The 72,089-nt window shown below is 44.5% G+C and overlaps 1 protein-coding gene across 2 annotated transcripts; it reads left to right on the forward strand.

The window, feature by feature from the left end:
• Positions 1-348: 348 nt before the first annotated feature.
• LOC147444400 (glycerol-3-phosphate dehydrogenase SDP6, mitochondrial-like) lies at positions 349-54,076 on the forward strand. 2 transcript variants are annotated; one of them, XM_086527029.1, is made up of 6 exons: positions 349-881; positions 45,331-45,804; positions 47,253-47,584; positions 48,704-48,864; positions 48,953-49,211; positions 53,442-54,076. In XM_086527029.1, exons 1-6 carry the CDS (start codon positions 518-520, stop codon positions 53,451-53,453), a joined length of 1,602 nt encoding a protein of 533 aa, XP_086383155.1. In that variant the 5' UTR covers positions 349-517; the 3' UTR covers positions 53,454-54,076. The 2 variants fall into 2 exon arrangements, with proteins under 2 accessions (XP_086383155.1, XP_086383154.1); XM_086527028.1 differs by lacking the exon at positions 53,442-54,076 and adding an exon at positions 52,657-53,080 and having other exon boundaries at positions 350-881.
• The last annotated feature ends 18,013 nt before the right edge of the window (positions 54,077-72,089 follow it).

Here is a 72,089-nt window from a genome sequence, read left to right on the forward strand (position 1 = left end):
AGATATATATATATATATATATATATATATATATATATATATATATATATATATATATATATATATAAAATAGATAATATAATTCTATATTAAAACAGAACAAAAATTTCATGTAACTGCAAGCACTTATGTAAGCTTACTTTTCATAAATCCCATTCCCCCTTAATTTCGCAGGCCTTTGTGCCTCTTCACCTTGTTTTTCCCAAGACCCTAAAAACACACAAAATAGGTTACCAAACTAGTACTAGGAGTGCAGCCTCCTCTCTATCCCACCCATACTCCAAGGCTTGTAAAAAGTTTCCCACTTTAGGGAAAGTTGAATTTAAAGTTTGAGAATTTTCTCAGGTGGTCAACCTTATTTGGCTTTCCCATCAAGCGCCTAATGCAGAAGAGTTACGTCCCCGTCTGGAAGAGAGATCGAGGGTTTTCATTCTGGGGCAGAAGCAACTTACTCTAGTACGATCCCAGTTATGTAGGAAGAAATACCCATAAGAAAACTTGCAGATTAGTTCAAGAGATGCGGAGCAGGTTGAAGAAGGTTCTCTTGGGAGGCTCCGCTGTCGCAATCTCTGCAATAGGTTTTGTTTCACTCGGTTCAGGTCTTCAATTGTTGAACAGTCCTGAGCAGTTAGCCGCAGCTGAGGGATGGAAGAAGAAGATAGAAGCAGCAGGTGGTGTGGTGCCATCAAGAGCTTCACATCTGACTGCACTCAATGGGACAAGTCCCTCCTCACCCCTTGATTTGCTGATCATTGGTGGTGGTGCCACTGGATGTGGATGTGCGCTTGACGGAGCCACTCGTGGCCTGAAAGTTGGGTTGGTTGAAAGAGATGACTTTGCATCTGGGACATCATCCCGCTCCACAAAGTTGGTACATGGAGGTGAGACACATGCAATAACATGAGAGAGAGAGAGAGAGAGAGAGAGAGAGAGAGAGAGAGAGAGAGCTGCAACCTTGTATAAATTGCATGATGTCGTTATTAGTCAGGAATGAATGAGATATGGTCATGGTCGTCCCTTGAGTGCCCTTTATGCCTTCTCTTGGAGGTGGCTGTGATTAAGCACCTCTAGGTGTCTGTTAGTGTTACTGTATAAGAGTATGACGTGCTCGATAGTAAGTGGGCAACACTAGTAATCCTTTGTCAAGAAGAAGTCATGTTGTGGTTATTTTAGCATGTCTTTGTATGGGCATCTCCATGAGAAAGGTCTCCATGCATCTTTGCTTGTGATTAGAAGGACCAAACCCCGCTTTGAGCTTTATCCATCTCTAGAGGCCTATGCATCTCTGTACTAAGAGGGCCAATATATATTTATCTAGATGAATACAAAAAAGCTCATATTCTCCTTTCAAGGAAAGTGCAAGTTATGGGAACTGCTAGGTTTAATTAGGATTAGGCTAGGGTGGATTAGGGTTAGACGATTCATATTAGGTATAATAGATGTATTAACACTAATACACTTGACATGCAAAGTAGACTCTGATTTAACTCAACTCATAGAAGTATAGAGCTAGGGAAAGAGAGCCTAAGTGATATCATCTGTGATTTAGATAGTCCATTAATTGCACATGCTTCTTCTCATGCTCCTAGATACACATGGCTGGTGTACTGGTGTAGGGGGTAGTACCCATGGCTAGGGTTACTCCCTACAAACTCCCCCTTTACCTAGTCATGGTACTTCTAGACTAGTGATTCATCATGAGAGGTTCAAAATGATTCATCTCTTCATGGTTCACAAGGTGATCGCTTGTTATATCTAGGTTCAAAGCTAGAGTACTTCATTTAAAGTGCTTTTCATGTAGATGATTCATCATCTTGTTGGGCACCGGTGTGTCCTCTTGTTTCGTTGTCGTAGGAAATGTCTCTCTCTTTGTTTATCTAAATGTCTTTAGCTCCAAATATCTTCTCCAAGAGAGTCCATGCTTGTGCTGTCGTAGTGTGCTCCTCCAAGTGATGGAGATAGTCATCTTCAAGAGAGGTGACAATGATGCCATAGGCTTGCTTATTTTTCCTTCTGTCTATCTAATCGTCTTCTAGGGAACTTACAACATCCTATAGGTCCTTCATTACAAGATGGCATTTCACATTATACTGCCAAGTTAGAAATCCGTGTCCCAACAATTTGGTGGTGCTCGTTCTTGCCATGATGCAAATGTGAGTGATTTGTGAGGGAAAGGTCTTACCTTCTCTTATCGAGATAGGCAATGTCTAGTTCCCGTACAAAATTTTAGAGTTTAGGTGATTTAAGTGATTTATGAATATGAGGGCACGCTTTACCTTGAAATGAGCATACAAAATGAGGTTTGCACTAAGAAGCTTCTCTATGAAACTTTACAGAGATTGAGGAAAAGCCTTTGTAAGCTAATAAGGTTTAAAGCCTTTTTAACCTTTTGAAAAATAAAAAAATACTCTGCAAGCTAGCTCTTCTTCTCTGCACTCAAAACTTGCAATCAAATGCAATCAATAGCTGTTCCTTTGATTGGATCCACCCTTGAATAGGTTGTGTGAGCATTGGTTGATTGAAGAAGGTGGCAGTTGTGATGAGAAACTCAAATCGTCAACTTTCTGCTAAAAATGATGATGGTGCAACAAGCAATTTTGACAGCCAAACTCGAGCTTGATGATCAACTTGAGGCCAAGATGAGAGGTTTGATGAAGGAGATACTTCCAATATACTCGCAGCAACAATTCAAAAATCCCCTTGGACAAGCCAAGCAGAAGGTTGTTGAAGCCGAGAGGCAAGGTATGATAATGGCACCTTCTTGATTGGTTTACAGTAGCAAGGCTCCTTTTTTTTTTTCCCGAGAAAAAGATCCTTCTATTAGTTACTGAAACTGCCCATAGGGCTACAACCACCTCTTCAAGAGAGGGCTACAACAACCATGGTGGGAGACTCTCCCAATGAAAAAACCAGCATATGTACAATGGGGCTAAATCAAGAAATGGGGGGAGGGAAAAGCCACACAGGTGGTCGATAATGCCATCGGAGCACACCGTGGACCATGGTGTAGAAAGGCCCAGGACGCCAGAGTCGAAGGAAAGCCTCTCTGCGCTCCGGCATGCAGTCGGAGCTGCCTTGTAGTCCCTCGAGCTGTCATCTGGGAGTGTGGATCAGCTCTAGCCAAAAATAGCGAACAGTCTCTGCTGGTGGCACAGGGCGAGCCTCAAAGATGCGGAAGTAACGGGCTCGCCATATGAACCAGTGTACCAGCCTACCAGGCCACTGATGAGCTCCCAACAATCCTCTCTCTCACTGCACCACTCCTGTGGAGTAAGCTTTGTAGCAGGTTGGAGTGTAGGTCGCCCCTCCTGCATCACTATCATCTTGCTGGTGGAAGATAGCTCAAACTGAAGTGCCGGGCCTGAGAGGGTGGACCAAGCCGCTGCTCCCCAAGTGTGCTGCTCCCCAAGTGTACTGTCGAGCCGTGGAGAGAGCAGGCTTGAGCCAAAGAACTCGTAGCCACACCTGCTGGGCCGAGGGACAGTCCCAAAGAGAGTGACGCTGACTCTCCACAAGGTGGTGACAAGCTGCACATGCGACCGAAAGACCACTATGCACTAGCCAGCTCCCAACTGCTGTAGCTGTATGTGCGACCAGCCAGTGAAACAAGGTGACTCGCCTCAGCTGTCTGGAGTCCCACAACCTCTCCCAAAATGCTGCCAAGAACTCAGCTGTGAGACCCTCCTCCTGCCAATGAGGTGCTGCAGCGAGGCGGGCCTCTCTCTGTGCTGCTAGTATATGATGTTCCAATCGAACAGTGTACTGAAAGAACGGGACTCCTGGGTGGTCTGCCGAAGAGAAGGGATCCCTCGATAGCCACTCATCAGGATCCCACTGTACTCGTGCTAGTGGACAACACTCCCAAGCCCACAGCCTCCAGTGTCCAGTCTCAAGAGCTGCTGGGTCAGGGTCTATGACACAAGTTCTCCCACAGATGCCCACTACTCGGATCCTCTGAAAATAGCACTCTGCTACTTGCGGGGCCTCTACTGCAACTCGCTGAAGGCGTCCCCCACCCTGAAGCTCGAAGAAAAGGGCTGGGACAGTCTCTGAGCAGGCCCTGACTGAGATGAGAACCTCCAGTCGTGTGAAGGCTCCCATCCACCGGGGTGCTGCTGGCTCGAGGGGTGTAAGCCACTCAGCTGGAACTGACTCTGAGATGTCCTGGCACATGCTCTGTATCCCTCTCATGCCCTGTAGCTGGAGACCCTGCACCTCCTCTGACAAACCTGTGAACTCTAGCCAGTCACCTAAAGAGCGCGCTGGACCTGCTGCCATGGGACCCCTGGAAACATGAGGCCGACTACCAACCAAGTGGCCTCTCTGAGTGCTAACCATGGGGTTCCATATGAGGGGCTGCCGTAGGCTCTCCTCCGTGCACGCAGGCTGTCTCTGCTCCAGGCCATGCCGCAAGTGCTCCCAAGATCGAAGCAAACTCACTGCGAAGCGGTCCTCCAGTCTCCTGCTCAAACCAACTCTGCGCATCTCTGTAAAGATCCATCTGGTCGAAGGTTGCCAAGGGCCTCCTGCTTGAGGCACCCTAGCACAAAGCCGCTGTAGCAAGAACTCCTTCCAGGGCTCCTCACCTGGAAGAAGTCCTCTGACGATGAACTTCCTAAGAAGGGCTCTGCTCTGCTGTGCTGTGCTGGATCAATGATCCCAAGCCCTCCTTGTGAACAAGAGTGATGACCTGCCAAGCCACCTTGGCTTAGGCTATCTGAGTGTCACGTCCTGACCAAAAGAAGTTCCTGATCAGCCTCTCTACCTGGCTCATACAAGAACTCGAGAAGATCCAGCAGGAAGTGATGTACCACATAGTCACCAACAACACCTCGTTGGCAACTACTACTCTGCCACCCAAAGAAAGTCGTGCTGAGCTCCAGTGTAACAACTTTCTCCTGATAGACAGGAGAAGGGGAGCGATCTGCTGCTCGGGAGACAAGTCCAAACCAACCTGACAGCCCAAGTACCGAACTGCAGTCCTTGGGGAAATCCACCTAAAACCCTCTCCTTACATCCAATCTGGCACATGAGCACTACCAACCGAGAAAGCCATTGTCTTTCTCCAGTTGATGAGGGACGGCTTTGGAGCTATGGGTGAACCCGTACTGGCCAGCTCAAGACCATTTAAATGTGGCAAGCTTGTGGGAGGCAAGGCCTTAATGGGTATGCAGTAATCTGTAGTCCAAGAGGATAGCTGAATTACGTGGAGTGTGTAGTGAGTTGAGGAGCATTCGCCGTTCTTGCAAGGCTACAGTCCAAGGTGGGGTCCTCTCAGGTACCGTCTACAAAGGCGAAGCTTCAGGGATGAAAATATGGCGCGTGTCGTGTGGGGAGGAAAATACAGTGCATCCACTTGTCTTAGTTGACTTTATCAAGATTGACTCTACCTTTTGTTAAAGATGGTTGGCTACCATTACATAGGGGATGAACTTGTGCTCCTTGGGAATTTGAAAGGCTAGAAAAGAAGAAACCTATTTCAAAATGCAGATGCACAGTAAGCATAATTCCAACCAAGTGATGAGAGAGAGGAGAGCACCACTTGATCTAGCAGAGAAAAATTAAAATGCCTAGGATTAATAAGGCTATGAAACGACATTAGCCATCATGAGGCTTTGATACTAGCTGTTAGGTTTAGTTAGGATTAGGCTAGGGTCGATTAGGGTTAGTCGCATTCATGATTAGATATAGTAGATGTAATAACATTAATGCACTTGACAAGAGCTTGAATGCAAAGTAGACTCTGACTTAACTCGCAGAAGTGCATAAAAGCTAGCTCTTATATAGAGCTTGGCAAAGAGAGACAAAGTCATATTATCTCTGATGCAGATAGTCCATTAATTGCACATGCTTCTTCTCATGCTCCTAGACATGCTTCTTATCATGCTCCTAGATACACATGGCGCATGTTGTGCTCATTGATGAGGGTTTAGGGGGGTACTACCCATGGCTAGGATTACTCCCTATAGGAACTGGTAGTCATCCACTAGAACTTGCACATTGAACTTGATGTACTCGTCTAACTCAAAGATGAAGCCTCATCTGGATTCCGACTTACGCAATTGAACGCCAATCTTCAAAATACGGTTAGAAAAAGACATAACAGGGGATCTATTTTGCGTAAGACCACACCAATCTTCTTTTAACCGATCAAGGTACTGTGGTGGCATGAAGCAAGCATTGATCTTGTCTTGGAAGTTGACCCAATTTGAAAGAGAGGGGTACACCTTCCTCGGCATGCTCAAGATGCTCAGCCATCTTGTTAGGTGCAGCGGAATGATTGTTTGCGCTTTGCTCAAGATGAGTGCTCCGAACTGTGCTCAAGGTTCCTTTTAGTTCTTATGGAAGGTAGAGCCTTCCGTTCTTAATGGAAAGTGCTATGATCACGAACAAAGTGAATGGACAATGTGCGTGCAAGTGTATGAGACTGAGAGATAGAGAGAGAAGAGAGATACGACATCAGAGACGTAAAACCCTCCTCCGAAGGCCCCACTCTCGTCGGCGAGAGTGGTCTACTTATTGTTGCACAAAGTGGTACAATGACGATGCAATGGACTGATGCAATTTGGGACTATGCCGATGACGACGATGACTTTAGGGCTGAAATCTGTGGTCTTCTAACTGCTGAAAATCTGCTAATCTTTGGGCTGTTTTGAGTGGCTGAAAATGACTGTTTTGGCTACGTTTTTATGGCTGACAATGGGGGTCCTTCTGCAACCAACTGGGGCTGATTCTACTGCCGTCCCGTAGGGTTGAAAACGCTGTTGTTCTGCTGCGGCATTGGCTGAAAACCACTAACGCTGGGCTGCTTGTATCCTTAGCCAAAAACGCTGGGCCAGACAGAATCCAAAAACGCTGATGGGCTGAAATGGAAAACGCTAGCAATTGGAGGTGCTGGCGATGGGAGGAATCTGCAAACGCTAGGATGCTGATGATGATGGCGATCAAGGCAAGGGCTGAAACGCCAAGTGTTGGAAATGCCCGGCGAGGATGGGGATCCAAAAACGCTAGGGGTGCTGAGGGGTTCCTGCTGAGAAGGTGCCTGTTGAGCGGGAAGCTCCAGCTGCCTCCTCTGCCAGAAAGTGCTAACTTGGGTTTGCTTATATATTAACTTAGCAAAATTGCCCTACCTAATTTTGTTGGAAAGTCACTTAAAAATAATAAGTGAAAAATACCAAAAATAGGGAAAATAGGCTAAATGCACTAGAAAATTCCCCTGACTGAATCTGATGGATTCTGAAGGGAATATTGATGATCATGTTGTGTGCAACCAGAGGATATGCATCTATACTAAGTGACCGAGCATGCACGGTCTACGAATAGACTCACAAAAGTGCCAGATCACTTCTAATCTGGACTGACTGGACTGACTAAACCCTGATCATGCTGTAGCTTGTCCACGGACACATAGGTTGGATGTGTCACGTGACATCCCCTCCTTTTCAAAGTGAGGTACTGGTACCGAACTGTATGGCGTCGAGGGAGATCGCTAATAGCATTCAAAATCCTGGAAGGGACTCTTCGCTGGCCCACTCTGACGTGTGGGTTGTGCGGTACTTGAACTTTATAAAGGTCTACAACGCTTGCTTCTTTGGGCCGTGCCGAAAGCGACACAAAGTCTTCTGTGGCTCCTTCAATGCTTCAACTTCGTCGCGAGTCATGCTTCTTTCTTCTTTAAGAATCTCCATGGCTGAAAATTCTTGAAACCGTTTCCAACACAAAACCATGAACATACCTATTCTATGTAAAGTGAAGGAAAAAAATCTTGTCTTCTCTAAAGACTGTGTATGCAATGTAGATGAACATAGAGATGGAGTGACAACCCGTTCATCAAACACATGCAAACAATGAGATCGAATCTTTTCTGTTTGATCGAAATCAATCAACTGTGGCAAATCACAATGGAAATGCCCATGCTTGGTGCTCATACTTTTATGTGCTCGTTTGGAAACTGTCATGCCAAGGAAGAGACATGGAATGTGACTTCCTTACATACAAACTTGTCAGCTTTTCACGAAAAATCCGCATACATTTGTGCTCATCCATGAGAGAAACGTGCTCAATATACAACATGTCATGCCTAGGAAAAGGAATCACATAACGATGCTGACTTAAATACAGGAAATGATCACGAATGAAACACTCGAACAATGTGTGCGTATCGATCATGCGAACACATAATACTTCCTGTGAGGGTTCTTTGGACCTAGGCTCGAGAGCCAAGATCGGTTCTTGCTGAATGATCGAATCGTCCTGTGGGGGTTCTTTGGACCTCGACTCGAAAGCCAAGATCGGTTCTTCGTGATTGATCGAATCTACAACGAGGTTAGCTTCGCTAGAAAAAGCATCCACTAACATATCCTCCTTGTGAACAATCACATCATCTTCATGCAACTCATCATGCTTGTGAGAAATCACATCTTGATCATGCAAATCATCATGCTTATCCTTGTCATCCAAACCATCATGATTCAAATCATCATGCTCATCATCATGCAAATCATTGTCAATCAAATCATCATCATGCTTCACACAATCATGCAAATCTTGAGTGTCATGCTTTGGAGAAGAAGAGACTGAGAGAGTCTCCTTTTCCCGATCCTGTTGCATCTGTGTCTGCATTCGAGAAAAGAGTCGCAACATCTCTTGCCTTATTGCTTTGTTCTCGCGATCTATGGCTGCCATTCTTTCTGTGTAGTTACGCTCTATGGCTGCCATGCTTTCTTTGTGTTCACGCTCTATTTCTGCTGTTCTTTCCTCGTCCAACTCCTCCATAGGAGTTAGCGCAATCCTTGTCGTAGATGGGAAAGGAGGAGGGTTGGAAAAACCTCCTGGTGGGGAAAATTCTTCTTCGCCTCTCTCATGCTCATCACCTGTAAGCGAAGTATCCATTCCACTTCGAGTGATGACCATTCTGCAATCGTGGGTTCTTGTGGTTCTTGGGTTCTTAAGTTCACGAGGAACTTGGGTTCTTGGGTTCTTGGGTTCTTGAGGTTTTCTTTCGCTTGCAAACCATGTTTGAGAAGGATCTTCTCTTCACCCGAGTTCTACTCTTTTCCGCAGGCGCACCCCTTGGCGGCCTTGCGCTCACACCAAGGTTGCTTTTTCCCACCTCACGTCGATTGGCCGGCCGCTAAGTGCACGGTCCGCTCTCAATGAGTGAAAAGAGACACAAGGGGAGGCTGGACAAGCCCTTCTTTCTTGGGATTCCTGTCACTCTTCAACAAAACACGATTAGGAATCGACACGCCCAAGCGAACTTGAGTTCGTGCGACCTCAACAAGCAAAAAAATTCTTGTGGTTCTTGTGGTTCTTTCCTTGAGTGATACAAAACACTGCCAAAGCTCTGATACCAATGTTAGGTGCAGCGGAATGATTGTTTGCGCTTTGCTCAAGATGAGTGCTCCGAACTATGCTCAAGGTTCCTTTTAGTTCTTATGGAAGGTAGAGCCTTCCGTTCTTAATGGATAGAGAGAGAAGAGAGATACGACACCAGAGACGTTGTAAAACCCTCCTCCGAATGCCCCACTCTCGTCGGCGAGAGCGGTCTACTTATTGATTGCACAAAGTGGTACAATGACGATGCAATGGACTGATGCAATCTGGGACTATGTCGATGACGACGATTGTGACGACGACGACGACTTTAGGGCTGAAATCTGTGGTCTTCTAACTGCTGAAAATCTGCTAATCTTTGGGCTGTTTTGGGTGGCTGAAAATGACTGTTTTGGCTGCGTTTTTGTTAGGTGCAGCGGAATGAATGTTGTATTTTCTCAAGATTAGTGATCTTTATTGCTCAAGGTTCCTTTTAGTTCTTAGGGAAAGAGAGAGCTTTCCGTCTTATGGAGAGTGCTGTGATCACGAACAAAGTGAGTGGATATTGTGCGTGCAAGTGAATGAGACTGAGAGAAGGAGAGAGAAGATACGACACCGAGAGGTTGTAAAACCCTCCTCCGAAGGCCCCACTCTCGTCGGCGAGAGTGGTCTACTTTGATTGCACAAAGGTGTACAATGCGTATGCAATGGACTGATGCAATGGGACTATGCCGATGACGACGACGACGACTCGATGGCTGAAATCTGAGATCCTTTATCTGCTGATTTTAGGGACTGTTTCGGTGGCTGAAAATGACTGTTTTGGCTGCGTTTTGTTGGGCTAAACTTGGGGGAACATCTGCAACTGAATGGGGGTTGGTCTACTAATGTTCTGCTGCTGAAATCCGCGTTTCTTCAAGGCTGAACTGCAGATCAAAACGCTGATTGGCTGAAATCAAAAGGCTGAAAATCTGCTCTGTTAGGCTGGCGTTTTTGGATGAAAAACGCTGGTTGAAAGTAGGCCTTTGTCACCAGCGTGTGACTACTATCTATCCTTTTTGTTGATTTCTTTCTTATTATCTATTTACTTTCACTTTTTGGAAACACCCCTCGGGAAATCTAACTGCCTTGCATTGCATAGCTAGTGTGGAACTGTCCAGAGGGAGTCCAGGCCTGAGGGCAAGAGAGCACTAAAGTTGGACAAGGACTATGGTTAGCCAAAGTGGGGTCATTGACTAGCCAAAGTGGAATCCTTTGCTACAGAGGCTACATTTCAGTTCTGGGTGTGGCCGCAGTGTACAAAGAGGGTCAGATGACCTAGAAAGATACAATGGCAGCATCTCCTAAAATTTAGGGAATTGCTATTTTGGGATCTGAAATTGTGTTGGCGTCATTACCTCCGGAATGACAAAGGGAACATTTTCTTACTCTGCTGTGAAGTCAACTGGGCAACCGGTTGGGAGATTTTTAGGCGGCAACCCCGAAACGGGAAAATGCTTATAAATGTGCCAAGTGGCACCTTCTGGTGCACTTTCCTCATGCAAGAAAAGGGGGCGCTGAATTTTAAGCTGGGAGAGGCCCATTTTCAGATTTTGTCACAGGTTAAGAGCTATGGAGTGCTTGCTTTCCCTCCTATGTACAGTGCGGTGCCAGGAGTGATGCCCTGCACGCTACACACTTCCCTCTCTCTCCCCTATGGCAGTATGTTATGCCCCACTAGTGGGCTTTTCATTTGACCAATGTATAGTTGTGTGGGTTCATGCGCGATTGCCGAGGCAAGAGCCTCTTGCACAGGTACTGGATTAGCTAGCGGCTAATCCCCCCGCAGGTATAGGTGATTCGGAGAGGTTTCACGCTCGAAATCTCGTTCGATTCAAAGGGCAAGTAGCCCTACAGGTGCGGGAGCTCCAGGACTTGCTACGGATGCGACCGGCACACGAAACGGAGCCCGAAACAGTAAATTACAGCCTGCTGTGTATTTTTGCAGGTTTAGGGTTTTGGCCCTTAACGGACCCTAATAACCCCAGGAGGTTCGGGGACGCGAGGGGACCGCTGTACAGGTGATCTGGCGCATTTTCGGGGCTGAAAACAGAGAATTCAGCGTGCTGCAGATTCTCGCCAGGTTTTGCAAAGTGCCCGTATGCGTCGGGAAAGTTAGTCAATGCGTGGGAATACTGACTGTGAAGTGTCCTAGTACAGTTATGTTGCCGAAATCAGGCCGGAAGAGTGGAAATTCAGCCGAGTTTGTGCAGGGCAGCTTGTAGGGAACCACAGCGTTTATTCCCTCTTTTGAACAATAAAGAAATACCGAAAGGGGCGCCTAAGTTAGGGGCCAATTTGGTGTTGGTCTACTCATACAGGTGCAATCTAGCAGCCTGTATCTCTCTCCCCTTTGTTGTGTCTTGAAAGTACAGGTAAAGTGGACGACAAATTAAATGGGTGAAAGCTAAATCAAGGTTTGAAGTAAAGTCTACCGCCCTTTTCGGTTTGAACAGGCCGGTTTCATGGTTCCATCGACGGGATTAAATCACTTTTTCCCATAGGAGTGAGCCTTGGTCAGTTTGGGCTTGAAGACACAGGGGATCATAGACCAGACACAGGGAATTGCAATTATGGCTGACAGACCAGATGATGTGACTGAAGAGGTTTCCTCTTCATAGGGTCAACAGACACATGAAGTGGGTGAGTCCTCAAGACCACCACAGACGGATGATGATATATTCAAGACCTAGTTGGCTACTGCTGTGGCTATGTTCACACAAGTAATGCAGAATCTGAGGTTTTTAGCCTTTCTGCAACCTCCTGTTCCGTCTCAGCAAGTTGGGTCATTGGATCATATTCAAAAGCCTGTTAAGGCTCGAGAACATGTGATTTATACCGCAGAGTCAATGGAAACACCTGTACACTTGACGGAGAACATGTAGTCTCCACAACCTGTGCCTAAGGTGCAAGAACAGGTGGCTGAGATGCCAGTCTTTCAAGCTGTACCAGTTTAGCCAACCACTTTTCAGCAGCCTATAGCTGGTTCTAATGGGCAGGGAAGCAACCTACAGGCTATGCAACAGGTCTTCCCACCACCTTCAGTACACCCTGGCTATTTTGGAGGTGGATCGGTATTCCAGAGCATGGCTGGTCATGCACCTGGAAATCAGTTTTACACGCCAGGAACAGTGTTCGGGGGTGCTCAAACGATGATGCCTAACCCCATGTATGGTGTCACGGGCATGCTACCAAGGTTTCAAAGCACTCAGGGCCAATTTGGGATGCCACAGGCAAATTTTGGTATGGCTGGAATTACAAATCAGCAGCCAAATATGGCATTTCCAGGTCAACTTAATTGCGGTCAGGGAACACAAATGAACCCTAACAGTGTTCCCATGTTTCAGTCATTTCCATATGACAATTTAACGCCGCTGGAGAGGCCAACTCCGTACAAAGAAGGTGGCAAAGGTGTGTCTTTCACGACCTTTACAGGGTTTGATGACAGGAAGAAGGCTCTCTCATTCCTCAAGCAGTTTGATAAGGCCTATGCAAGGGGAAACTTTACAGAGGCTTCAAAGGTCCGCAAGGCAGCCACTTTCTTGACAGGGAATGCGGGACAATGGTGGACAACTTTATTGCTTCAAGGGCAAGCTCCGTCCACATGGATTTACTTCAAGCAGATTTTTGCAGCAACATGGTTATCTGATGACTTTGAAGCAGATGTCATGACAGAATGGCACCAGCTTAATGCTGCTACTTGCAAGAATCTGGATGACTACAATCGGAAGCCATTGACAGAACAGTTTGAAAAATACTGTTGTGGCCTACCCAAAGGATTGAGAAAGTACTGCACGAAGACCAAAGTCACTACTTTGACGCAGCTCATCGAGGTAGCAAACACTGGCAATGGTTTACTCAAGGGAGAAGATTGTGAATTCAATACTGGCGTCAAGGAAGGATCAGCCAAGAAAAATTCAGCGAAGAAGTATGTTCCCAAAGAGGCTCCGAAAGTGACTCAGGAGCCAGCCAACGCAGGGAAAGGCAAAGCTTCGGTTGAATCAGAAAAGGGACCAGCGAAGAAATGGAAAAGACGTTTTCCTCACAAGTCGGAAGAGCAAAAGAAGGTCTTGAGGTCAGAGAACAAATGCTTTATCTGTGAGCAGCCTGGCCACATTGCTTACAACTGTCCTACAAAGAAAAGGCCAGCTGATTCTGAAGACAAGGAGGACAGGAAAGGAAAGAAGCCCATGGCTGGTCTAGTGCCATATATGGTGGGCGACAAGCCAAATTTAGATGCAAGTGAGCTTTGCAGAGCATGGGGAAAGGTTAGGGATCAAACAGTGCTTATCTTCTTTGATCCAGGTGCCAAAGCCAACTTCATTTCCCCAGAATTGGCTTCAAAGTTGGGAATCAGACCTGAAGAGATGGGGTATACAGCAGAGGCAGGTTTGGCATGTCCTGGCCATACAGAGGCTGTGACACCCATCATTGGAAAGTTGCGTCTACATATTCAGTCCTATGTAGATGCTGAAGAATTTTACATCATGCCACTGGACGGATGTGATGTGTTGTTAGGTATTCCTTGGTTGTTTCGTGTACAGGGAATCATGGATGCCTACAACAAAAAGATCACTGTACAGAGCAGGGGAAAGACTCACATTCTGGATGTAAAGCTTAAAGGGGAGTCTATTCCCACTGTATCAGCTTCTGCTATTACTTCTGTAATGAAAAAGCATCTTTCTGCTTACTTGGTTTTTGCACGTGAAGTGTCAGATTGTGATGAATCAAATTTATCTGTGCTAGATAAAGAAAGGTCAATGTTTTTACAACAGTATAGTGACTGTTTTTCCGATTCATTACCGTCTCAATTACCGCCAGAGAGACCCGAGGACCATGCGATAGATTTGGTGCCAGGCAGTAGCCCACCAAATAAGCCTCCGTACAAGGTTAGTGCGGCTCAACAGAAAGAGATAATGGGCCAAGTACAGGAGTTGTTAGAAAAGGGGCTGATTCAGCCCAGTTCATCTCCATTCTGTTCTTGAGTGTTGTTGGTGCAGAAAAAGGATGGCTCATGGCGTATGTGCATAGACTACCGTGCACTGAACAAGAATACCATCAAGAATAGGTTCCCTATACCTAGAATTGATGATATTATGGACAAATTAGAATGAGCAGCTATGTTTAGCAGGATAGATCTAAAGAGTGGGTACCATCAGATCCGCATTAGATCAGAGGATGTGCACAAGACTGCTTTTAGAACAACGTTTGGCCTTTACGAATTTTTAGTGATGCCCTTTGGTCTCACAAATGCTCCTACTACGTTCAATAGGATGATGGACAGAATTTTCCGTCCACACCAGCAGTTTGTTGGTACATTCTTTGATGACATGATAGTCGAATGAAGAGGAGCATAGGCATCACTTGGCCATTGTGTTCAAAGAGCTATGCAGTCATAGGTTGCTCATCGATGCAAAGAAAAGTGAGTTTTTTTTGGAAGAGATTCACTTTCTGGGACACATTGTCTCAAAGGATGGTGTTAGAATGGATCTTGCAAAAGTTGAAGCGATCAAGTCATGGCCAGATTTGAAGACGGTGCACGATGTCCGAAGTTTCTTGGGACTATGCTCCTATTACAGAAGGTTTATCCGAAATTTCGCTGAGATTGCTTCACCTTTACATGCTCTTCAAAAGAAGCCAGTCACCTTTAGATGGACACAGAAAGAGATTTCAGCTTTTAATCTATTAAAGGAAAAGATGACTTCAGATCCAGTCATTGTGTTGCCAGATCTTAGGAAGTCATTTGTGGTCCAGTGTGATGCCTGCGGTAGTAGCATTGGTGCAGTGCTAATGCAAGATGGCAGGGTAGTAGCCTATGAGAGCAGAATTTTGCAAGGGCCAGAGATGACCATGCGGGTCTATGAGAAAGAGTTACTTGCTGTGATTCATGCGCTCTTAAGTTGGAAACACTACCTGCTAGGTGCTGACTTCGTTGTCCAAATGGACCATCAGACCTTGCGATACTTCTTGACACAGACAAAGTTATCTGAGAAGCATATGCGATGGGCAAATATCTTGTCCATGTTCCATTTTCAGATTGTGCATGTGGAAGGCAAGAAGAACGTTGTGGCTGATGCCTTGTCAAGGAAGCCACAAATTTCAGCTTTGTCGATTCCTTATCATCATGCACTTGATGATATGAGGGAACAGTATGAAAATGATGAAGATTTTGCAAGGGTCTTTGAGCAGCTAATGCATGGACAACGTCATGAACACTATCTTCTCAAAGATGGGTTCATGATGATGCATGGCAGATTGTGTCACAAAGCCACTGCGACGCAAAGTTATAGAAGAGAGTCATGTCCCACCGTATGCAGGGCATCATGGTATCGATGCTACAGTTAAAGCGGTTGAGACATTCTTCTACTGGCCTACATTGAGAAGAGATGTGGATGCCTTTGTGCGAGAATGCCTAATTTGCCAGAAGGTCAAGTTTGACAGGCAAAAGGCACTAGGGTTATTGCAACCACTACCTATTCTAGACAAACCATGGGAAATTATTGCTATGGATTTTATCTTTGATCTTCCGAGAACGCAGACAGGAAACGATGGTATTTGGACCATCATTTGCAGATTCAGCAAACAGGCTCATTTTATTCCTGTCAGAAAGAAGATAAAGCCAGATCAGATGGCACGCTTGTTTATGAGCAATATTTTCAAGTATCATGGTATGCCACAGTCGATTGTTAGCGACCGTGATCCACGCATGACAAGTTTGTTATGGAGAGGCTTGTTTGAGAATATGGGCACCACGCTCAAATTCTCTTCGTCATTTCATCCTCAAACAGATGGGCAGTCAGAAGAGGCAAATTCTACTATCCTAGATCTGCTGAAGTGCTATGTGTCAAAGCATAAAGGAAAGTGGGAGCAGTATTTGCCATCGGTGGAGTATGCATACAATGATACAATGCATTCATCAACTGGCAAGGCACCTTTTGAGATAGTTGAAGGTGGCAAGAAAGTTCCTCCCATACTGCATACAAAGGACAAGATATTTGAAGCAGATAAGTATGTTCAGGACATGGATGAAATGTACAAGAAGGTCAAAGTGGCCTTAGAAAAGACTCAGGCAAAGCAAAAGAAAGCAGCTGATCGTCACCGTCGTGAAGTGGTATATTCACTTGGTGATTGGGTGCTTTTGCGCTTTGAAAAGGCTAGGTTAAAAAAGATGAAGGGCAAGGAAAGACTGTTTCCAAAGCTCAGCATGCGTTACTATGAGCCTTTTCAAGCGTGCGACATAATCAGTGATGTTGCATATAGGCTGAAATTGCATGACAATTGGAAGATTCACAATGCGTTTCATGTGAGTCTTCTCAGACCCTATGTGGGTGATGTGCCAGAAGATATGCCAGCTGAAGATCGGCCGGAAGTCGAGGAACTTGACGAGATCTTGGTCCGTGAACAGATTTTGGCACATAAGGAAAGAAAAGTGAAAGGCAAGGTTGCTAGGTGTTACTTGGTAAAGTTCAGAAACTATCCACCAATGGATGCTAAGTGGATGGAAGAAGGTGAACTTGCAGAGTCACCAACTGTGTTATCACTTTACCTGGAAGCCTTCGATTTGCAACCTACCTTGACCCCTTGAGTTTCAGAGCTACATGGATTGTCAGTGTGACAATGGCTTCTGAAAGAAATGATGTACATGGTATTTAAAGTGAGCTCAAATGAAATACCTGTTACATGAATGTTAGAGCTGTACAGATTGTCAGTTTGGCAATTGCTCTTATGGAATGTCCAAAAGTTTGGTTAGTGCTATAGAAGTGAGTATTTCTTGTCAGTTTGTCAAGGATACAGTAATTGCTTCTATTAAAGAGTACATGTGTAACTGCATTCTTAAACTGTCGGTTTGGGTATGCTGGAAAGTGTTACGGGATCCAACGTGTACTATAAGACAGTGGCAAAATGTGCAGCTACCATTTTGTCATTGGAAAGTTAGTGACTCAAAGCAATGGCAGAGTGCGAAGCTACCACTATGTCATTGGGACAGGGTTCACACGCAGGCAATACATGTGTCGACGAGGTGTTGAATACACGAGGGTTGACAATGACCATGTATGTGTCGTACATGTGTTGAATACATCAGTGTTGACTAGGAGCATGTACGACATAGATGCAAACAAGGACGTTTGAGATTTCAAGAGGGGGGCATGTCACCAGCGTGTGACTACTATCTATCCTTTTTGTTGATTTCTTTCTTATTATCTATTTACTTTCACTTTTTGGAAACACCCCTCGGGAAATCTAACTGCCTTGCATTGCATAGCTAGTGTGGAACTGTCCAGAGGGAGTCCAGGCCTGAGGGCAAGAGAGCACTAAAGTTGGACAAGGACTATGGTTAGCCAAAGTGGGGTCATTGACTAGCCAAAGTGGAATCCTTTGCTACAGAGGCTACATTTCAGTTCTGGGTGTGGCCGCAGTGTACAAAGAGGGTCAGATGACCTAGAAAGATACAATGGCAGCATCTCCTAAAATTTAGGGAACTGCTATTTTGGGACCTGAAATTGTGTTGGCGTCATTACCTCCGGAATGACAAAGGGAACATTTTCTTACTCTGCTGTGAAGTCAACTGGGCAACCGGTTGGGAGATTTTTAGGCGGCAACCCCGAAACGGGAAAATGCTTATAAATGTGCCAAGTGGCACCTTCTGGTGCACTTTCCTCATGCAAGAGAAGGGGGCGCTGAATTTTAAGCTGGGAGAGGCTCATTTTCAGATTTTGTCACAGGTTAAGAGCTATGGAGTGCTTGCTTTCCCTCCTATGTACAGTGCGGTGCCAGGAGTGATGCCCTGCACGCTACGCACTGCCCTCTCTCTCCCCTATGGCAGTATGTTATGCCCCACTAGTGGGCTTTTCATTTGACCAATGTATAGTTGTGTGGGTTCATGCGCGATTGCCGAGGCAAGAGCCTCTTGCACAGGTACTGGATTAGCTAGCGGCTAATCCCCCGCAGGTATAGGTGATTCGGAGAGGTTTCACGCTCGAAATCTCGTCCGATTCAAAGGGCAAGTAGCCCTACAGGTGCGGGAGCTCGAGGACTTGCTACGGATGCGACCGGCACGCGAAACGGAGCCCGAAACAGTAAATTACAGCCTGCTGTGTATTTTTGCAGGTTTAGGGTTTTGCCCCTAAATGGACCCTAATACCCCCAGGAGGTTCGGGGACGCGAGGGGACCGCTGTACAGGTGATCTGGCGCATTTTCGGGGCTGAAAACAGAGAATTCAGCGTGCTGCAGATTCTCGCCAGGTTTTGCAAAGTGCCCGTATGCGTCGGGAAAGTTAGTCAATGCGTGGGAATACTGACTGTGAAGTGTCCTAGTACAGTTATGTTGCCGAAATCAGGCCAGAACAGTGGAAATTCAGCCGAGTTTGTGCGAGGCAGCTTGTAGGGAACCACAACGTTTATTCCCTCTTTTGAACAATAAAGAAATACCGAAAGGGGCGCCTAAGTTAGGGGCCAATCTGTGTCGGTCTACTCATACAGGTGCAATCTAGCAGCCTGTATCCCTCTCCCCTTTGTTGTGTCTTGAAAGTACAGGTAAAGTGGACGACAAATTAAATGGGTGAAAGCTAAATCAAGGTTTGAAGTAAAGTCTACCGCCCTTTTCGGTTTGGACCGGCCGGTTTCAGCCTTTCTGCAACTAATGCTGATGGTCCTTGTTGGCTTACTAGCGTTAGTGATCTGAGGCAAAAACGCTGAGCATGCCTGATGTCTTGCTGCGTTTTTGAGGCTGAAATGTTGAGGCCAAATGCTATGACCGCTGATGATACAATCCCAAAAACGCTAGCTCTTGGGACTGCCTGAAAGGGGAACAAGCGCCAGGGAGGGAACTTGTAGGCGGTGGAACTGCTGTGAGGGGAAAACGCCAAGGTATGGGTGAGGATGGCGAGGGTCTATTGCGGGGGGGTTCTGCTGAGAAGTTGCCTGTTGAGCGGGAAGCTCCTGCTGCCTCTTTTGCCATTTAGTGCTAACTTGGGTTTGCTTATATAGAAACTTAGCAAAATTGCCCTACCTACTTTTGTTGGAAAGTCACTTAAAAATAATAAGTGAAAATACCAATAAATAGGAAAATAGGCTAAATGCACTGGAAAATTCCCCTAACTGATGCTAATGGATTCTGATGGGAATTCCGATGATCATGCTATGTGCAACCGGAGGATATGCATCTATGCTAAGTGACTGGGCATGCACGGTCGACGAATAGACTCACAAAAGTGCTAGATCACTGCTAATCTAACTTGATCGGACTGACTGAACCCTGTTGTGGTGTAGCTTGTCCACGGACACATAGGGTTGGGATGTGTCACGTGACATCCCCTCCTTTTCAAAGTGAGGTACTGGTACCGAACTGTATGGCGTCGAGGGATATCGCCAACAGCATCCGGAATCCTGGAAGGGACTCTTCGCCGGCCCACTCTGATATGTGGGTCGCACGGTACTTGAACTTCATAAAGGTCTGCAACGCTTGCTTCTTTGGGCCGCGCCGAAAGCAACACAAAGTCTTTTGAATCTCCTTTCTTGCGATAACTTCGTGTAGAGTCCTGCTTCTTTCGTCTTCAAGAATCTCCATGGCTGAAAATTCCTGAACCCATCTTCAACACAAAACCATGAACATACCCATTCCATGTAAAGTGAAGGAAAAAAATATTTTCTTCTCTAAAGACTGTGTATGCAATGGAGATTAACATAGAGACGGAGTGACAACCCGTTTATCAAACACATGCAAATAATGAATCTTTTCTTTTTGATCGAAATCAATCAGCTGTGGCAAATCACAATGGAAATGCCCATGCTTGGTGCTCATACAATCATGTGCTCTTTCGGAAACTATGTCATGCCAAGGAAGCGACATGGAATGTGACTTCCTTACATACAAACTTTTCAGCTTTTCATGAACAATCCGCATACATTCGTGCTCATCCATGAGAGGAACATGCTCAACATACAGTATGTCATGCCTAGGAAAAGGGATCACATAACGATGCTGACTAAAATACAGGAAACGTTCACGAATGAAACACTCGAACAATGCGTGCGTATCAATCATGCGAACACATAATACTTCTTGTGAGGGTTCTATGGACCAAGGCTCGAGAGCCAAGATCGCTGCTTCGGGATCTATCGAATCTTCTTGTGGGGAATCTGTGGACCTCGACTCGAAAGCCAAGATCGATTCTTGGTGATTGATCGAATCTACAACGAGGTTAGCTTCGCTAGAAAAAGCATCAACTAACACATCATCATTGTGAACAATCACATCTTGTTCATGCAATTCATCATGCTTGTCTTTATCATCGAAATCATCATGCAAATCATGGTCAATCAAATCATCATCATGCTTTACACAGTCATGCTGTGGAGAAAGAGAGAGTGAGAGAATCTCCTTATCCCGAATCCTTTCAATCTTGTCCTGCATATTAGCAATGAGAGATAGAGAACGAGCAATGTCCTCTCCATGAATGACAATAGGAGAATCACTTTTGGCATTGAGAGTTATAGTGTTAGTCAGAAAATCCATGAGAGCGTCATTATCACGAAACCATCGAATGCCCAAAATCATATCACATCCTGAGAGAGGAGAAACAACAAATCTTCTAGCGAAGGCAGTCTGTTTAATTGCAAATAACACATCAAGGCATTCCTCGGTGATGAGAGCGTCCATACCAGGACGAAAGCCAGAGACCTCGATAAGAGATCTCGGACTAACTTCAAGGCGGGCTCTCTCAACAAGAGAGGAACTGATCACATCATGCATACTACCTGGGTCAAACAATATGACAAAACGGTGCCCCGACGTACGACCATAACATTTAATGAGAGAATCATCAATGGGAGGGTCCTGAGAAACTTTGGGCACAATCGTGTTATCATTCATTGCATTGACAGATGTAGTGGGTGCTGTGGGTTCTTTAGATTCATATGATTCAAGCTTAGGACATGTTCTTTTTATGTGACCTTTAATGTGACGATGAAAACAACGACCTTCCTTAGAATAAGTGCTTTGTTCTTCCGAAGTGATGTAACCTCCTACAATTCCTTGTGCTACCTTTTCATATGGAGTAAGCTTGGGTTTAGCAGTTGTGTTAGCCTTACCCTTAGATTCATTGGAATGATGAGATACTGTTGGTAGATTTTCAAAGCGCAAAAGCACCCAATCACCAAGTGAAAATACAAGTTCACGACGGTGACGATCAGCAGCTGTCTTTTGCTTAGCCTGAGTCTTCTCAAGAGCAATCTTTATCTTCCTGTATGTTTCATCCATATCTTGCACATACTTGTCTGCCTCAAAAATCTTGTCCTTAGTCTCCAAAATGGGCGGGACTTTCTTCCCTCCTTCCACTATCTCAAATGGTGCCTTACCTGTTGACGTATGCACAATGTTATTGTAAGCATATTCAACCAATGGAAGGTGGTGTTCCCAAGTTGCCTTGTGCTCTGACACATAACATTTGAGCAGGTCCAGAACAGTAGAATTTGCCTCTTCTGACTGTCCATCAGTTTGCGGATGAAACGAAGAAGAGAACTTTAGTGTAGTGCCCATGTTCTCAAACAATGCCTTCCAGAAAAGACTCGTCATACGTGGATCCTTGTCACTGACAATTGACTGAGGCATCCCATGGTATTTAAAGATATTGCTCATGAATATCTTGACCATGTGTTCTGGCTTTATCTTCTTCCTCACAGGAATGAAATGGGCCTGCTTACTGAACCTACAAATGATAGTCCAAATCCCATCATTGCCTGTTTGCGTCCTTGGAAGATCAAAGATAAAGTCCATTGCTATGCTTTCCCATGGCCTATCTTGGATCGGCAATGGCTGCAACAATCCCGGTTGCTTTTGTCTGTCAAATTTGACTTTTTGGCATACTAAGCATGATCTTACAAATGTGTCAACATCTTGACGTAAAGTTGGCCAATAGAAGAATGCCTCAACCCCTTTCACTGTCGCATCAATTCCACGATGCCCAACATAAGGTGGAGCATGACTTTCCATCAAAATCTTTGGCCGTAACTGTTTAGTAACGCATAACTTTCCATGCATCATGAGAAAGTCATTCTTAAGCATATAGTGCTCATGATGTTGCCCATCAACAAGCTGGTCATAGATCCTTGCAAAATCTGAATCTTCAACATATTGTGTCTTCATTTTGTCTAGTTCACAATGGTACGGAATTGACACTGCTGAAATTTGGGGCTTTCGTGACAACGCATCAGCCACCACGTTCTTTTTCCCTTGCACATGCACAATCTGAAAATGGAACATTGACAAGATGTTTGCCCATCGCATGTGCTTCTCAGACAGCTTCGTCTGTGTGAGAAAATATCGCAAGGTTTGATGATCCGTTTGGACAACAAAATCAGCCCCTAGCAGATAGTGTTTCCAACTAGTGAGAGCATGAATTACTGCCAGCAATTCTTTCTCATAGACTTGCAAGTTTCTTTCAGTCTTCAAAAGAATTCTGCTCTCATATGCGACTACTCGGCCATTCTGCATTAGAACTGCAGCAAGACTATGGCCACACGCATCACATTGAACCACAAAAGGTTTCGAAAGATCTGGCAAAATGATTACTGGATCTGAAGTCAGCTTCTCTTTCAAGTGTTTGAACGCTAAAATTTCCTTTGCTGTCCACTTGAAAGTAACTCCTTTTCCTTGTAGTGCATGGAGTGGAGAAGCAATCTCAACAAAATTTCGGATGAACCTCCTGTAGTAGGAACATAAGCCTAGAAAGCTTCGAATGTCATGTACAGACTTCAAGTCTGGCCATGATCTAATTGCTTCCACTTTAGCAGGATCCATGCGTACCCCATCCTTTGAAACAATGTGCCCAAGGAAGTGAATTTCTTGCTGAAAGAATTCACTCTTCTTCGCATTAATGAGTAGCGTGTTCTTACGTAACTCATTGAAAACTGCAGTCAAGTGATCCCTATGCTCCTCTTCAGACTTCGAATAGACAATCATGTCATCAAAGAAGGTACCCACGAAGTTTCTATGTGCTCTAAAAATTCTGTCCATCATTCTATTAAACGTGGCCGGAGCATTTGTGAGACCAAATGGCATAACAAGAAACTCACAGAGACCAAATGTTGTCTTGAACGCAGTCTTATGGACATCTTCTGGCCTAATGCGTATCTGATGGTAGCCACTCTTTTTTTTTTTCCGAGAAAAAGATCCTTCTATTAGTTACTGAAAACTGCCCATAGGGCTACATCCACCTCTGCAGGAGAGGGCTACAACAAGCATGATGGGGAGACTCTCCCAATGAAAAAACAGCACATATACAATGAGGCTAAATCAAGAAATGGGAGGAGGGAAGAGCCACACAGGTGGACAGTAGTGCCATCTAAGAACCCCCTGGACTATGGTGTAGAAAGGCCCAGGGCGCCAGAGTCGAAGGAAAGCCTCGCGGCGCTCCCGCATGCGGTCGGAGCTGCCCTGTAGTCCCTCAAGCTGTCCTCTCAGAGTATGGATCAGCTCTAGCCAAAAGTCATGAACAGTCTCTGCTGGTGGCACAGGGCGAGCCTCAAAGATGCAGAAACAGCGGGCCCGCCAGATGAACCAGAGAGCTAGGCCACTGATGAGCTCCCAACACTCCTCTCTCTCGCTGCACCACTCCTTTGGAGTAAGCTTTGTAGCAGGCTGGAGTGTAGGTCGCCCCCTTGCATCACCAGATCATCCTGCTGGTGGAAGATAGCTCAAACTGAAGTGCCGGGCCCGTGAGGGTGGACCAAGCCGTTGCCCCCCAAGTGTACTGTCGAGCCGTGGAGAGGGCAGGCATGAGCCGAAGAACTCGTAGCCACACCTGTTGGGCCGAGGGATAGTCCCAAAGATAGTGACGCTGACTCTCCACCAACTGGTCAGAGGCTGCACATGCGGCCGAGAGACCACTATGCACAAGCCAACTCCCTACTGCTGTGGCTCTGTGTGCAACCAGCCACTGGAACAAAGTGACGCGCCTCGGCTGTCTGGAGTCCCACAGCCTCTGCCAAAAGGCTGCCAAGAACTCGACTGTGAGGCCCTCCTCCTACCAATGACGTGCTGCAGCGGGGCAGGCCTCTCTGTGTGCTGCAAGTATATGACGTCCAAGCCGAACAGTGTACTGAAAGAAGGGGACTCCTGGGCAGTCTGCAGAAGAGAAAGGGTCCCTCCATAGCCACTCACCAGGATCCCACTGTACTCGTGCCAGTGGACAACACTCCCAAGCCCATAGCCTCCAGTGTCCAATCTCAAGAGCTGCTGGGTCAGGGTCTATGACGCAAGTCCTCCCACAGATGCCCACAACTTGGATCCTCTGGAAACAACACTCTGCTACCTGCGAGGCCTCTACTGCAACTCGCTGTAATCGTCCCCCACCCTGAAGCTCGAAGAATAGGGCTGGGACAGTCTCTGAACAGGCCCTGATTGAAATGAGAACCTCCAGTCGTGTGAAGGCTCCCATCCACCGGGGTGCTACTGGCTCGAGAGGCGTGAGCCACTCAGTTGGAACTGACTCTGAGATGTCCTGACACATGCTCTGCACCCCTCTCATGCCTTGTAGCTGGACACCTTGCACCTCCTCAGACAAACCTGTGAACTCAAGCGAGTCACCTAGGGAACGCGCTGGACCTGCTGCCATGGGACCCCAAGAAACATGAGGCCGACTCCCAACCAAGTGGCCTCTCTGAGTGCTAACCATGGGGTTCCAGACGAGGGGCTGCCGTAGGCGCTCCTGCTCCTCCGTGCACGTCGACTGTCTCTGCTCTAGGCCACGCCGTAAGAGCTCCCAAGATCGAAGCAGACTCACAGCGAATCGGTCCTCCAGTCTCCTGCTCAAACCAACTCGGCGCAACTCTGTAAAGATCCATTTGGTCGAAGGTTGCCAAGGGCCTCCTGACTGAGGCACCCTGGCACGAATCCTTTGCAGCAAGAACTCCTTCCAGGGCTCCTCGCCTGGAAGAAGTCCTCTGACGACGAACTTCCCAAGAAGGGCTCTGCTCTGCTGTGCTGGAGCAATGATCCCAAGCCCTCCCTGAGAACAAGGAAGTGTGATGACCGACCAAGCCACCTTGGCTCGGGCAATCTGAGTGTCACGACTTGACCAAAGGAAGTTCCTGATCAGCCTCTCTACCTGGCTGATACAAGAACTCGAGAAGATCCAGCAAGAAGTGATGTACCACATAGTCGCCAACAACACCTGGTTGGCAACTACTACTCTACCAGCCAACGAAAGTCATGCTGAGCTCCAATGTAACAGCTTTCTCCTGATGGACAGGAGAAGAGGAGCAATCTGCTGCTCGGGGAACAAGTCCAAACGAACCTGACAACCCAAGTACCGAACTGCAGTCCCTGGAGGAATCCACCTGAAACCCTCTCTTGGCATCCAATCTAGCACAGGAGCACTGCCAACCGAGAAAGCCACTGTCTTTCTCCAGTTGATCAGTGCGCCCGATGCACAGCAAAAGGTCTCCAAAGCCTGCTCACATCTGTGTAGATTGGCCTCCTGGCCCTCTAAGTACAAGGCTGAGTCGTCGGCAAACTCAGCGTCCAAAAGCTCATCTCCCTGTATAGGGAGTGCTAAGCCTCTCAGACCAACCTGCTGTGACACCAAAAATCTGCTCATCGCCTCCGCATAGAACAGAAAGAGAAAGGGGGCAAGAGGACAACCCTGTCTGACAGATCGTGTGAGCATGAAGCGCTCACCTCTACCTCCTGCCAAAAGCACCTGATTGTGAGCCTGTCTGTACAAAGCTGACACCCCTCTGATCCAAGCATCTGAGAAACCCATCCTGCGTAGAGTGCCCTTGTGCCCTCTAGAAAGTCCCAGTCAACTCTGTCGTATGCCTTCTCAAAATCGAGAAGAAGAATCACAAGGTCCTCCCCACGGAGCCGTGCCAGGGCAGAAGCCTCCCAGAAAGTGAAGATGTTGTCAAGGATACTGCGTTCCTTGACAAAACCTGTCTGAGTCCCATGTATAAGGCTCTCCAAAAGTGGCTGAATCCTCAAACTCAATGCCTTGGCAAGAATTTTGTAGGCTGAGTTGAGGATGGTGATGGGGCGCCACTGTCGAATCTCATCCAAGGAGCCACCCTCCTTTGGAATGAGGTAAATCAAGCCCTCACTCATGCTATCCAGCATCACTCCTGTGTGCAGAATGTACTGAAAGGCACTACAAAGATCTGGGCCAAGCAGGTCCCAGTACTCCAAGAAGAAACTGGGAGTCAGCCCATCCTCACCTGGACAGCTACCACGAGGTAGGGCCCTAAGAGCCGTGTGCAACTCCTCAAGCGGAAGAGACATCTCTAGTCTCTGTCCCCCCCTACACACCAATGGTCAGCCTGTGGCAAAGACTCAACAATCTGTGACCAAAACTCTGCACGAGCACTCGCCACATTGGGCGCATAGATGTTCAGGAAGCCCACAAGGCCATCCTGAATCTGCATAGTAATCCACTGAGCCCTGCCTGGCACAATAATCCCTCTGCCCACAATGGCCTGTTGCAATGAGTCCGCAATAGTCATACATACCCCACCCTGGATGCCTCCAGGTCCAAAAGCAGCTGACCAAAAGGTATCATATCGTCCACGCAAAATCTGACCACATCGTCGAATGCGGCTCTCAGACAGATGGTGCTCGTTGAAACTGGGGCCCACCTAGTCCCTGCACGTTCCACGAGACGATCCTCATGGGGAGCGAGAGAGAACAGATGCTGCCGCAGTAGCAAGACGGGCTATCTTCGAGGCTGGCTTGGATGTGGAGTAATCCGCATCCGAGCATCCTCTAGATAGGCGAGACTATAGTGAGTGCCTAGTCCAAGCCCAAGCAGAGCGAGCCGTGCGTAAAGCAACCTCCTCTGTCCAGGAGTCCTCATGAATGTATACATAGCAAGGCAAACTCTGCGTATCAGCAAAAAAGTACACCACCATGTGCCTACATCCTGCTGAGTCTGGGGGTGTCACCGCAAACTTGGCCAGTGGCCACAACGTCTGCAGTAAATCTGTAACTCCAAGTTCTCCCATGTGGTGAGAGAACTCGAGAACCTGTGTATGCAACCATCCCACCATTGAGTCGAGGGACCACTCTGTCTCGGTCCTACCACAGACCAAGGCCTCTGTCCCCCTAGCGGCGAGGAACAAAGCATGGACCCTGAAGCAGGGTGCCTCGTGGTCTGCTGTGAAATCGCCGAGAAAGTGAGTGAACCTGTAGTCGAAGAAATCCCAGCGGCAGCGGAGGTCAATGCTTGTCAGACCACGAGGGATAGGTGCAAGGGAGGATGTCTGAATCTGCAGAGGGGGCCGCAAGAAGGGCTGAACCTCTCTCGCTAGGCAACTCGTGGCAAAGGCGCTGCCAAGAGATCTCCTAGCCGCCGGCGAGGGACCAGTCTCCTGAGTCGACTGTGGAACTTGAGCAGGAGGGGGGGGGGTAGGAAGTTGGAGGGGGCGGGGGGGGGGGGGGGGGGGGAAAAGCGGGGTGGGGTGAAAGAGGAAGAGGGGGGAGGTGGGGAGTGGACGGGAGCAGAGGGCGGGCGGGGGGGGATGAGGAGGAGGAGGGGAACTCTGAGGGGGGGGGGCGGCTGGCGAGGGTGAAGCGGAGGTGGAGGCTTGCGTAGGGGGCTCCTCCTGCTCAAGAGGACCAAAGCGGTTCCCCGTGGGAACCCACTGCTGCTGAGTAGGCACCTGAGGGCCACTCTGAGTGTCAGGTTGTCGCTGTGGCCCCTGGCGTCGACGGCCACGGGCCTGCTGCCACCCCTCCTCCGTTGGAGCCCCAGGCTCGGAGGGTGACTCTGAATCTGTGCGCTGTGCCGCTGGCTGTGGTTGCGGCCCAGCCTTGGTAGGCTGGGGCTGAGGTTGAGGTGCAGGTCGTGGCCTCCTCCATGGACAGGCCTTCGCTAGGTGGCCCATCTGTCTGCAAATGAAGCACTGGTTCGGAAGACCCGAGTACTCCACACTTTGTCTAAACCAACCCCCACTCACCCGAGGCAGAAGGATGACCTTCGGGAGCGTGTGGGTATCTCTGACCAAAACTCGAACTGAGGGGATGCCAACCGCCTTGGCAGCTACTGATGCTGCCGTACGAGGTGTCTCCAGGACAGTCCCGATGGCGGAGCCAATCCTGGAGAGAAGTGGTAGGTACTCCCTCCGTAAACCCGGAAAGCAGACTGAGATGGGAATGTCTGTCTCCTCTACTAGCACATCCAAAGTCGGTTCAAACCATGTCGCCACTGTCGAAAGTGGGCGCGTGATGCTCGGATGGCCATTGGACTCATAGCTATGACCTTGGAAGCCATCTCGGAGGTCTTGAACTCGATATCTTGCCCACCTCTGCGAGAAGGCGGGCCTGGAGAAGGTCACGCAACTCTCCTCTGCTGGGTCGGGTGCCGAGAATCTTGCAAATGACCGAGGTCCCATGCAGACGCTCTACCTCTGCGGCTAGGCTCGCTTGCTCTGCCGGTGAAAGAGCAAGTCGAATGGTGGGCTCAGCGGTGTCGGGCAAGGGGGCTTCGGAGGAGTCCCTCTGGGGTGGAGCATGAACCTCCATTAGTGTCTGCTGCTCTGAAGGAGAAGGGCGGACGAGAAGGCTAACGCTTGAGAGCTCGGCAAGGAGAAACCAACTGAGAATCCACTGCCAGGCAATTCAAACGAGGCCTTCGGAGGGGGGGGGGGGGGGAGGGGGGGGCGTGAGGATAAAGGGCTGGAGCGGCGAGGGCAGCGGGCAGCGAACAAGAGGGGGGGCAGCGGGCGGAGCTGCACTCTGGCTGGGCTGTGCGCAGGCTGGGTGTAAGCTCAGTAGCGCCCGCGGACAGACAGCGTGAGGGCAAGGGCGAAGGGGGGGCTATGGCGCGGGGGAGCAGGAGGGGGGGGGGGGGGGGGGGGACGCGTAGGAGCAGCAACGAGCCAACCCGATGGTAGCCACTCTTTAGGTCTATCCTTGTAAACAATGACGCTCCCTCAAGCCGATCAAGAATGTCATCTATCCTCGGTATGGGGAACCTGTTCTTGATGGTATTCTTATTCAAGGCGCGATAGTCAATGCACATGTGCCATGAACCATCCTTCTTCTGCACTAAGAGTACAGGCGAACAAAAAGGGGATGAACTGGGCTGGATCAGCCCCTTCTCTAAAAGCTCGTTGACCTGACTCATAATCTCTTTCTGCTGGGCTGCACTAACCCTGTATGGTGGTCTATTCGGTGGACTAGAACCTGGCATAAGATCTATGGTATGATCCTCAGGTCTCTCAAGAGGTAACTCCCCTAGCAAAGAGTCCGAAAAACAATCACTGAAACCACTCAAAAAAGTTGACCTGTCTTTATCTAAGGTAGAGAAATTAGATACAACTTGAGGTACTTCTTTTGCAAAGATCAAGTACGCAGAAAGATGATTCTTTATTACAGATGAAATAGCAGAAGCAGAATCAACTGGAACAGACTCGCCTTTAAGCTTTACATCAAGGACATGAGTCTTTCCTCTATGTACAAGGGTAATCCTTTTGTTGTAAGTATCCACCGTAGCATGCAACCTGTAACACCATGGGATACCCAGTAACACATCACAGCCCTCAAGTGGCATAATATGAAATTCTTCCACATCCACATAGCTCTGAATGTGCAGACGAAGCTTCCCCAAAATGGGAGTAACTGGCTCTGAATGACCTGGGCATGCCAAACCTGCTTCCCCTGTCATACCCATCTCCTCTGCACGAATGCCCAACTTTGATGCCAATTCTGGTGATATGAAATTTGCACGGGCTCCTGGATCAAAGAAAACCAGCACTGTCTGGTCTCTAACTTTGCCCCAAGCTCTGCACAGCTCCGTGGCATTTGTGTTTGGCTGGTCTCCAACCAAATCTGGAACAAGTCCTGCACTTGGCTTTGGCTTCTTCCCTTTATGGTCTGACTTGTCATCCTTATCCTATGACTTCTTCTGTGGGCATTCATTTGCAAAATGTCCTTTCTGTTCACAAATGTAGCATTTCTTGGCCTCCCTAAGAGCTTTCCTTTCTTCAAAAGTTTTGCCAGAAAAATGCCTTTTTTGTCCTTGTCCTCGTCCCGAAGAAGACTTAGACTGCTTCTTGGACGTATCACCTTCTTCAGTGGAGGGCTTCTTTGTGGGAGGCTTAGAAGGCTTTGTTGCAACATTGCCCTTGGCTGAAAACTGTTTGCCTTGGGAATCCATCGGAATCTCCCTTCGACAGATTGTTGGCCACTCTTGCATTCTCTATCAACTGAAACATATTCATGACAATAGTCTTTGTGCAATAGTCCCTGATTTTCTTGGGCAATCCGCAACAGTGCTTCTCAATCTGTTCTCACAATGGCACAAACCTGTAAGAGGTGACTGGCAACAGTGCGGCCCAAAACTGTTTATTGTACTCTTCCAGATTCGCACACTGTTTAGTATTCAACTCGTGCCATTCTGTCATCACATCCACTTCAAAAGTGTTTGTCAACCATGCAGGCGCAAAAAGTTGTTTGAATTGGACCCACGTTGTTGGGGCTTGACCCTTGTTCAACAATGCGGTCCACCATTGAAGCGCATTCCCTTTCAAGAAAGTGGTAGCCTTGCGTATCTTTGAAGATTCCGTGAAGTTTCCTCCAGCATAAGCTGCATCGAACTGTTGTATGAAGGTCAAAGCCTTCAATTGATCCTCAGTTCCTCTGAAAGTTTCAAAATTCACTTCTTGCCCACCTTCCTTGTAATCCTTAAGCTGACTCAAAGGAGCCACATTATCATAAACAGGTGCCTGTAACAGTGGTGCTCCATGAGTGTTCATTCCAGCACTCGCATCAACTGTTTTCCCTGTCATATCTGCATTTGGTACGTATGGCTGCGAAAAACCAGCCATACCAAATTGTGTTCCAGGCACTCGAAATTGGCCATAGGCACCCTGAAAACCTGGTTGGACACCCATGTTCGCGTACATAGGGTTACCCATGCGTGTTTGCATTGTCCCGAACACATTCCCTGGCATATAACCTGTGGAAGGTCCAGCCATAGCTTGAAACACTGAACCACCTCCAAAATAACCAGGATAAGTATTAGGTAATGGAAGGGTCTGACGCATAGCGTGTTCATTACTCCCTTGACCATTCACAAACGGTTCCTATCCTGCTAAAGCAAGCTGCTTTGGATCATTGGACACCGCTAGTTGCTCAACCACATGGGCTTTCCCTCGAGCATCATGAGTCCTCTGCGCATTGGAAATCTCCTTTTCCTGCAACGGCTCAGTTGTGCCTTGTGTAGGAGGCTGAAAACCCTGTGTCGGAGCGTGTAAGAACTCCTTCATCCTTGGGTTGTTAGCCAATTGCTGAAACATGTCCATGCAGCAACGCAGTTGAGTTCTAAACAACCTGTCCTCTTCTTGAAGAGTTGAAGGAACTTTCTCCGTGCCATGTGAGGAAGATCCCTCTTCAGGTACTTGGTCTCTCTTCTCTGCCATAACGACAAGCTCTGTGTTGCTTTCACCCACAACAATCCACGTTGCACTTTTTGAAGAAAAAGTGACTATCCCGTCGATGGAACCATATAACCGGCTTGTACAACGTAGAGGGCGGTACTATTTCAATTACCTGTTAACTTTACACAGAGCACTGAGAAGGGAAGAGAACACAGTTACGTCCAGCGACTAGAATGTCACTGCGCACATGAGACCGACACCCTGTAGGCCGTAAAGATTGGCGCCCCTTTCGGTATTTCTTTATTCAAATTAAGGTAGATGATCCGACCACTTCGCACAAGCTTTCACAAAGGTGTCCAAACCTGGCGAGGGCTGAAAACGTAGGTTTTTGACCCTATTTTGGCAGCATAACGGCGCAGAAACCCCTGTAGGTCAAAAGCACCTGTTTAGGACGGATTCCCTCGCTATCTGGAAGCTTTTTGGTGAGCTGTCACAGAAACTCAGCGGGCTGTAATTCCCTGTTTTTCACTGCCGGGTGCCCAAAAGCCTGTACACGCATCCCAAGGCTCTCACGAGGCTCCCCCGGTGTTCCCTTGCAGTTTAGGTGCGAAACCCTAAACCTGCAGAAAAACACAGCAGGCTGTAATTCGCTGTTTCGGATCGTTTTTAGCGGAGCGAACACGCCTACGCGTGTCCCAAGGGCTCCCGCACGCAATGTTACAGTTCCCTTGTGAATCGGACGAGTTTTCACGCAAGAAAACTCTCCAAACTCGCAATCTTTCGCGATGGAACTGTGCGTACCTGTGGGGGATTAGCAATTAGCTAATCCGGTTCCTGTTCAGAAGGCTCTTGCCTTGGCAAACGCGCATAAACCCCCAGAACTGTACATGTTCATCTGAGTAGCCCAACTAGTGGGGCATTACCATATGTGCCAAAGGGGAGAGAGAGATGCACGAGAGCAAATCATCGCGATACATGAGACAGAGAGGCACCCACTACTCACACACACACTGTAGGTCACTTATGATCAAAAATCAGCCTCCTCTCTCAAATTGGGCGCCCCCTCTTCATGCTGGAAGTGGCAAAACTGCCTGGAGCCTCCATGTGTCCAGTTTGCCCCTTTTGAGTTAATTCTCTAGTTCCCACTGACTTATAAAGTTATAAGTGACTTTCCGAGTGGCCCAGACTTCATTTGGCGCACACAGGCTTCCATACTCATCAAAATTCAGTGTTAACTGCCCGACCAGGCCCAGACTGACCGACCCAGACTCCCGCTGTGAGAAACCTATTCGGCCGCAGCCGTTTCACACTGGCCCTGCAATGTCCACTTGCACCTTTTCAAGGGTTCTGGGGAAAACAAGTAAAAATAAAATAAATAAAAATATCTAGTACTTATTTACGGAAGGCACTTCCTGGGGACATTGTGTGTGAGTGTCTGCTTGCTTGCTATTTCCTTGCTACTTGTTTTTCTGTTTCTTCCTTTGTTTTGGAGTTGTGTATCACGGTGTTTTGGGGAGAGCAAGGTGGATGGGCTATGTGGTAGGTTTTTAGCCTCTTCTTCGACTTGCAAGTTGCCCCTTCTTGTCTTTGCTTTTGCAGGTTGAAGAAGGCCATAGCCCTGTTGATTATTGTGAGGGATGGTATATGGCTTTTCTCTCTCCCGGATTTTGATGTAGAGTTTGTGGTGGTGGTGATGCTTACTTTGCTGGAATGCAGCATCTGGCCTTGAAGACTTGGAGCTGGATATTGGAGATTCTTTGGTGGAGGTTCGGCCGCTTACTCGTAGCGTAGGTGGCCTATTTCTACTGCAACTCTCTACTACCTTCTTCCCTTACTCCCCTGCTTCCAGCCTATGATGTATCACCCATCTTTTGTAACTTTGTATCACTGGTAGTTTTTCCCCTATGGTTTGTGGATGTTGAATAGCTTAGGGGTTTCTTCACTACTAGATCCATTATATTCTGTGTGCCTTCGGGCTGGTGTAATGCCTTCTGGCTTGTAATTTGATTACGTAATACAAAAGGGTATCAAGTTCCCCTTCTTTTGCGCGCACGCGCGCGCGCACACACACACACACACACACACACACACACACACACACACACACACACACACACACACACAGAGAGAGAGAGAGAGAGAGAGAGAGAGAGAGAGAGAGAGAGAGAGAGAGAGAGAGAGAGAGAGAGAGAGAGAGAGAGAGAAATGAAATGAAATGTTATATTAACGTCTTCAAAAGGCTAGAGTGACCTATGAGACCAAACTGATACAAAAGTGGTGAGTCTGTTACAATGTCTGAAAAGTGTGAAAATGTGAAAATAAATGCGAAAAACTAAATACAAAGTATTAGATAAACTTCTTAGGAGCATTCTGGGTGTCTGGCTAGAATGCTTCTAATCCTTTGTTGTAGTCTCCTCCGGTGAAGTGTGCTTCTGCATCTCGGTCGTGGTCGTCTCGATTTCCTAAGCTCAATCGCCCTGTCAATGAGGGTGCCTTTGGTATGAATGTGGATACTCCTTTGTGCTCGCTGCTGGCCTCTCGCTTCTCCTTCCATTCTTGCTTCTCTCGATCCGAAGAAATCTGTGATCTGCCTCTGAGGCTGTAGTGCTCTTTGTCTTCTCATTAGATTATCCCTGTGCCGATGTAGTTGCAGTAGGTACAGGCCTAAGCACCTTTGATCTTGGTATTGCATGACTCTATCTAGAGGTCCAAAGCCTTCTTTAATTAGGCAATGGAAACGCCCACGTATCTCATAGTATACGGTGCAGTGGCATATGTAATGTAATTCTGTCTCCGGCTCCATTCCGCATAACTTGCAAATTCATAACTTGCAAATTCTGCTCTCAGGTGGGATTCCCCTAAATCTGCCAAATTCAATTTCCAACTGGTGTGAGGATGTACGAATCTGACCAATAGCACATCTCAAACCATGAGACAGGTGGGTATCCATGTAGCTCGGGCGAATCACAAAGCCATCTTCAGATAGCTGTAGGAAGTTTTCTTTGTAGTCGGCCATCTTCGTGCCCAATTCTTGTGTAGGGTCTACTGTCCTCTTAGTGTTCAACTGTATAAGATCCTGGCGGATGATTTTATTAATCTCCGTTCGTGTGATTGCCAGTGATGGAGCCTCAAGAGAGTATTGGAAGGGGGGTAATCTTTCCATACTGAACCCGTGTCTCTGAAACCACGAGGACAATTGCGCATACCAGCATGATGTATCTCCTTTCATTGCTAACTGTCGAGAGGATTCGAGGGCCAATCTAGTATATCGGCAATTATTTGTATCCCATAAACCATGTATAAAGGACACGGATCTGGTAAGAGCTTCAATTTCTATTGGAGGGGCAGCTAGTTCCGCTCGGGGAATCGTGTGTGGTACGGAGGCCTTGGCTCTAATCATTCGGGAAATCATAGATACCAAAGGTCTCTCCATTGACTTCCAATTATCCTGATCCACAAATGGTCCCCAAATCTGGACCCCATAAAGCATAGCCGAAGCCACCACAGTATCAAAGAGCCAAAGTTTTGTTCGTGGTTCCTGAAACTGCACTTGTGAACACATCCTCTCCAACCCTCGTAAGGCCGCAGAGGCTTTGGACAATCTAGCATCCGCTGCTTTCTTAAGAGTAAACTTCGGTCTTGTAAATACCACACCAAGGTATGTGTATGCATCTGTGTACTCTACTGTATCCTGGCCATATGCAAATGTAGGTGCCGATCTCCTAACCCACTGCGGTGTGGTGTTAAACACCATAACTTTGGTTTTACCCAAATTTACCGACAGTCCGCTATCCTCCGCAAATTTTTGTAATGCATCTAATTGCCTCTGCATTCCATCTGGTGATTTTGCTATCAATACAATATCATCTGCATACAACAACAAAGGGATCCATGACCCTGCAAGTTGAGCACCTCTGTCACCCTCTCTATCAATGTAATCTGATACCTCATCTATATACATACCAAATAAAGTAGGGGACAGTGGGCATCCCTGCTTTACTCCAACGGTGGAATGAACAATGTCGGAATCCCCTTCTGGAGTACGTACATAACCAGTTACAGACCCGTATAAGGCCATGATCCCCCAGATAATCTCTTTGGGGACCCTTAACTCTCGCATTCTGCGCAACAATCTGGCCCTTGGTACTGTATCAAAAGCTTTCTGAAAATCCACAAAGCAACAATACATCCTTCTCCCGCTTGCTCTTCCTTCCTCAATAATGGCTCTGAGCGTAAGAATGTGATCTAAAGTGGAATAACCCCTCTTGAATCCAGCTTGTCCTGTTGCCCTTATGCCCTCATTCTCTGCCCATCTACTCAATTTTTGTTCCAGAATGGATGCGTACAGTCGGGTCAATGTGTGACCCACCATAATGGTATGGTAGTTCCCGGGTATCATAGGATCCCCTGACTTGAAAATAGGTACGATAGTAGATAATTTCCAAGATTCAGGTAATCCTTCACACATGACCCGATTAAACAGACGAGCAAGGACTTCTGAAAGTAGATCCCTTGCATGGATAAGATGTTCTGCTACTAAACCCTCATGATCATATGCTCTTCTTGTCTTCATCTTATCAATGGCTTTTTCCACCATTTCCGCAATAAAGAAAGTACTAGTAGCAGGGCATGGCTCTAGCGGATCTGGTAATGGAGGCTGTCTAGATACCGTATATAATGATGTTACATATTGACCCCAAATCTCAGGAGAAGTAATTGTCGGAGGTAATGAGTGCTCGTGAAATAAACGCCAGGCCTCATGTGAGTCCTGACTCAAGAAGAGCTGATATAAATCCTTCTCTAGTTTGGCTAAAAATGCCCTTTTCTTGCGACGTACTATACGCCGAAGAGCAATCCGAGACTGCTTATATGTGATGAAACCGGCCCGTAGGGCGGTAGGCGTTGGCTTTCACCCGAAATTCTTTACTTTAAACACACACACAGAGCACTTTGCAAAGAGAACCTGCGACGGGAGTTAACACTTGAATACACACACGGCTCGGAAGCTAGAATGCTCCGAGCAGACGCCGACAACCTGTAGGCCCCAAAATTGGCGCCCCTTTCGGTATTTCTTTATTCTTTAGGAGGGTAAATTACAAGGTAAGGTCCTGGGAATCCTTCACGTGTATCCACCTAGATACCATTTGATTTGGCCAAATTTCGGCAGCATAACAGCCCCAAAACTTGCGCGAAACCAATTCCCCTGCTGGAACTCGCTTGCACTGTCGTATACCCTCTGATTCCTGTCCAAAAACAGTAAATTCAGCACGCTGTATTTACTGGTTTTTGCCCTGTTTTCAGCCCCAAACAGTCCCCTAACTGTCCTTTGCCAGTGGGGCACGATTCCCAATGATCCTGGCGTCCGTATGGCTGAAAAACAGTCAAATTACAGCGCATACACAGCGCTGATTTTGCACCTGTACGGTGAGGTTATGACCCTCACCAGTGCCTGCTTTGGAGCAGCTGTTAGCTACCCCTGTTCCTGCTCAAGGAGGCTCTTGCCTCAGCACAAAAGCATGAACCCACACAACTGTACATCAGTCAAATGAGTAGCCCTCTTGTGGGGCATCACATAACTGCACGTAGGGGGGAGAGAGAGCAGTGTGTAGTGTGCAGGGCATCACTCCTAGCACCACACTGTACATGAGAGGGAAAGAAAGCACTCCATAGCTCTTAACCTGTGACAGGTTCTCAATGAAGCATCCTCCCAGCATAAATCGAGCACCCCCTCTTTTGCCCTTAACCTGTAATGCATCTGTGAACAAATAGATGCAAAAAGGAGAAGATTTCCATGGCTGCCAAAACCTGCGTATCGCTGAAAACGCAGCAAAACAGCCCTGTAAACACGCATCTGATGCCTTCCAATGCTGAAAATGAGCTCCTTGGACCTAGGCAAAGTCATGGGAAGCTCAAAAATGGAGAGAAATGGCTGAAAATCCAAGTTAACAGCCTCCAAAACTGCTCTCAAAAGTCAGTTACGGGTTCTGTTCTCCCAGACTTGGTAAATTGACCACAAAGTGCCACTTGGCACTCATACATACAATTTCCCCGCATTGGGTTTCCTGCTTAAAAATCTCTCAACTTGTGCATCAGTTGACTTTGCATCAGAGTACTAAAATGTTCCCTTGGTCATACCGAAGGTAATGACGCGAACACATTTCACGGCCCAGAATAGCAGTTCCCTAATTTTTAGGAGATGCTTCCGTCGGGCTCCCGCTGGTCTTCTGACCATCTATCCTCATTAGGACCGCATCCAAAAGTGCAATGTGGCCCAACTGTCGGATACTTTCTGTTGGTGATCCCACCTTGACTTTATGCCTTTATTGAGTTCACTTCCTAGTATCCACCAACTTGCTAAGTGCGACGGGGGGGACCTGTATGATCTTGCTCTGAGCCTAGACATCCTCTTACTGTACGAATTCCAGTGCCGACCAACTTCCCGTCTGCGGGTGAAACTACCGTTCACATTGGCCATACAATGTCCGACCATTTGCAACTTCAAAAAGAGGGTCTCAAAAATAAAACAAAAATCATTGGAAGAAACCAACAACTAAGGTTAGCAATTGCCACGTCCTCGTGACATACCCCCCTCTTGAAATCGCAAACGTCCTCGATTGCATACCATAAATACATGCCACTGATGATCTTGTGTTGTTAGCACTCTTTTATCATCGCATGTATCCGCAAGAAAGACTGTCAAAACATATGTACAAATGACTTAATGAGACCTTCATACTTTTGTCAAACTGTACACTGCTGTTGCACTGAATCCATGAGTACATTTGATGTGCTAGCTCTATCATTACCCCTCCTTTGCAAACATTGGGTTGGGGCATACGTAGGCTGTAACCCAAAGGCGTCAAGGTAAAGCTGCAATACATTTGGTGACTCTGACAGTTCATGCTCTTCTATCCACTTTGCATCCATAGGTAGATAGTTCTTGAACTTCACCATAGCATCTTACAACTTGTCCCTTAACTTTTACGTGTTGCAAAAGGCTCTTGCCTCTGCAAACGAACATAATTCCACAACCTGACGTACCACCCACGACCAAGCAAGCTCAAATTTCAAGATGATTTACCAATGCGTCATAGAGTCCAAGCAATCGCCTCAGAGAATCGGCAAGCAGCATGTCACCTGGCAGACCCACATCACTCCCGCAGAAGATCAAGTGGCCAATCTACCACCGTGAGACCTCTCCCTATCTCATCTTGGTTCATACTTGCAAACCCTAAAACGCAGCGGAAAATCAGCCCTAATTTGACCACTTTTTAGCAGGGCGTACATGCGGAATTTCCTGTTTGTCCTGTGAAGAGGAACCCTCTTCCATAATTCCCTTCCCCTTGTCGGCCATAGTGTAATCCCCGTGTTCTTGCACTGTGTGTCTTTACCCTGAACAATCCAGGCTCACTCTTTGAGGAAAAAGTGATTGATATCCCGGCAATGGAACCATGAAACCGGCCCGTAGGGCGGTAGGCGTTGGCTTTCACCCGAAATTCTTTACTTTAAACACACACACAGAGCACTTTGCAAAGAGAACCTGCGACGGGAGTTAACACTTGAATACACACACGGCTCGGAAGCTAAAATGCTCCGAGCAGACGCCGACAACCTGTAGGCCCCAAAATTGGCGCCCCTTTCGGTATTTCTTTATTCTTTAGGAGGGTAAATTACAAGGTAAGGTCCTGGGAATCCTTCACGTGTATCCACCTAGATACCATTTGATTTGGCTAAATTTCGGCAGCATAACAGCCCCAAAACTTGCGCGAAACCAATTCCCCTGCTGGAACTCGCTTGCACTGTCGTATACCCTCTGATTCCTGTCCAAAAACAGTAAATTCAGCACGCTGTATTTACTGGTTTTTGCCCTGTTTTCAGCCCCAAACAGTCCCCTAACTGTCCTTTGCGAGTGGGGCACGATTCCCAATGATCCTGGCGTCCGTATGGCTGAAAAACAGTCAAATTACAGCGCATACACAGCGCTGATTTTGCACCTGTACGGTGAGGTTATGACCCTCACCAGTGCCTGCTTTGGAGCAGCAGTTAGGTACCCCTGTTCCTGCTCAAGGAGGCTCTTGCCTCAGCACAAAAGCATGAACCCACACAACTGTACATCAGTCAAATGAGTAGCCCTCTTGTGGGGCATCACATAACTGCACGTAGGGGGGAGAGAGAGCAGTGTGTAGTGTGCAGGGCATCACTCCTAGCACCACACTGTACATGAGAGGGAAAGAAAGCACTCCATAGCTCTTAACCTGTGACAGGTTCTCAATGAAGCATCCTCCCAGCATAAATCGAGCACCCCCTCTTCTGCCCTTAACCTGTAATGCATCTGTGAACAAATAGATGCAAAAAGGAGAAGATTTCCATGGCTGCCAAAACCTGCGTATCGCTGAAAACGCAGCAAAACAGCCCTGTAAACACGCATCTGATGCCTTCCAATGCTGCAAATGAGCTCCTTGGACTCAGGCAAAGTCATGGGAAGCTCAAAAATGGAGAGAAATGGCTGAAAATCCAAGTTAACAGCCTCCAAAACTGCTCTCAAAAGTCAGTTACGGGTTCTGTTCTCCCAGACTTGGTAAATTGACCACAAAGTGCCACTTGGCACTCATACATACAATTTCCCCGCATTGGGTTTCCTGCTTAAAAATCTCTCAACTTGTGCATCAGTTGACTTTGCATCAGAGTACTAAAATGTTCCCTTGGTCATACCGAAGGTAATGACGCGAACACATTTCACGGCCCAGAATAGCAGTTCCCTAATTTTTAGGAGATGCTTCCGTCGGGCTCCCGCTGGTCTTCTGACCATCTATCCTCATTGGGACCGCATCCAAAAGTGCAATGTGGCCCAACTGTCGGATACTTTCTGTTGGTGATCCCACCTTGACTTTATGCCTTTATTGAGTTCACTTCCTAGTATCCACCAACTTGCTAAGTGCGACGGGGGGGACCTGTATGATCTTGCTCTGAGCCTAGACATCCTCTTACTGTACGAATTCCAGTGCCGACCAACTTCCCGTCTGCGGGTGAAACTACCGTTCACATTGGCCATACAATGTCCGACCATTTGCAACTTCAAAAAGAGGGTCTCAAAAATAAAACAAAAATCATTGGAAGAAACCAACAACTAAGGTTAGCAATTGCCACGTCCTCGTGACATGTGATGATCCCAAGTGTAAGCTCTTTCTGGACCTGGGTTCTCGTCTCTGTGCATTCCTCGTTGTACCAACTGTTTTGAGGCATGTTCCTAGATCCTCTCTTCTGATCAGGGTGAGTATGTGGGTATGCCTCTTGTGCTGCTCCATGTAGTATCTCTGTTAGCTGAGAAGTAATCCCCTCTACAGTATATACTGGCTCGGCTGCCCACATCCTATTATAGATCTGTTCCACATAGACTGAATCAGTCTCTGGCGTGAAAGTATATCTTGTGTGTGTCTTCTTCCTTTGTACTTGAGAGGCATTGTATTGGAAGGAGATTGATAAGGTCAAGAGAGCATGATCCACTGCAATCCCAACCGGTCTGGGTCCCACCTTGGTGAAGTCATGACATAATCCACTGTACTGGCCCCATGCCTGTGCGGGAAGCATGTGAATTCCCCAGATAAAGGGAAATTCTCTAGACCATTAAGTATGGCCAAACCATGTGTAGTTGCCATCTCCATGAGATGTCTCCCATATTCAGTGTGTTCAAATCCTCGTCGGCTAGATCTTTAAGGTCTCTTGGGATAGTTTCCTACGACGTCAAAACTCTCTTCTTCTTCTTCTTCTTCTTCTCTATCCTGTGAATTTCTAGTAAGCCCCTCCTGTGATAAATCCACTTCTCTGAGCATTTCCTCATAAGTATCATAGAATACTGCTTGAGAGTTGGCCGTTCTGGCATTAAAGTCTCCTATGATACCGATGTCTCCATCTCTAGAGAACTCCCATATGTCATTATTCAATATGGAGAAAGGGGACCGTCCTTCAGGTGAGGAGTAGACTGATGTACTTGGAGGGAAGTAGCATATAGCGATATATAGAAATCTACCTGTCTCGGCTCTCATTGTCACCCACATATACCTTGCTTGTTCATCTTTCCTGATAATCTGTAGTAGTGGTCTCAGCTCCTCTTTAAATAAGACTGCTACTCCTCCTGAACCCCGGCTACCTCGTAGAGATCTCTTGTCTGGTCGACCAGCCGTTTCCCATAAATACCCCTTCACATGTGGCATAAGCTGTCCCGGTATCTGGTGTGTCTCTGAGTAGAAAACTATGTCTCTGTCCCTAAAGCTGTCTTCAAAGGCACCTACATCTAGCCTATATGATCCATTACAATTCCACGCCGCTATCCGGAGCGTCGCCCCATAGGTCTCGCATCGTCATGATGAGCGCTTTTCCAGAACCACTACTTTCCCTCCTCTATAAAAGGCGATTTTCCCCTTTTCTCTTGCTGCCCTGATCTCTGGTATCAACTCTTGCATGTGTGCCACTTGTGCCAATGTAAGGTCATCTCCCAGGAAAATACCGGTTTTCTTAAGAGTTGGCCTCTTCTTTAGAAATTCTTTCCTTATTTCTATATTCGGGAAGCTCTATATTCGGGAAGCGGAGAATAAGTGCCCTTTCCTTTACGTTTCCCTTCTCGTCGATTCCTTTCTTGCCCACTCTCCATGCACTTGTGTGAGTAGGCTCTGTGATGCCCATGCGTTGTAGCAATTCCCTCACTTCTTCATCTACATTCTCTTTGTCTTTGACTCCCGTGACCCGCACATGCAGAGTCCGATTCTTCCTTTTCTGCTCTTCCTCAATGGTCATATTAATATTGGTGGAGGTAGGTGTGGTCTCAGGCATCTGGGCCTTCCCTTTCTTCGCATCCTCAATCCATTTCTGCTTCATCAACCTTTTCTCGTGTCTTAACAAGACGTTCCGCCCATGAAGATGCCGTTTTCGATTTCTGTTCATCTCCTTCCCGTAGAGCTTTCATCTGATCCTTCATGTTCTCGAGCTCCTTCAGCACCGAAGGTTGGTCGTCTCCCTTCTCCTTAGTTGCAGATTTGCAAGCCGCAAGTTCTCCTTTTAGCTCCTCGATTATTGCATCTTTTTCCCCCACGTGCTTTTCCATATTTGTTTTCCATGCTTCAAAACTTGCTACTGCCTCATCGAGTTTCTTTTGCATAACGCATTCTGTTACATTTACTTCGGCCTTGATTAGGTTTCGTAATTCCGTTTTCACGGTCTGAATTTCCTCATTCTGTATTCCCCGGATCTCTCTCCTTAGTTCTCTCATCATGTCTCCATACATGGAGTTCCTGTAGCTCTCAGCGTTCGCGTGCATTTCCTTCCTGATGTCATCCCTCATATAGTTGAGCTCTGATTTGAGCATCACCTGGACCTTCTCCATCAGTAGCTCATCATGTATCCTGGAGGTTTTCCCGACTCGTAAGGATCCTGGTGATAGTACAGTATCTTTGTTTCTCCGTTTGAAAGTAGCCGTCGTTTTTTTTGGGGTGGTGTAGCTATCTACACCCGGGCCTTCCCCTTCGGTAGGCAGATCCATCGAACGTGAGCCACAAATGTTGGCTAGGGTACTAGGGTGAGGGACTGAGGGTAAGGCAAACTTAAAAGTTTATTTTAAAAGCTTAAAAACCTTTAAACTTTAAAAGTTTATTTCAAAGCTTAAAGGCCTTTAAACTTTAAGGCTTAAAATCTCTTTTAACTTAAAATTTCCTTAAGGCTTAAAATGAAATAGCGTAGGAGATATTGACTTCCTACGCGTAGAACAACTGGGGCGTGCGTAGGTCTGCCGGACGTGCTACGCGTAGAACAGCGCGGGACTCTATCGCGTAGGCCTCAGCAGGAGTACGCAGGGCAGTGCGTGCAGGTCTCAGGGCAGCGATGAGAGAGGCCCTGTCGTGCTCTGCTCTGCAGCCTCCGCCTCGTCGCGAACGCCCTCAGCCCTGCAATCGTTCCTCTGCGCGCTACTGGTTTTCAGTAGTGAGCAGCCCTGCGCATAAGCCTCTGCAGCCTGTGCATTCTCATGCAGTGCCTGCGGTGCTCCTGTGTATGCTTCCTTTCGCCCTCAAATGTCTCTGCTGCCTCCTGCGTACCCTGTTTCCAGCCTCCGACCAGCCAGGTGTGCTGTCCTGAGAGAGAGAAAGAGAGAAGGGCAGCAGCGCAAGGTAGCCCTCTCACGCTGTTGCCCCCTCGTGCTGCTCCTTGGAGGCCCTGCCGTTACCTTCCGCCCGAGAGAGAGAGAAATGAAATGAAATGAAATGTTATATTAACGTCTTCAAAAGGCCAAAATGACCTATGAGACCAATCAGTTACAAAATAGTGAATCTCCTCCATGGTCAGTAGTCTGACCGGGAGTCGTGCATGTCGGGCCAAAGTGATCCAAATCCTCTGATGCAGCCTTCGTCGATGCTGTGTAGTCCTCCGCAGTCGTGGGCGTCTGGATCTCCCCAGCTCAGTCGCTCGGTTGATCAGTGTGCCTCTGGTGTGAGGCGACGAGCTCTGCTGTGGTAGTAACTCCTCCGGGTGTCCCCACACACACACACACACACACACACACACACACACACACACACACACAGAGAGAGAGAGAGAGAGAGAGAGAGAGAGAGAGAGAGAGAGAGAGAGAGAGAGAGAGAGAGAGAGAGAGAGAGAGAGAGAGAGAGAGAGAGAGAGAGAGAGAGAGAGAGAGAGAGATGTTAAATGAAATGAAATGTTATATTAACGTCTTCAAAAAGCCAAAATGACCTATGAGACCAAAGCGTTACAATGTGGTGGATCTGATACAAAGTCAGAGTAACAGAATGAAATGATAAAATATAAATACTATGAAATCTTAAGCTGGAAGGTGTGAACTAAGCAGCTAGTCGGGATAGCTAAATCACAAGTCACAAGAGATTCAGCATTGGTCGTTGGCGGATCTCATCAATCTCCTCCATGGTCAGCAGTCTGACCGGGCGTCGTGCATGTCGGGCCAAAGTGATCCGGATCCTCTGATGTAGCCTCCGTAGTCCTCCGCAGTCGTGGGCGTCTGGATCTCGCCAACTCAGTCGTGCGGTCGATCAGTGTGCCTTCGGTGTGAGGCGACAAGATCTGCTGTGGTAGTAGCTCCTCCGGGTGTCCAGTGTCTGCTCTAAAGAAGTCTGTGATGTGTCTCTGAGACTGTCTGGCCTCCCCTCTCATCAGGCTTTCACTGTGTCTGCGCAGCTTGAGTAGAAACAAACCTAGGCATCTATGATCCTCGTACCTCATGAATTTGGAGAGTGGTCCAAAGCCCTCTCTGAACAAGCAGTGGAAGCGGCCTCGTATCTCGTAGTAGACGGGGCAGTGGCATGTGTAATGTAACTCTGTCTCAGGCTCCATGTCACACAAGGGGCATGTCCTTGCCTCTGAGAGAGAAATGAAATGTTATATTAACGTCTTCAGAAGGCCAGAATGACCTATGAGACCAGAAAGTTACAATGTGGTGGATCTGATATAAAGTCAAGAGTAACAAAAATGACAAAATAAAATGAATGAATGAGAGAGAGAGAGAGAGAGAGAGAGAGAGAGAGAGAGAGAGAGAGAGAGAGAGAGAGAGAGAGAGATTATTGGTTGGCTTGACACTCCTCCTTGCAGGGGTTCGGTATTTGGAAAAGGCTGTTTTTCATATGGATTTGGGTCAACTGAGATTAGTTTTCCATGCATTAGATGAACGGTATCACATGCTTCGTAATGCACCTCATTTGTGTGCGCCATTACCAACGATGACCCCTTGCTATGAGTTATGGGAAATTCCATATTATTGGTCAGGACTGAAATTATATGATCTGATATCTGGACGCCAGCTGTTGCATCTCTCAAGGTTCTACTCTGCCGAGCAGTCTAAAGCTCTTTTTCCCACTCTCTCCCAGACTGATCATGGACGGAACTTAAAGGGTACAGTTGTGTATTATGATGGTCAATTTGATGACAGCAGATTCAACATTGCTCTTGCTTGCACAGCAGCTTTGGCAGGAGCTTCTGTTCTGAATCATGCTGAAGCTGTTGCATTTTTCAAAGATGAGACAACTGGGCGTATAGCAGGAGCTCGTGTTCGTGATCATCTTACAGGTTTCTCTCTTTTTTTGGATTAGACATTAAAAACAGTGAGAAAGGAGATTTCTGTGGAGGGAGTAGATTTATGTGGAGAGATTGAGCTTTGCCATGGCTTAACTGATCCCAATAGGATTACTGATCTTCAGAATCCAGATTCTGCTTTTCCTTTCATTGATTTCTTAATTGTGTGCATCTGTTGCTTGCATCAAAATCTCTTGAGCTCTCATGTTTTCTTTGATGCATGCAAGACACAATTCAATTTCCTAGATGTGTGCATGTAGAGTACATTATACATTTGCATATATGTCTTCTACTTTTGTGAATGCTAATATCACATGTTTTCCTGTAGAGAGAGAGGGGTGTGTAGAGGGTAGCTAGAGGTTGCACTCTTTGCTTTGGTGTGTTGTTAAAAGTAGTGGTGTACTGATTTCGTTCCTTTCTAGCCTGAAAAAGTTTGTCCCTAAAAATACATGGATGAAACCTCTGTTTGAAGAACTTCTGAAGCAACTATATTTCCATGCAAAGCTCGTTATCTGCAATCAATTTGTTAGATGTACAAAAAGCAAGTCTGTAGAAAATCTCGATCGTTTTGTGATGGCAAAAGATTGTGAATGAGCAACCAAATGTTTGAAGAAATTTGTTCAAGGTTGGGGAAGTGGACGATCTAAGAAAATAAGACTATTTTAAATAATAGCCTCCCACATAAAGAAGACTAATAACATCCCCACTAAATTGGTGGAGCCTTTGCATGTTTGACTCGGAGTGGACAACGGAAGTGGAAAGACAATGTAACCTAGGACATAACGCTAGTAAATAACCAAGATTATGCTTAAATTTACAATGCTGAGAGCTGGAAATGACACGCTCTGTGAGTGCCGCACAGGTGCAGGGCAGCGAGTGCCCTGATACAGTATACTATTTTGTGCTAACTACATGACATGTTGACAACACTCTCGAATGCCTAAGATCTTCTGATGAAACAGCAACCCTCAAACCCAATGAACCTTTACTGAGGAAAAGTATGACAGTGAAGATCTTTTGTGCCATCACAAATGATCTAGATTTTTACAAGCAATTCAAGCAAAAGATTGTAAACGAGCAACCGACTGTTTGAAGAAATCAATTCAAAGTCTTGGTTCTATGTGAAGCTTCAAGCTATGCAAGGCAGATCCAATGTAGCTTGAGAGAAAGACCTTTCAAAACTTGGCATGTGACAAACTACTAGCAGATAAAATAAAGCTCACCCATTTTGCCTTTATGTGGAATCTGGAGAAAAGTTACTTGAGCATTTTAGTTTTAGGTTTCAGTTTTGTAAAGGAAATTAGTTTGAAACTTTGCAAATTATAATTTTTATGTTCTGCACAGTTTCAATCTTGTGATTGCGATTGCTATTTGATTATGGCATTACTTCGTTCCTTTAATTTTTTACTGAGCTGAGTGTTCTGGTTCATTTTTGCTTGCAGGAAGAGAGTTTGATGTCCATGCTAGGGTGATTATCAACGCAGGAGGCCCTTTTTGTGATGAAGTTCGAAAAATTGCAGATAAGGAGGCAAAGCCCCTCATCACTCCAAGCAGTGGTGTGCATGTTGTTCTTCCAGACTATTACTCTCCTGATGGTATGGGTCTGATTGTACCCAAGACGAAGGATGGGAGAGTCGTGTTTATGCTTCCTTGGCTTGGGAGAACTGTGGCAGGGACCACAGATTCAAGTACCAAGATAACAATGCTTCCAGAGCCACATGAAGAAGAGATACAGTTTATACTTGATGCCATCAGTGATTATTTGTGTGTTAAGGTAAGCTCTTTTTTGTCAAGTTTTCTTTATATTTTTTTTTTCTTTGCTCCTACCTGAGGCTGAAAATGCTGATGAAGTTGGGCTGAAAACGCTGGTACCTGCAGTACCCGCAGCATCTTCATCAGCGTTTCAAGCACACAGCATCAGCATTTTCAGCACACAGTACTGAGGGTACTTTTCCTTCTGCTTCTTTGTGGTCCTTCTAGCACCCCAAAGGCTGCCTATCTACTGCCAGAATGCTGGTCGAGCAGCCTTTAATTCAGCCCCATGACCATGGGAAAATAATGCAAGGAGTCACTTATTAATAAAATGACTTAAGTGCCTGTTCGTATGCCTATATGCTTAAGTGACTTAACTGTGCAAGAGAAGGTATGCAACTAAGACCTGCTTGGGCATGCATGTCCAACTAGAGGCTCACAAAGTGCCAAGCTAGGTCCTATGCTAAACTAAGACTGATGCTAGACTGTAGCAGAAGCTTGTCCATGTGGCGCAAGTGTAGTGCGCACTTGACACTGCAGGGCAGCTCCGACTGCATGCGGAGTGCTGCGAGGCCTTCCTGCAACTTTGGCAACCAGGGCCCTTCTTCACCATGGTTCAAGGGGTGCCATAGATGGCAATACTGCCCACGAGTGTGGTTGTTTCCTCCTCCCATATCTTGACTTAGCCGGTATTGTACATATCTTACCTTCTCATTGGGAGAGTCTCCACATCTTTTGATGTAGTCCTCTCAAGTAGGGGTAGGTTGTAGCCCTTTTGGGCAGTTTTCTTAACTAATGGAAGGATCTTTTTCTGGGAGGGGGGGCGGGGGGCTTTTCGTCCTGAAATCTGAGAAGCCCCGAGACTTCTCTGGGTGACTATGGCCCAGCCCCTTGTGCACGTGACATCTATGCTCTCATGTAACCACATCCGGCGAAAGGTCAGATGGAAGGACAGTGAACTACCAAATTATCTGATTGTATAGTGACAAATAAGGCGATTTCGTTTTCTTTATCCCTCCTTGTTTTCTTTATTTCTAGCTAGTGTTTGAAATGTTGATGGTTTTTGAAAGTCTTCAAAACATTCATAGATCAAGAATTAACACCTCTGTACGTAATTGTGGTCTTACCAATGATGGTCTAGGTACGACGATCCGATGTCCTTTCTGCATGGAGTGGCATCCGGCCCCTTGCTTCTGATCCATCCCTGGTCGGTACAGAAAACATATCGAGGGAGCATGTGGTTTGCCCAGGTCCAGAAGGATTGCTGACCATTACGGGTGGAAAATGGACAACATATAGGAGGTTTGAAATGGCTCATGTATTCAGAATTTCAACTAATCGAGGGTTCTGTCAAGACTTTGTGATGGTGTATGTTCTTTTGTATTTTCAGTATGGCGGAGGATGCAGTGAGTATAGCAATTAAATTGGGAAGCCTAACACCTGCCAATGGTTGTGTAACCAAAGATCTGGTACTTCTTGGAGGAGATGAGTGGGATCCAGCTTTGTTTACTGTTCTCTCACAGCAGTACTTACGGATGAAGAAGAGCTATGGTGGTAAGATTGTGCCTGGGGCTATGGACACTCCAGTAGCGAAGCATCTGGCACATTCCTACGGAGGTTTATGTCAACGAGTTGCTACTATTGCTCAAGTATGTTTTTGTCATTTCAAGTCGTTTCATGTGTTTTGGAAGCTTCATAAGCTTTTATGCTGAGAAGCCCGCCTTAGGTGAGGAATCTCAGGGGCCAGGGCTCTTTTGTTATGGGCATGGGACATGTATGTGGGATCTCAAACCATGAGCACCACATCTCTTACAAGTGATATTTAAAGTAGGCTATCTCAAAGGAAGGGCTTTCTAGCCTGTAAAATGGCCATGAAGATGTGGTGCTTCCTTTTTAATGTTAGGCTTCATTATGGGCGAGGCTGCCCTGCATCTCTAGAGTTACAACAGAAATACAGTACACGGATCTTTGTATTGATGTATGCTCGTGTGTGTGTGTGTGTGTGTGTTCAAAGACTGGATAGGATCCTCTAGGCTCTGTCAAGGAAGTAGGAGCAGTTGCCTGAGCTTGGTGCTGAGAAAAATAAAGTGCTGTACTCCGCAATTCTTTGAGACAGCTTGGTGAAGATGAAGGTAGGTGAACCAATTGTGTAAAAGCCGAAACAGGTGCAATAGTAGCTATCTCACCAGACTCAAAATTTGAATCAGACTTCTTCGGGCAATTCCTCTGGATATATCCTTGTTCTTCACACTTATGGCATATAACCTCCTACTTGGATCTCTTGCTAGTTCGAGAAGTATCATCCTTCTATGCCTTTTGCTTCTTCTTTGATTTCCCGGAGGACTGTCCGCCAGTCAGGGCGGGGATGTGTGCATAGATTAGTACCTAGCTCTACACCGACTGTTGGGCACGGTGTCGGGGGATATGTGTTCACTACGTGAGCCAAGTAGGCACCGGGCCTCTGGCTGTGGGAGGTGTGAAAGAGAGAGAACAAGAGACACTGACAGCTCTGGCAACCACTACAATCATCAATTAAATCGATTAATATGTTTGAGTATAACTTAATCTTTAGCCAAGGCGGGCTATTAACAGCACCGTCACTTGGATCATCTGCTAACTAGGAGTTTTAAGCGCCCGCTTTATAGAATTAACCGGGCCGTTAACGACACCGGGCTTAACAAAATGATTAATCAAACATTAGCTGATAATGGTGAAGTAACTTCTGCAAACTTTATCTTGACTCATTGTCTCAATCTTCAGGCTTCAGAAATGATATGCAGCTTCCTACTCTGTTTGCTTGCACTGCCTCGACTCCTGAAGCTCAATTCCCCTTTCAACTCGAATCCCTTTGCTTTTGCTCCCTCGTCTTATACTCGCTCAATTCTCGACTTATGTAGGCTCAAAGCTTATGCTTGCTCGAAGCTTGATGTCCTTTCAACTCCCTTACTTATGTCCGATGCTCGTTGCCCTTTCTTATCCTGTTTCTACTTTTCGTCTTCAAACTCATCCAGCTTTAGACCCTCCTTGGACCTTCCCGACTTTCCTTCCGAGCTCTCAAAACTTGTCATGCTTGCTATGCCGAAGCTTGGCCTTCTTCCCCGAAGACTGCCTACGAGCCTTGTTTGCTCTCTCCTTGCTTGAGCCGAGAGAGAGAGCGAGTCTCCTTGTTTGCCTCGGTTGCTAAGCCCTTACTTAAGCCGAAAGAGGAAGTATCCCCTTGGTTCCTTCCTTAGCAAAGGCCGAGAGCGAGCCTTGTGCTTTGGTTAGCGAAGGACGAGAGCGAGAAAGAGAGAAAACTTCCTCCTTGAGCCATTGTTGGCTTCCTTGCCGAGACCTATCCCGAGAGAGAGAGAGAAAAAAAATCCCTCCTTCCTCGACCAAGCTTTCCCTCCTTCCTTTGTTTTGCAATCAATTCCCTTCCTGCCTCCTTTCGCTCTCCCCTTGCCCTATTCTCCTTTTGCTTCTTCGAACATCTACTTCCCCTCTTGGTTGATAGCCTTTCCTTATAATAGCCCTCTTGATTTTTTGCCCCACCACGCAGTCACGGCGCTGTGATTGACATGGCGTGGGAGTGGGGTTGATGATGTGGCAGTCGGCAAGGTCGAGCAGCATGAAATCCGGCGATTGGGGCACCAAACTACTGTGCTAGGAGACGTTCTACACTTTGCCCTTCACCCACGCGCTCGTTTTTGCAGGTTCGCGGCCGCTACGACTACTTGCGCCTTCCCTTCGGCTGCTTGCACCATCCCCCGTTTTTCTTTCTTTTCCCCTTTGCTTCCACACTAAAACCCCTTTAGTGGGTGGCAGTTCATTGTTTGCATTGGCCGGCCTTTACTCAATTGGGCGGGCGGCCCCTTATTGCCTTGGGTGGCCATTGCCTTTGTAAGGGCATCATATTTGAGCATACATATCTAGCAAAGCACTGGTCAATCAATTTGGGCGGCCACTTAACTGGCAGGCAACCACTTTATTATCCGGCCTTGTTGCCTTTTCTTTTGGGCGGGCTTATGCCTTGTAAGGGCACCACATTCGGGCATACATGACGACTAAAGTATCGCCAAGCACCACATCTTTCCCTAGCAGTCCTTGACTAACAATATATTTGTGAATTTTATTGTCCATACCGACATCTCAAATAATGCCAAAATTACCCAGCTCAGCAGTGCCGGCAACTGTCACATGCCTCAAGCCATATTATTTGATCAAGCCGGACTCTGCCTGCCAAGCCGTAAATCCCTTTATACTTCTCAGACTGCATAAAATGCATACAAACCCTGCTGAGGCTATAAAAATCGCAGATGGCACTCCGATCGAGCGGACCGAACTGGTACGGAGCCGGCCCCCGGTGAATCTTTAACGGCTAATATCTTGGCGACCGGGACGCCGATCACTGATCTGAAAAGACCGACGCGCTCCAGAAATTGAGCACTTCAGCCCGACACATTCACTTCAATTCTGTCACCTCAGCTGCAGTTGCCCAATCCGGTGCAGATCTGCATTAACTCCAACTTCAAACTGCCATAACTTCTTCACCGTAGCTCCAATCGACGAGCCGTAAAGACAGGCTGGTAGAGCACTTCAAGCACTACAGTTCTAAATCATAATCTTCCATCTATGCTCACTTCAAGCATACTCATTTTTGGCATCATTAAGGCATCTGTTGGCCCTTTTAAGCCGCATCTGGCATACATTAATCATTAAACTTGGCCTGTTAACAAGCCCTGATCGCTGACCATTAAATGTGTAGGCTTCAAAGAAGCTTAGCATGCATTTCTTTGCTCTTTTTCTCTACATGGCAGCGGAGCTGCACGACAACGGGTGATGTTAGTGTGGATGTCGTATCCAGCCAATACTATGCAGGATGGAGCTGATGGTTATAGTCTTAGGGGTGACAACCATGAGTCTATATTTTGCAGGTTTTTTTGAAGGTGAATCTGGGCCTTTCCTGGATTCATCTAGGTATATAGATATATAAAGATAGTTGTCTTATGGTTGTTGTGTTCCATGTTATCATTCTGTAGGCTCAGGCCCGAAGTCTAGACATGGTTCAGACATTTCGAGCATGCATATAAGTATTGCCGTGTTTTTCTGCAGGAGGAAAATCTTGGGAAACGTATTGCCCATGGCTATCCTTATTTGGAAGCAGAGGTAGCTTATTGTGCCAGAAATGAGTACTGCGAAACAGCGGTTGATTTTATTGCACGGCGGTCAAGGTTAGCGTTTCTCGATACCAATGCAGCCGGAAGGTCACTGGGTCGAGTGATAGAGATACTTGCTGCCGAACATCGATGGGACAGAAGTAGGAAAAAGTCAGAGCTTGCACGGGCCAAGGCTTTTCTTGAAACATTCAAGTCATCTCAAAACGCTCAGTTTCGTGATGGAAAGCACAATTAACATCTGTAAATATACATAATTAGTATTGAATTTATGTCATCTCCCGACGTTACATAGTCCTACCTTGTGTATATAAACGCGACTTCAATAAAGAGATTCTGTGCAAACCATCATTTCCAATTGAGCCTCGTGTGTATTTGGTTTGTGTCAATTTCAAACATAGCCTTTTCGTATAGATGCTGGTTATTAACTGCTTTTCGAAAAAGTGATTGTTTTTTCATGGGATATTTGAGTCAAGCACTTGAATGTCATTATTGCTGGGGTTTATCAACTTGCTGTTCTTCAGGCTTTTCTTGTGTCATGGTAGTTTTGTGCTTTCTCATAAGAAGGCTGGGCCGAATGATTTTACCTTTCATTCGTGGTAAGTGCAGTAGTTGGCGTATGTGTTTGTGGGTGTGTGTTTATGTTCACTTGAAGAAATTATACTGCTTTAGAACACTTTCAAAGTCTAATGCTTTTGTTTGCTAAAAACTTCTGGATTTCAGGTTTATCTTTGAGCAACGGGGGCTGACACAAATGGAGTGCCTATGAGACCAGAAAATTACATCATCGTCGTATGATCCAAATGTCCAGTACAAAAAGTGAGTGAACCAATTTAGCCACTAAATAGCTGATCTCCCAAAGCCTGATCTCCTTCGTGGGTTTCCATAGTGAGTACTATCACAAAAAAATTTCTCATGGGCCGTAGCATTGAGGCATCAGTGGTCACGTCTGTAAAGAACCTGATTGATTAGCTCTATGCTTCTCAAAAATGGCCTGGATGTGGCAATGGTGGTGATGTGATCTATGGGAGGGGCAAAGGCACTACTCTGTATAGCTCTATCCAAGAGAGTCCCATGAGTTGAAGTGAGTGTCTTGGGAGTCTTGCTGAGAGAAGCAGTACTTGATAAATTTTTAACGTTTGAAAGTGCTAGAGCGTGTCGACTCCGTAATAGAGCAAGTATACACTTGCATAACTCAAGGAAGAATAGCCCAAGGCAAACTCTGATCAGTGTACTCCATCACCCTCGACAAAGACCTTAGGGTGATGGATTACCTAGAGAGAGAGAGAGAGAGAGAGAGAGAGAGAGAGAGAGAGAGAGAGAGAGAGAGAGAGAGAGAGAGAGAGAGATTGAAATTGTCCTGGAATCTCGTAGTTTCTCAGGCACCGAAATATGTAATGCTTCCCTGTCTGATGTATTTGCTGCTGTGAAGGATCGAAGTGTATCTACCACTGTATTTGCAGCTGCTGATGGGAAGAGGTACAAAGCTGTCTTATGACACCTCAAAGCCCATTTGACAGGCGTGAATCCATGTATCTTATCCGTAAAGGAAATTTGTCCTCTTTGATGTCTAGAAAATGCTCTTTATAAAAAGCTATTTTCGTTCCAACATTGAAGAGAAGTCACCCATGTCCTCTCTCTATCAGTCTGCATGAGATTATATCTAATAACTTTGTTGATCTACAAACGTGCGAATGTGAGTGTCGTCGTGTCTAAGGAGTATTGAAAGGGTTACTAATCTTTCCACAGGAAAGCTATGCAACCAAAATTAGACCGACATCTGTGCATATCAACGTCTAGAGTCTCCAGCCATGGCTCAAAGACCAATCTAACATAACGATGACTTGGAAGCTCCTACAAGCCATGCTCTAAGATGCTCATCTACTAAGTGCCTCAAACATAATCGGCATAGCTCCCAATTTTGCTCTCACAGGGTTATGTGGCCCACTACGGACTTACATAGGATCATCATGGAGACCAGAGGACTTATCTGTCCACCCATCATATATCTGACGAGATCGACTGCGAGGCTTGTGAAATTGTAGCGACGAGCACAAACAGGGGTTGCAATTCTAGTGAGTCACGGTGCTGCTGCCTCTCTCATCGGGAAAGAGCGTCCTGTGAAGATGACTCCCAGATATTTGTAGGGCTATATACTCACCACATCTTGCGACCATTGGTAAATATTGGAGGTGAGGCTGTGGTGTTAGATATCATCACCTTCAACTTGCCTAGCCTTGCAGACAATTATCTGACTTGTGCATAGCTCCATACTGCATTCAACCACCTTCTGTAGCCCCTCTAGTGAGTTAGCAATAAGAACATCATCATCTGTATAAAGCAACAACATTATCCATGTGCTTGATAATTGTGCACCTCTGTCACCCTCTCTATCAATAAATTCTATAACCTCATTAATATGCATACTATAAAGTGTAGAAGAGATCGAACATGTTTGCTTCACGCCAATAATGGGGTGAACTATCTTTGATAGCCCCCTTGGCATACACACTCTACATGTCACCATCTCATAAAGTGCCAAAATACCCCATGTAGCCTCCCTTTGGAAATCATACAATTTATGCATCAATCTCACTCTAGGTATTGTATCAAAAGCTTTACAATGTCCATGTGCTTGACCCTTTTCAACGCTTGAACAAACACACACACATTCTCCCACCCACACACTCTCGTTTCATCTCTCTTTCGCTTCATTGAAAAGATCAAGTGTAGAGAATTTTGTCCTGAATTAAGTCTATGTGGTTACCATCACAAAAATGTTAGCACTCTCTCAAGAAAGCCTTCACATATGGCTCTATTAAACATGTGTGCCAACAAAGGTGGCAATGTATCTTGGGCATGACATTAATGCCCAGTAAGATGGCATCACATATCATACTGATCGTAAAGAAGCTTGAGGTCTAAGGTCAAGACATTGATGGCAGGGGGCGGGGGTGTGTTTGGCACTATACAAAGACTAGTCGCATACGGTCCCCATGTGCCTACATAAGTAATGGGTATAGGTGCTTTGCGCTTTCAAAAGAGTGCATGTCTATGTTGAATCCAAACTTGTGCAACTCCTATTGAATCCAAGATGAATATCGCTCTCTTCTTTTGCCTTACAAGGCATCGGAGGTAATTTGTGCATGTTGATGTGCGGTATCCCTATTCGCTACTATCTCTCTCTGTAATTTGGCTCTAGTCTATTAACACTCATCAATATTTCGCTATATTGAGGCATACTGTACAACTAGTTGTGTATGGGAAGCGCTACAGATGTGGGATAAATGTGTGTGTGTGTGTGTGTGTGTGTGTGTGTGTGTGTGTGAGAGAGAGAGAGAGAGAGAGAGAGAGAGAGAGAGAGAGAGAATGCATGCATTGAAAATAAAGGGAGGAGGCAAGGAACAATGAGTTTCTAACTTGTCATTATCAAATGCTCTTGCTTTTTGGCTTGCTAAAGGCCTTAGTATCAATATAGGTGAAGGTCGTCCACTTCTAGTTGTTAGACAGGTGTCCCTCAAAAGAGCCTCAAAAATATTTAAGAGAAAAGAATCATGTCTATTCAAATGTTGTTTCCAAAGCTGCCTTCATTTTTGGCCTGCAAAAGGCCATAGTGGGGTGGGTGGATTTCTGGTGCAAATTGTGGACCATGGATGCAAGTCAATTGGATGGAGGACACGTGTACAATCTGCTTGTTTTTTAATATTTTCTCTAATCTATTTTGTCCTCTTCCACCTCTTTTTGTTATTTTAGTTTGTAAAAAAGTCCTTTCATTTAAGAGCATGGGCTCCATTTCATAAAATTTTTCAATATGTCAATTGATTGAATTGTTTTTTATATTTCAATTTGATAAAAATCCTTTAATTTAAGAGCTTCACATGCGTCGATTTCATTGAATTTTTTTAGTATACCAATGTGACCCTTCATTCTGTTAGTTTCAATGGGTCCCTTCATTTAAGAAACTTAAGACTTTCTTTGCAACTTTAAAACATATTTTTTTCGTTGTATATTTTTCTTTCATTTGAAGACAATTTACAACTAAAAAATTATAAATTTTCTTTAAATGAATTTTTTTTTTCTTCACAACTAAGAATGAAAGAATCATAAATTGTAAATTCTTAAAAAAAGTTATAAATTGCCCTTAAATGAAAGAATTTCTTCACAATTGAGTTCTTTTGTCCAAACTTTTGGTTTTAATAGACAAATGTCACCTTGTTACTTTAATGTAACATGTATTATTATTAGGGATTAGGTTTAGACATTCCCAATGTTGATAAAATGAATTTCAAAAGAGAAAATCATATATACATGTCACATGTAACACCTGATTAAGACAATTTTGCAAGAAGAAAAATGTCATTAATTAGTTTTATTTTCATGAAAAATTATTATTGTTAACTTAAATTTTCACACAAAATTATCATTCCTTTATGAATGTTTCTATAATGCAATGATCAATGTCATTTGATCATACTTTGATGTCATTTAAATTTCAATATTAACTCTAAATCCCAACCTATATTGAAATAATCTCATTGGTTTCTTTACATAGTTCAATACAACATTTATCTCAAAGAACAACAAACTAAACTTTTAAGGTTGGCCAAATTTGATAATCAACAAGCAACTTCTCCATGTTTACCACTAAAACAACTTGACCTATACCTACTTGTCACCTTTTGCCATATATTTATTACTCCCTTTGTAATATAATCTCTCTACAATCTTTTAAAATATTTGTTGTGAACAATTAAATTCTACAAACACAACTCTCATCTACTTTTGCATTACATTTCCTTAGCAGGCCACCGTGATTCTTCACCTTGTTTTTTGGAGGTGGGTGCAACAAATGACTACAAGTTTGAACATAACAATCTTTTGAAAACTTTTGATTCTTTTTTGTGTATCACAAATCATTTTAAAATTAAGAAGCAAACTAAATTCCACAAAAGACATGCACATTGCATATAGGAAAGGCCACTCCTTTATATAGAATAAAGTATTGTGATTTTCCAATTGCAAGAAGCTTTGCATTTTCTACACCCTTACTTTTGCATTTTAGATGTTTTGAAAGTAGTTTTTATTTTTCCCAAATAAGATATTTGGTGAAGGGTTTTAATTTTAAATTTTTAGAGAATTCACTTACAACTTTGTACAAAGAGAATAAATAATATTAACCAAGATGTATATAAAGAATTAAAATATGTTAAAATAAAATTTTCATGTTTTTCATACTTAATATATTGAAATCTTTTGATGTTCCCTAGATGCTCTTTTGAAAGATGCTTTCTCTTTGTCTCTATTTTGCTATGAGTATGAAAGTACCTTATGATTTTTGGCCATTCACTTAGAATTTTTCTTTTTCGGCTTGCATAAGGCCTTAGCAACGCGTTGAACCATGAGCACATTTGCCATCTTTATTATGCATAGCTATGTGGGGCTCTTTACGAGTTGCAAATTATCTGAGTTTGTTTTTATGCCATGGAAGATTGGACATATTTTATACAACTTTAGGTATAGAAAAATTTTACGTCAATTGTAAAGTGAGCTCATTTTAGATGGTGAGAGTAGAGAGCTTGCTAGCTATGGAAATGGAGATGAAGCTCCCTTCCTTATAGCTCATGGCCAAATCTAATGAAGAAAATGAGTTTTTTCCTTCATTCTTCCTCTCTCTTGCTAACTAATTGGTTTTGGTTAATTGAAGTAAATTAATGCTAATTATTGTGTGTGAGTGATTAGGTAATTAGTGTTAATTTTTTCTTGAGATTCTATTTTCTTCTTAGTGTGCATCTATGTGTAATGCATGCAATGAAGCTTCTCTCTATGTGTGCATAGCACTAGTCAATTGATTAAGAAGCTTTGTATCAACTGCCCCTTTAAGCAAACCTAATTAGCATGTGTGCTAGAGGATTAGTGGCGTGTAGACTAATCGCTGGATCGTTGATTACTTTCTACCTAGTATGTGTGTGCATTTGATTAGAATAGGATTCATAGGTTAAGCTCTTGGCTTCGTTAGAGAGTATATCAATTCAAAGATTGATTAGTCTCTCAATCCATTTCTCTCTTATTAATGTCATTCTTTCCCATTTGTATCCAGTGACTCTTAGACATAAGGATGTGTTTGATGCCTCCATGTCGAATTGTCTTCTTCTTCTTTAGGAATCAGTCCAACAAGAAACTTGTTGAAGTCGAGCCATAGAGATAAGTTTGAGAAAAGACAATTTCAAAGTTGAATAAAAAAATTCAAGAAAAAATAAATTTTGAAGCTTTTGTTGTTGTAGAATATAAATTTGGCCAAGCGAAATGAAAAATTTGCAAGCTCAAAAACTCGATAACATGGTAGAGGCTTTAAATATTGACGAGGAATAAAATATGCCAAGAAAAGTTGGCGACGTGAAGGGCCTTTTGGTGTTTTTTAAAATAGCATTGGCCACTCTTATCATAATAGATGTGAACAACAAGAAACTATGGTAAATCCTTGTTGCAATGAGGATAGATAGCGTTATCAAGTGTCATGGACTATAGAGGCCGGGACCGAGATCTTTTCCAATGTCAAGAAGTCCTCAGTATGCCAAGACAACTGTGTTGATACCGACAATGCACAATTTTAAGCAAGTCCACATGGCCTCTCGACCCTCTGCAAGAGGTTCTTCCCACACACTATACTGTTTCAAGCTATGGCCAATGAGGTTGATTATGAGGCTCTGATATCATATTGTGCTAAATAGAACCATAGTCGAGAAGGGAAAGAAGGAGAGCAACATGAGCAGACCAGGGGAAGAAACACTTGTAGCCCACAATAAGCCAATTATCTAGAGACCCGTTTCTTAACTATGATTATTTTGTGTGCTAACCAATGTTGCAATCAATATGGGTCTTGAGGACTACCTATTAATACTCTAGACAGGATGCACTTAACGCTCATCTAGTCATATAGATACGTTAAAAAGATATGAATCACTTGCGATCTTTGATCACAAAGAAACTGCTAAACTTGTAGTACAACTTCTAAAGGACATTACATTGTATCAAGTTTTTCTTTCAAGAAAACTTGCTAAGAGCAATGTTCCCACTGATGCACAGTGTCACTAATCACTTTTCACCAAAATGGTCTCTGGGGTACATGGATCGCAATCCATGTTCGTCCACAGAATCTGGCCAAACTTCCCAAATTGCTTCTAGATAGTCTGCTAATGCCCTTGATCCACAAATTTTTGAATTTGGATCACTTTTAAGCTCTCTATCATCAATTTTTCAAAATTTCAGAGTTATGGTCTTTTTTTCCAAAATATGGTTTTCACCCTTTTCTCTCTTAATCTTTTAGCCCAAACTTGATGGTGGTAGTTTCTATTTACCCTACTCCTAAGTACTGAAATGAAACATGCAACAAAAACAAATAGAACGGTACAAAATAAAGTCAAAACGGAAAACGGTACAACACTCTGAAAGCATAGAGAAAATTGAAGAGTGAAATGTTTTTGGCTATCTCACTCACAACCCTCTTTACTTCTCAAGAATAGATCTAGCAAGCCCTCGACTTCTAAACTCTATCAAGCACTAAACCCCATGTCTAGTTACACTTGTGTGTGACCACTAGAGACAAAGTGTTGTCTAAATGTATGTAAGTCCATTTATTGCATATGGGATCCACAATGGCTAGACCACACTCTACGATAGATTTTGCACGACTTCTATAAAAACTTGAACCAAGAAATTCATGGGACACAAATCACATTGAAGGACATGAACTCATAACACATGTCAAGAGAAGATGTTTTCTCACATGTAGGTGTATGTAAATGGAAACAATTGTGCTGGTGAAGCATCACGTTAGTAGCAACGACTGCTCACTGGTGCATGCGAGATTGTAGCTAGTGTTGTGATAATGCCCCAAGAAGAAACATCCTTCTTCCAATGTAAGAGGGAAGATTTCAAGTGCTCCTCTCACACTCTCAGTGTTTGTCTCACTACCATGCTTGCTTTTCTAGCAATCAATTAGCATGCTACATTTAGCACATGATCAATTCAAAGGGCCCCTCTTCTTCTTGGTTCCACTTTATATTATCTACCCTTAACTTTGTGTGTGTGTGTGTGTGTGTGTGTGTGTGTGTGTGTGTGAGAGAGAGAGAGAGAGAGAGAGAGAGAGAGAGAGAGTAAATTGGTGGCTTAGTAGATTGCCAATGATGTTGAAATTGTGATTGGTTCTTGTACTGATTACTATGTACTGCTTTTGAATCACCATTTTTGGTAGTTTGACATTGTTGGATAATCAAGTGAATCCACCACAATGGGATTCATCCCTTTCACCATGCACAAATTTAGTGGCTAGGACTCATACATGCAATCTCTTTATATGTAGAAGCTTTAATTCAATGGATCTCTCTCTTTTCGGCTTATTGTGGGCTACAAGTGTTTCTTCACCTGGTTCATATTTCTCTCCTTCTTCCCCTTCTCAACTATGGTGCTACTTAACACAATATGATATCAGAGCCTCTTAATCAACCTCATTGTCCATAGCTTGACACAATTGGCAAGCATAGTGTACGGGAAGAAACTCTTGCAGAGGGTCAAGAGGCTATGTCAACTTGCTTGAAACCGTGCATCACCATTGTCATCAAAGTCATCTTACCGTATTGAGGACTTCTTGAAATTGGAGAAGACCCGGTCCTAGCCTCTATAGTCCATGACACTTGATAATGCTATCTATCATCATTACAACAAGGATTTGTAAGAGTGGCCAATGCTATTCTAAAAAACACCAAAAGGCCCTTTAGATCGCCAACTTTTCTTGGCATATTTTATTCCTCATCAACATTTAAAGACTCTACCATGTTATCAAGTTTTTGAGCTTGCAAATTTTTGGTTTTGCTTTGCCAAATTTATAGTCTACAACAACAAAAGTTTCAAAATCTTATTTTTTCTTGAGTTTCTTTATTCACCTTTGAATTCGTCTTTTCTCAAACTTATCTGTGTGGCTCGACTTCAAGAAGTTTGTTGTTGGACCGATTCCCAAAAAAGAAGAAGACTATTCGGCATGGAGGCGTCAAACACTTCCTTGTGTCTAAGGGTCATTGGATACAAATGGGAGAGAATGACATTAATAAGAGATAAACGGAGTGAGAGACTAACTAATCTATGAATTGATATACTCTCTAACAAAGCAAAGAGCTTAACCTCTGAACTCTATTCTAATCAAATGCACACACATAGGTAAAACTAATCAATGATGCAACGATCAGTATACACACCACTAATCCTCTAGCACACATGCTAATTAGGTTCGCTTAAAGGGGCAATCGATACAGAGCTTCTTAATCAATTGACTAGTGCTATGCACACATAGAGAGAAGCTTCATTGCATGCATTACACATACAAACTCATGCATACACACACACTAAGAAGAAAATAGAAGCTCGAGAAAAAATTAATACTAACTACCTAATCACTCACACACAATAATTAGCATTAATTTACTTCAATTAACCAAAACCAATTAGTAGCAAGAGAGAGGAAGAGTGTGGTTGCAAAAAAAAGCATAAAATGTTGATTGGTATATTGGTGAGGAAGAGTGTGGTTGCAAAAGAAAGCATAAAATGTTAGAAGCATCATAAAAAAACACATAATGAGCATAACTTATGATCTCAATGATGACCAAAGAAAGTGAACATGAATGCTTACACGCTTTCATGCATGCCAATATCAATCAACCATAAGCTAGAACTCATAAGCATTAGGAAGAATTAACGCATAAAAAATTATGAAATTATTAGAGAAGACACAAGCAAGAGTGATGAATCGGGGCTAAACCTAAGCCTAGAAAATGAAAGCCTCCACCTAATAGGACAACCAAAACATTTACATGCCCTTTAGTTATAGCTAAAGAAACCTAGATACTAATAAAACATCACAAGCACCAAATGAAGTACATAGAAGAGTTTCTTTTTCATTTTCGTCGACAAAAGCAAAAAAAAATCACGACACATGGCAACCACCCTAAGGAAGGAAAGGAAAAGCTACGGCTCTTGACTCCTTGTTATTCCACAAGGGTTTCTCTAAAAGTCTACTACCAATGGCTAATTTGTGTGTTAATCGAGGGCAATGACTCAAGGCCTAGACAATGCATTCCAAGGTGGTTCCTCCAACCTATCAAGAAGAAATAAGGCGCTAGGCCACATATAATACTTATCAAATTTTTATTGCTTGGTCTCAGAGTTGCCCTTTTTTTAAAGCCCCTTTTTTGGACACATTTTTCATTTATTTTCTTTTTGATTTGTTTGTGATATATTTTTTTCTCTTCCAAAAGAATGTGGTTCTAGTGGTATCAAGAGCTAGTACTTACGTTATAGGCCTAGAGCATGATAAATGTGGGTCATACTAATAAAAAAGTGTCCTATCAACTAAGCTAGCTAGATGATGGACTCAATGTAGCCAAAAGCAAAAAGAAGGTCACATTTTTGACACGTTAAATCTTACAAAATCTTAGAATACTAAAGCTATAAACACCAAGACATGGCATGCAAAAAACGATGTAACAAAGAATCTTACATGCAAATAAAACACGATGAGAATCCAGTAAGCAAGGCTATGGAAGTAGTAGACCTATGTAGCTGGTACCGATCTCCTTGATGGTGGTGGTAACAGACATGTGATGCTCTAGCTCCACGCATCTCATGATTTATGAACATATACATTCAATGAGAACCAGTAAGCAAGGCTATGAAAGTAGTACACCTATGTAGCTGGTACAAGTCTCATCAATAGTGGTGGTAACAAACATGTGATGCTCAAGCTCCATGTATCTCATGCTTTATGAAATCTCAGGGTCATCTATGCTACACAAAACAAAAGACAAGATATTCTCACTTAGAAAGGTGTGTTAGCATATAAGTAAGAGTTCTATTCTTGACGGAGAGGTATGTTGTTGCAATGTTACTGTGAGATCTCTCACGATGTGCTATGGATGGTGGTCTAGGAGCCCAAATCTATTTAAGTTCTGCATAATATCCCTATGGCTCTAGTGACCTACTAGATGTGAGCCAACCTTGTGATCTACCAAACTAGTGTATTGCCACTAGCCAATGGTTTGGAGTGTATCACTATACATGTCACATAAAGTTCGTGTCTAGTGGCCCTAGGATAAGCTTTATGTGAGGAGCTACAGGAATGGTATGTGCTTGATTGCTCAAGGTAGTAGTTCGTACTTTTTTGGATTTTTAATTTTTTGAAATTTTTGTTTATTTTCTTATTTCTTGGGAGTTCTTCTTTTTATGGGATTTTAAAATTAGGAGGAGAGCTAGGGTCTTGTGGGAAGTTTGAATTTTAAATGGTGTAAGGTTGAGTCGAGTCACACTTTTTCTCATGAAATTCAAGTGGAATTTTTCTTCTTCACTCTCCTCTATCATTCGATTGTTTGAAATTTTTTACTTATTGCCCGACTCAAGGCCAAGTTGAGATTTTGTGCTTGATGGACGAGTCTCTGACGTCATGGGACGTCAAGGCTTTTTTTAATCTTTTTTTTTTAATCTCAAGGGGGGAGAAGGGTGAGAATCACCTCCTCGAAGATCGGGGTCATTTTTTCTTGTTTGTTCGTCGACTATGGAGGTTGAGTATGGAAACATGAGTGTCGTGGGCAAGTGAGTTGTGGCTGAGATAGAAGTTAAGGATAGTAGGTGCATTCACATACATGCATGCACAAGGGCTTAATAGCCAAGGAGCAGAAGAGAGTGTACAAGTCGTTTTCATGACTGGCTCCATAGGCTCTGAGTCGATTGAGTGATGTAAACAGTGCCTTTTTTTAGCCACAAAACCTCCAACAACACATGAAATACTAGACAAATCCTTGACATTGCAAAAAATAAAAAATAGGTACCTTTTGTAGCGGCTATGGAGCATCACACATGGGGTTTTGACACTCTGTAAGCACTGCAAGCACCTCTTGAGATGAGGTTTGTGGGGTTATGAAAAGCGATAGAGAGGCATGCAACCAATGGCATGCCAGGTAGCTGAGCCAAGCCAAGGAGTGGGTCAACCATCAATGGGTAACGAAAGTTGTGGGCATGCAACCGCCTTCTGAGAGCTGATGCATGGGGCTAGAAGTGGGTGGGTTCGGCATGCAAGATCATAGTCGGGTTTGGATGACATGTTAAATTGTTAATGAATGGGTAGAGATGTAGAAGTATGGGCCTTGTGGGTCCTCTAGATGGTAATGGTTGGTGGGCAGGGTGTCAACATGTTGGAAAGATTAAATGAGCGGTTTTGGCACCTTGCTGGTAGCCAAAACCATACACAAATCACTTCAAGCCCATCCTAAGTAGAACTTTTGCAAGAAAAATTTGGCTAACACAATTCTCTAGTCAATCCAAGCTCATTTTTTATTTTAACAAGAAAAGGGGGTTTGAAAAGACCATTTGATGTCTTAAATTAGTTTTTTGAAAATATCATGGCTTTTGCTTGATGAAGTGGATTGTGTGTGTGTGTGTGTGTGTGTGTGTTGTGACCAAGGCAAGGGAGCACGTGATGTAATGCCGACAACAAATGGCTGATGAAGCCAATGAGCAGGTGTATCTGTGTGTCATCTATTATTCTTTATCTATTTAAAAAATTATGAAAAGTTATCAAACAATGGAAAGATTTCTATGAGAACTCAAAAACTACCTAAGAATGCCCAAAAATAGCCAAAAAATATCCAAATAAGAGTACACAAATGGCCGAGTTCAACTCGATGCATGCAAAGAAATTGACCAAAAGCACAACGTTTGTGGAAATGCACAGACATGACAAAATGGCAAATCGTGACAAGTGGCTTAAAAAATGGTAAATTGCACCAAAATTGGTCACTGAGCATACATGTGCAACTACAATGATGGTGAGAATTAGCGATAAAATCAAAGGCCATAAAATAAAATTGAACGGAATTATCTAATAATTAATACAATAATTAGTAAAAAAATTATAAAAAATAACAAAAAATCATCAACGTTTTTGGAAATCTCATGTCAATTAGGCAAAGTGTGTAGCCAATTAAATTTACAAATTTACCATTGCCAATCAATTTAATCATTAGTATCTCAAAACTAGGGAAAAGTAGTGTCAAATTTGGCTCAAAATTAGTGTGATTTGAGTGTGCAAATAATAAAATTCAGCAAATCATATCACTTCTGATCCCATTTTAAGCTCAATTATGCATGCACACATCATTTTAAGCTCAATTATGCACACATCATTTTAACCATGCACGTGCGCGCGCGCGCACACACACACACACACACACACACACACACACACACACACACACACACACACAAAAGCAATTAGGCACAAAAACTAGGTGCACAAACACTAATTTTGTCAAAAAATTCGCAACATTTTGGTATTATTGTATCGACCAAAAACCACAATCTACAATATACCATTTGAGCAATGCAAATTTTCATTGTAATTACAATTCAATTACCAATTGCACAATGGTCATATTCTGGTGACATGCCCCCACACATGCAAAGCATAATCCTCACGTAATGCATGTAAAAACATGATCCAAATTTCTAAAAGTTTTAGCACCAAAGAAGTAAGATCAGTGCAATTACCTTCAATGTATAGCTATGTCCTTCCAAGCTCCATGCCAAAGAGTCCACCTATGTGTGCGAGCTCCAAAGTTACCTTCTTGGGAGTTTCATCTACAACTCCTACAATACACACATAAAAAATTCCATGGTTATCAAGGTTCTTTTGCAATCTAACATCATAAGAATATTAACCAACATTGTAATGCCACTTTCATTGATGTGTAGCAAAAAAATCAAGCACCATCAGTGAGTAATTAGTGCCACTATTAATAAAAATTCCTCTAATTACACACTTTTCAATATCTCAAAAATCATGAAATTTGTGCAAATTTACATTGAAAGACTGATGATTCAACCCCTGATTAGTAGGCAAACATTCATGTGTAGCATACAATTGACTAGTGAAATGCACTTTATTAATTCCTATAATTAGTGAAAATTGAAGTCTTATTTAGACGAAATCAATGACAATTAGCTCAAAGTTAATATACAAAGGAAGTGTGGGAACATCATAGACACAAAATTAGATGTCCACATATTGATTATCAACATAATTAAGCATCGATTTTCAACCATACACCTTAATCTACTCACAATTAGCAAAAATTTAAGTCAATTAGTTTCAATCCCCAACCCTATGGACTCTCTTTGATTAGGCTAACATTCTCCAAAACGTTGCCAAATGTTTCTATATTCATTGTAGAGCCACCAGATCCAATAATAATTGTCAATCCAAAGGTAGAAGCAACCTGGCTAGGGCATGTATGCATCGTACACATGCCTGTGTGTGAGAATCATTTGGTAGAAATGCGAGACAATGGAGTCAATTATCGAGACACTAAATAATCTATGGATTAATCTAGTCTATAGCAAAGTCAAGAGTTTAATATACAAATTCTATGCTAATCAACCCAAGACACACCACACCCTCATTGCCAACAACACATGAATTATCGACGAGTCTGCTTGGAACTATTTTGTTTCAAGCTCTCTATCGCTAAACCCTCCTATAATTGACCACCTTCCACACCTGTCCAATTCCCACCCCTCGATGCCCCTTTCAGCTTCACCACCCATGGGTACTGTGTTGCACAGATGACAAACTTGAGGTATCCTAAGTCTATCATAGTGTCAATGTAAGATCCAGATGATCATTGCATAACATTCAAAGAAACATACTATCTAAACAACCTCTCAAAGGATTTCAACAACACAAATTCAACTAAGCAAACATTTTCCACCACAATGATCGATGCTGCACAAGCTTGGGAACATAGTACATGTCCACATCGACATATGCTGAATTGAAAAACGTATTTTTGGGCGCTTTCTGGCTACAACCCACATCAACTCACATTCTAAATGCCTTGAATAACATCAAACAATAGGGATTCTCAACTTATGCTTATGTAAGAAAAATAAGAAAGCTCGTGAATCGGATTGACCGAACCAACCATGTGCAATCTTTGGCTCAATGTGAAACATTCATTTGAGGGCTTGACAATAACAACCCTTACATAAAAGTGACCTATCAAGTCACACATTAAACGTGTTGGTGTCCAAGGTGGTCAAAGCACAAAGGCTAAAGGCACCAATCAAGTAGCTCTACATGTTTTGTCTGCAACGGATTCACTCCACATAGAAAAGGAAATGCCACTTGCAAGCAAACACTCTAGCAAAACCCCTTATTTATGACTTGTATAAAAGGTAAATACGTCCGCCTTTTTTACATATATGATTTGAAAATTAAAACTACATGATATCCCTAACATTATATAAGATTTGGACTCAAGTGACCTTATATAACAAGATAAATCAAAGAGAGAATCCTACTCCATTTTTTTTTTTTTGAGATTTTGCACAATGGTATAGTTTCCAAGAAAAAACAAGATTGTTGTTTGATAAAATGTACTAAACAAGAACTTCTTTTGAAGAAACAACTTGGACATGGTACAAAGAGGTTTTATTACCTATTGTATTTACACAACTATTGTCTCATAAGCTCGAGGATAGGAATGTTTTTCATGTTTTTCACTTGCATAGCTATTCTTATGAGACACAATAGTTACCTTCCTTTGTCCACCCTCCCTTAAGCCCCCCCCCCCCCCCACAAAAAAAACCACCCCACCTTCCATTTTTAAAAAAGGGGTTAATTATTGGAGGCCTATCCCTAACTTATATGCTTATGCAACCTTCCTCCCCTTCATTACATGGTATGACAAGTCTCCCATAGTCAATCCCTTGGGGATTCGATAACATGACCAATAAGTAGTCACCCACAACTTCAGGTGCCAAGCACGGTCAGGGCCCAACGACTCAAAGAGCAGTAGGAAGGATTGCTTTAGGAACTACATGCAATAGGGGGAAAGCTTCTACATTCTTTCTTGGTGTGATGTGGGCACTGTGGGACAAAAGGTCACATGGATATTGAGTGTGATTGGCCATGGTGTGATATTGTGGTGTGTGTGCCGGCTGGATGAACGACCTAGGTGTGAACCTTTAGGTAGATGCCAAGATAATGACGGTTGTACTCTTTTTAGTTATCAATATAATGGACTGCTTGACTCGTGGAAGGCAAGCCTAGTTGGGTCCTATCTTGTGTACACTACATTGGTGGAGTTGACAGGCACACTCCCACGCACTTCTTACTTTAGATTCTTGCATCCTTTGAGTTTCTTGCTCATGCAACCATGGAGCAGTTTGTGTTGGATCCTGACTAGGATAACCTGATGTTCTCTTTCATGATACAATCTCATGTTCTAGCTTGCTTTGGTCCTCATGTTGCATACTCCTTGGCCATTATGACAGTCGTCGCAACACCATTTGGTAGCGGTGCGTCATAAAGCCGCCTATCCTCAACAAGGTTGTCCGTACCCTTGGTAAGCCTGATATTGGGCTATGACAACCAGTCAGAGATTTTATTAGGGATAAACCTCAAAGGGTCCATCAACCCTGAAAGCCCATCTTCAACGTGGCCGTTGCTTTTCAGTGATAATGGGGCTGCTGCACATGTAGAAAGGGAGGGAAGTAATAGTGACGGTAATGCAACAGCAAAGTGTGTGCCGGATGAGGTAATCCAAGATGAGGAGCAACTAAATGTCATTATGGTACCTGCACCTTCCTATGAGCCTCACTTGTTGCACCCCAGCTCTTTTGCAGATATTTGACCTGATCTAGGAGTGGGCCAGCCTGGTGATGCCGCGGATGCCGTGTATGCTGAGAAGATCACTCAAGATTTCACCCTCATGAAGGCCCCAGATAGCTGCCTACCTTTATGCCCTTCAAAAAATCTTGATCTTGACTACAAATTTATACCACCTCTCAAGTTGCTTGGAAAAAAACTATAAGACAGTCCCTTCAAAGAAATGGCTAGCTTGTTAATGCATCTCAATTTTCGTGAATGTTTTGTTCACCGGTCTACAGCCAACACCCTCTACACTGCCTTTATTTCTCCAATGACATTTAGCTCTTTGGGTCCTTTGGTTATTTTCAACTGTGATCGTCATCATTCTACTCAATGAGAAGGGAGTTGCTTTACATTGCTTGTTGCAGAGGTGCTCGATCTTCTGTTTTGGCTGGTCATGAAGCAAAGCTATAGTTGTGAAGCTCAATATTTCATTATGTGTTTAGTGATAGTTTGTTCATCTTTAGTTCATTTTGCACTTTAGTTTTTGAAGAATAATTGTCATAATCATACATCAAGCCTGCATGTCACCAAAAACGGTGTCCATGTTGTTATGATGTAGCCCCCAGTTGATCCTCTTCTTGTCCATTACATTGGGATAGCCACCTAATGTTTGCATAAGCGAGATGTACGAGTTACATGCCTCATCGATGATCGGCATGATGACGAATCTAGTCCCCCAAGTTCAATCCTTAGCCCCTAAGCCGTTGTATGATCACTCCCCCCGGATGAGGCGTCGGAGTTGATCCCCCTTGTTGAGTCCTTTCTCAGCCCAAAATTATAAAAAGATATCCATCTTTTTCTCCCTTAAGGGGGGAGGTGTGGTGTGTGTGCCGGAAAGACAAACGGCCTAGGTGTGAATCTTCAGGTAGATGCTAAGATAATGACTTTTGTACTCTTTCTAGTTATCAATATAATGGGTTGCCTGACTCCTGGAAGGCAAGCCTAGTTGGGTCCTATCTTGCATACACTACAATATTTGCCAAACTAATAACCATGCCACAATAGGGTACGCTTTTAATATAAGGAGCCGAATGATGGGAATTCCAACAATCCCTAGGTCTGTAGTCCACACAACCTCACATTTTTTCACACCACCAACACAAAAATCTATGGGAATCTACACCCCAATCAATGCTGATGTAGATGGTCGACCAAACATGGCCACAACAAAAAATAGCTGCAACATAAGTTGCCACACCGACCCAACTTGATGGAGCAATGACCAAAATTTTGGAAGAGGAATCAAAGACTATAGAGGACAAGGCCGAGGCTACACTTTGTGGCAAGGAAGTGGCTAGTATAGAACACATAGGTTCAGACAGAGGGGTTTTTAATATTTGAAAGGGTTATAGAATTACATATACAAGAGGGGTTAACAATGAAGTTTTCATAAGATTTGTAGGTTTATGAAAGAAAAGGGGTCTTTAATTTCATGGTGGTGTGTGTGTAGAGGGGTTTTACAAATTCCTCTTGAATGCATGTGCTATAGGTATCTAGTCATAGAAAAGGTTGAATACTACAAAAAATTTAAAACTATAAAAAAAACCCAAAATAGATTGTCCTTTTGGCCATAAGGGATATTTAACTAGATCTCATACTAATAATAGAAGAGTCTACCTCAAATCAAATGGGATGACTTAAATAATCAAAACTTATTGCTCCTACTCTTGAAGCAATTCCTTTCGGAAACATGGAATGCTTACTTACTAGTGGATATATGACATGTTTGGTACCTTCTATCTAAGTCCATAGAAAAGTTAACTCTCCACATGTGCATTAAATACCAAAACTCATGCCATTCTCTTGAAAAGAAGAAGAGTGTGGTGTGGTGTGCCTATTGAATTGAAGGGGATCCCAAATTGTTTTAAGTCCAAAACCTCATGGATTGATATATTTACTCTTACTGAATCAATGGCCATATTGCTTTTCAAAAATTTGTTGTCGAGAAAGAAAAATGCTACCCTTCACATGATCAAGCTAACCCAAATTGCATACATTTAGTGTAAAACTATTAACTTACATTTTGACAAAAAGAAGTTGGGACAAAAAGAACATAAAATAACATCTATTTAATTTGCAACTCGTAACATCTAGGACAAATGAATCAAAATATGTCTAGAACATGGAAGGCATCGTATAACTAGGAACAATTTGGTTGATGAATTGGGCTCCTATCCTAATCGTGCTTTGAGGCCGTGAGCAAAAGAAAATCTCTCTTTATATGCACATGAATCCGATAAGAAATGAAAACACAAAGTTTCTCATTTAGCTTGTTCAAAATTATTAGTGGATAGAGAACCTTTAGGTCCCATGGCCATCTTGACAAGCTGAGATTATAAGTGTCTGGTTTTCTCATGACAGTCTTGACAAAATGAGATTAGAGGTGGTCTAGTGCAAATCTTGACAAGCTGAAATTAGAGGTGATCTAGTGCAAATCTTTCTCACCTGCATTGTAGATCAAAGCTTATGCAATAGCATATTCCAGTGTCTTTGGATGAAAATGAGTAATGGTAGCCTTGATGTTGGGATGGAGTTTACAAAGAACACCTCAAACCTTGTGGAACTCATCGAGCTTAAGGATAATTTCTCTATACGTGCATATATAACTAGTTAAAGAA

Source organism: Adiantum capillus-veneris, chromosome 13 (genome assembly GCF_014529385.1).
Source record: "Adiantum capillus-veneris isolate H3 chromosome 13, ASM1452938v2, whole genome shotgun sequence".
Lineage (NCBI taxonomy): Eukaryota > Viridiplantae > Streptophyta > Polypodiopsida > Polypodiales > Pteridaceae > Adiantum > Adiantum capillus-veneris.

Coding starts and splice junctions, on each gene's coding strand:
- LOC147444400 (XM_086527028.1), top strand. CDS start 518: ATGCGGAGCAGGTTGAAGAAGGTTCTCTTGGGAGGCTCCGCTGTCGCA. Junction 882..45,330: donor CACAAAGTTGGTACATGGAG/GTGAGACACATG, acceptor TCCTCCTTGCAG/GGGTTCGGTATTTGGAAAAG. Junction 47,585..48,703: donor GTGATTATTTGTGTGTTAAG/GTAAGCTCTTTT, acceptor ATGATGGTCTAG/GTACGACGATCCGATGTCCT.